Source organism: Lathyrus oleraceus, chromosome 7, assembly GCF_024323335.1.
Source record: "Lathyrus oleraceus cultivar Zhongwan6 chromosome 7, CAAS_Psat_ZW6_1.0, whole genome shotgun sequence".
Classification (NCBI taxonomy): domain Eukaryota; kingdom Viridiplantae; phylum Streptophyta; class Magnoliopsida; order Fabales; family Fabaceae; genus Lathyrus; species Lathyrus oleraceus.
Window position 1 is genome coordinate 53827030 of NC_066585.1, and position 72089 is coordinate 53899118.

General features: G+C 37.1%; 2 protein-coding genes across 2 annotated transcripts; both read right to left on the reverse strand.

Annotated features, from left to right (window-relative positions):
• Positions 1-10919: 10919 nt before the first annotated feature.
• Positions 10920-11955, reverse strand: LOC127104239 (embryo-specific protein ATS3B). Its single transcript, XM_051041433.1, has 3 exons — positions 11827-11955; positions 11526-11654; positions 10920-11300 (listed from the first exon to the last, which is right to left on the reverse strand). Exons 1-3 carry the CDS (start codon positions 11953-11955, stop codon positions 11052-11054), a joined length of 507 nt encoding a protein of 168 aa, XP_050897390.1. The 3' UTR covers positions 10920-11051.
• An 8554-nt stretch (positions 11956-20509) lies between these two features.
• LOC127104240 (uncharacterized) lies at positions 20510-24998 on the reverse strand. The gene is made up of 3 exons (XM_051041434.1): positions 23840-24998; positions 21049-21591; positions 20510-20893 (listed from the first exon to the last, which is right to left on the reverse strand). The coding sequence occupies exons 1-3, from the start codon at positions 24740-24742 to the stop codon at positions 20792-20794; spliced, it is 1548 nt and encodes a 515-aa protein (XP_050897391.1). The 5' UTR covers positions 24743-24998; the 3' UTR covers positions 20510-20791.
• Positions 24999-72089: the final 47091 nt, after the last annotated feature.

Below are 72089 nucleotides of genomic sequence, written 5' to 3' on the forward strand. Positions count from 1 at the left end.
TCACCATACCTCATTCTGAAAGTAGTCTTCAGAATATCTTCTGGCTTCACACGAATCTGATGATAACCCGAACACAAATCTATCTTGCTAAACACACAAGCACCTACCAACTGATTCATCCAACCATCAATCCTCAAAGTGGATACTTATTCTTGATAGTCACCTTATTCAGCTACCGGTAGTCCACACATAGCCTCATACTACCATCCTTCTTCTTCACTAGCAACACAAGTGCACCCCACGACGAAACACTCGGACGAACAAACTTCTTCTCAAGCAGATCTTCCAGTTTCTTCTTCAATTCACTCAACTCTAAAGCAGATATCCTATAAGGAGCCATCCACACCAGACTAGTACCAGGTACTAAGTCTATAGAAAACTCCACTTCGTGCTCTGGCGACAAATCACTAATATCATCTGGAAATATCTCTGGAAAATCACTCACCACAGGTAGCTCATCCAACACAACTTTAGTTTCCGCCTTCATAGAAGTTGATATCATAAACACTTCAGCCTCATCCTTCACAAACCCATCCACTTACTTAGCAGACAGAAATAGCTCGTCAGTTGCATCCAACTCTGAAAATGACACAGTCTTGTAGCGGCACGACGTACCAACTCTCCACACCTAAAATTATATTGGTGCAATTTTGAAAGGAGCCGACCCTCTTCACCTTTGAAGTCTCACTAAGAAGGTTTTGCCATTGAGTTACATTGAAACTTTAATTTCAATTGAAAAAAAGTAATATTTATGCCAAGATAAGAATTATAATAGATTTTACCTAAAAAAAAAAAAGAAGAAGCAAATATTGGGATGTTTGGGGTGGCCACCCATGTCCATATGTATAGTTTTTTTCTAGAATATAACATTATTATCTATTGTTGTCCTTTTTTTCAAATAGAGCTCTCAAATTATATTAGGTTGATTAGACCAAAATTATGATAGGAAGATTGTGAGTGTCTTTAATTAAGCACTAAGTTCATTAACTTAACAAAATTGATTGTAATGTAGTCTTGTCACAGAACTCCATTATGCCCAAAGATATTACCCTCCCACCTTAAAAGTTGTAGAATTGTGAACTCCATTAGGGGTTAATCCGAGAGTTTTAACTGAATAGTTATTTCTTTTTAACAAATTACTAGTACTAATTATATATGTTATTTGACAATAGTACTAAATTTAACCGATGTCGAAAGGTGTTGAACATGAGGCTGTTTTCAAATGAAGATACTGACTAGCAAAGCATAGGATCATAGTGTCATGCAGAAAAATTATCAAGTTTTGATATGTAGCTTAGTTAAGGAGGTATTGAATAAAGTTTGTTTGGATAAATAGCTTAATTGAGTGTTTATCGTATAAGTTCTTTTATACAAGCTAATTTGATAGTCAAAGATTGAATTTGGTAAAATTGTTTTCATATAAGTTATAAGCTGTTATCTTAAGCTATTCTTGAGAGCTTATTGAAATAAGGTGAATACAGTTTATGATCATTTCAAAATCTATTTTTGTAAGCCCTATCAAATGCTTATGCTAGTAGATAGGCCTAAACTAGTTGTATATATAAGAGATTTTATGTATAACCTGTTCGAACAAGCTTAATTAAGCATGTATAGAATAAGTATTTATCGTAACTGTTTCTTATTTTTATTATAATAATTATTAATAATAAAAAACCAATTTTAATGTGGTCCATAGTTTTGGGATTTTGGTTTTGAAAATGATATGATTTATTTTGGTTTTAATGTAAATTGATATGACCATTTAATTGGGTGGTAATGAGTTTTAATGACTTTAAATTCTTGATAGTAGAATCAAGCCTATAAATAGTCAGGAACATAGGATCAATATATATATTGTCCTAACATTTGGTATCAGAGCTCTACTGACTCTACCTTATTTTCGAATGGTTCTTCCATATTGAACCCAAGTCCTCCATAGCATTCATGAATGTTACTGCTGCGTTGATTTGTTAAATATGTATTTTGATTCTGTTCATATCCATATGATTCCATTTTTACTGATTATTATGTCTTATTATTTAATCTTTGAATTAAATTTGTGCATAAATTAAAATTGATTTATAATGTTATTATTTTGTTAAGCAATTGTATAAGAGATCTTATTTATTTATTTTTGTTCTCTCATATAATTGAGTTACTATGTCTAGTAATCGTTATAATTTTGATTAATTTGGATTAGCCACAACATCCTTAAATTAATTGAGATTGTTTTTTTTAAGTTTTGAGATCACATAGATTATTAGACATAAATTTGTAATTAATTATACGTGGTATAATGAATTTTATTCTACAAGAATTTTTATTATATTTGTATGATTAATTAGGATAAAATGTCAAAATATTTTCATAATTTGCCCATAGGAATTATGAATTGGTACATAATTTGATAGTTTTATCATAAAGTATTAATTTTGGATAGAAAAACAAAATTATATCATGCACGTAAAGTGTGAGGTTTGAAAAATCTATCGCAATTTTTTTTAAAATCTTATTACATTAAAATTTAGCCCACATGTAATTTTTATGTTGCAAGATTTATTTTATGGTATGTTTATATTGATAATACATACAATTTGGATAATATTTATGCCTCAAATTTCGACATCAATTTTGTTTATCTTTTTAGCTTCTCAACCTGCTAATTTTTCTGATATCTGATGTGATATTCCCGAGCTCAGAGGAGACAACTATAAGATGTGGAAGGAAAGAATTCTCCTCCATCTAGGATGGATGGACATAGATTATGCTATTAGGAAAGACGAACCACCTGCAATTACATATGAAAGTACTCCAGCTGCAATCGCACTATATGAACGGTGGGAGAGATCCAACCGGCTAAGTGTGATGTTCATTAAGACTAAGGTCACAGGTGGAATACGTGGTTCTGTCGATCAACATGAGAATGTCTGTGATTTGCTGAAAGCCATTGACGATCAGTTCGTCACTTCTGAAAAGGCTTTGGCAAGCACATTAATTATGAAATTTTCCTCCTACCGACTCACCAGTGTGAAAGGTGTGCGTGAGCACATAATGAAAATGCGTGACATTTCAGCTCAACTTAAGAAACTTGAGGTTGATATGTCTGACTCCTTCCTGGTGCACTATATTCTGAACTCTCTTCCGTCTGAGTATGGGCCTTTCAAGATCTCCTACAATACACATAAAGACAATGGTCAATCAATGAATTAATGACCATGTGTGTTCAGGAAGAAGAAAGGCTTGTAATGGAACAGAGTGAGAGTGCATTGCTGACAAGCACTCGCGGGAAGAACAAAGCTTTCAAAACTGACAAGTCACAAGCCAATCAGAAAGGGAAGTTCAAAATACCACCGCAAGGTGATATCAAGAAAGAAGCAAAGTGTTACTTCTGTAAAAAGGGAGGACACATGAAGAAGGAATGCCCTGGATTTAAAGAATGACTTGAGAAGAAAGGTAATTTATTCTCATTTGTTTGTTATGAATCTAATATGACCGATGTTAATATTAACACCTGGTGGATTGATTCTGGATCAACAATCTATATAACAAATTCCTTACAGGGTATGCAAAACCTAAGGAAGCCAGTGGGAAGTGAGCGGACTGTCCTATTAGGAAGCAGGATGGGCTCACATGTGAAAGCTATTGGAACTTGCAATTTAATTTTGAATAATAGTTTTATTTTGAAATTAGAAAGGAGCTTTTATGTACCAAGTTTCTCACGAAACTTGATTTCAGTTTCTAGACTTGTACCTTTTGGATATTCCTTTAATTTTAAAGACACCTTGTTTGAATTATTTTATAATTCGGAATGTGTTAGGAATGATATATTGTCTGATGGTCTTTATCGTATTAATTTACAAATCGAATCCATTTATAGTTCAATGCATGTTCAAACTGGCACTAAGCGGTGTAATATTAATGATAATTCTTCTATGTTATGGCATCGGAGATTAGGACATATCTCCATAGAGAGAATTAAAAGGTTAGTAAAAGATGGGATACTTAATACTCTAGATTTTGCTGACTTTGAAACTTGTGTTGACTGCATTAAGGGAAAGCAGACCAACATGTCTAAGAAAGGTGCCAATAGAAGTTCAAGTATATTAGAAATAATTCATACAGACATATGATGTCCTGATATGGATGCACATGATCAGAAATATTTCATCACTCTCATAGATGATTACTCACGATATATGAATATTTATTTGCTTAACAATAAATATGAAGCATTGGATGCCTTCAAAGTCTTTAAGGCTGAAGTTAAGAACCAGTGTAGAAAACAAATAAAGATAGTGAGATCAGATCGGGGTGGTGAATACTATGGTAGATACACTGAGAGTGGACAAGCACCTGATCCATTTTCTAAGTTTCTTCAAGAACATGGGATTGTTGCCCAATACACCATGCCCGGTTCTCCGAACCAAAATGGTGTTGCAGAAAGAAGAAGCCGAACATTATTGAACATAGTGCGGAGTATGCTTAGCAACTTTAATCTTCCTAAATCATTATGGAATGAAGCACTAAAGACGGCTGTGTATATTCTAAACCGGGTTCCATCCAAGGCTGTCCCAAAGACACCATTTGAGTTATTTAAAGGATGGAAGCCGAGTTTACGACATATGCGCGTTTGGGGATGTCCGTCTGAGGTGAGGATTTATAACCCACAAGAAAAGAAACTAGATCCGAGGATCATTATTGGGTATTTCATTGGATATACCGAAAGGTCTAAAGGTTATAGATTTTATTGTCCATCTCATACAACTAGGATTGTGGAGTCAAGAAATGCAAAGTTCTTGAAAATCATTTGACTAGTGGGAGCGATCAAATCAAAAATTCAATTTCTGTGCATGATCATATAGAGTATAAACCTTCCACTTCAAGTAATAGATTGGTTACTATTTAAAACATCCCTCAAGTTCAAATGGATGTTGATCAACCAATCATCGAGATTCCACAAGCTACTGATGATCCAGTAAATCAAGTTGGTCATCAAGATGATGAACAATTAGTTGAACAACAAGATCCACAAGAAAATGTTGATCAAACATTAAGAAGATCTACTAGGACAAAAAAATCAGCTATTCCTAATGATTACATTGTGTATCTACAAGAATCTGACTATAATGTTGGAGCTGAGAATGATCCTGAGAGCTTTAGACAAGCCATGAGTTGCAAAGAGTCAAATTTGTGGTATGATGCCATGAATGATGAAATGAATTCCATGAAAAACAACGACGTATGGGATCTTGTAGAGTTACCTAATGGGAAAAAGGCCATTGGTTGTAAACGGGTCTTTAAAACCAAGAAAGATTCATTAGGCAACATTGAGAGATACAAGGCCAGACTCGTTGCTAAGGGATTTACTCAAAAGGAGGGAATCGATTACACTGATACTTTTTCTCCTGTATCTAAGAATGATTCTCTTCGTATCATCTTGGCATTAGTTGCACATTTTGACCTTGAGTTTCATCAAATGGATGTGAAAACAGCCTTTCTTAATGGTGATTTAGAGGAGAAGGTTTATATGAAACAACCTGAAGGTTTCTCTTTTAATAATGGTGAGCATTTGGTTTGCAAGCTTAAGAGATCCATATATGGTTTAAAACAAGCCTCCCGTCAATGGTATCTTAAATTCCATGAAACGATATCTTCATTTGGGTTTATTGAAAACTCCATGGATCAATGTATATACCAAAAGGTCAGTGGGAGTAAAATTTGTTTTCTCATTTTGTATGTGGATGACATACTACTTGCAACCAATGATAAATGTTTTCTACATGAGGTGAAACAATTCCTCTCTAAAAACTTTGATATGAAGGATATGGCTGAGGCATCTTATGTCATTGGCATTAAGATCCACAGAGATAGACTTCGAGGAATTTTGGGTCTATCACAAGAAACCTACATCAATAAAGTTTTAGAGAGATTTAGAATGAAAGATTGTTTACCAAGTGTTGCATCCATTGTCAAGGGCGATAGATTTAATTTGAATCAATGCCCTAAGAATGATTTTGAGCGGGAACAAATGAAGAACATTCCATATGCTTCTGTTGTTGGAAGTCTTATGTATGCTCAAGTGTGCACAAGGCCCGACATTGCATTTGCTGTTGGAATCTTAGGAAGATATCATAGTAATCCAGGTATGGATCACTGGAAAGCTGCAAAGAAGGTGTTGAGATATCTTAAAGGAACAAAAGATTACATGCTAATGTATAGGCAGACAGACAATCTTAATGTGATCGGCTATTCAGACTCCGACTTTGCTGGTTGTGTTGATTCTCGCAAATCAACATCAGGATATATTTTTATGATGGCTGATGGAGCTATTTCATGGAGAAGTACTAAGCAAACCTTGGTTGTTACTTCTACTATGGAAGCCGAGTTTGTCTCCTGTTTTGAGGCTACTTCTCATGGTGTATGGCTTAAGAGTTTTATTTCTGGGCTTAGAATCATGGATTCTATTTCTAAACCTCTGAAGATTTTTTGCGATAATTCAGCAGCTGTCTTTATGGCTAAGAACAATAAAAGTGGAAGTCGAATCAAGCACATCGACATAAAGTATTTAGCCATTAGAGAAAGAGTTAAAGATAAAATAGTAGTTATTAATCATATTAGTACTGATTTAATGATCGTTGATCCTTTGACTAAGGGCATGCCACCAATAAAATTTAAGGATCATGTAGAGAACATGGGACTTGGGTCCTCCTTATGATTGTATACATACATTTTATTAATAAAACTCTTATATTGTGATGTTTTCTCATTTTCGCACATCAGTTTGAGAAAATATGTTACATCTGGACCAAGAGTAAACATTGGTTTATTCATCAAGTTAGTTACCACATTACAAATATATACTTGAAAATAGACATGTTGTAATACATGGATGAGACTACTCGCTTTAAGAGGGACTATCTCTATGATTCACATATTTATTTCTTGAGTAAGTTTTACATGACTCATTTATGCCAATAATCAGTTCTATAGACCAAGTGGGAGAATGTAACGGTTTATTATTTTTATTATAATAATTATTAATTATAAAAAACCAATTTTAATGTGGTCCATAGTTTTGGGATTTTGGTTCTGAAAAGGGTATGCTTTATTTTGGTTTTAATGTAAATTGATATGACCATTTAATTGGGTGGTAATGAGTTTTAATGACTTTAAATTCTTGATGGTAGAATCAAGCCTATAAATAGTCTTTGGTCCCCAAAGCTTTCCCTTATCGCAAAAGAAATACACCATCTATATTGAAAGAGCAAGAGCTTGGAAGAATCAAAGGTAGTGCACTAACAACACTGCAACAATGGCTGGAGGTAAAACCTCTAATTTTATTTCCGCATATTATTTTATTGATCTTATTGTTTTTTTGTTATCAGGAATATAGGATCAATATATATATATTGTCCTAATATTTATTGTATAAGAGCTTTTATGTATAAGATGAGCTTTTATGTATAAGTTGTTTCTAACACGCTTTTATTGTATAAGAGCTAAACTATTTCTAAAGTTAAGCTTTTATGTATAGTAAGTTGTTTTTAGTATTGAAGAGGAAATGAGAGTTCACTTTGAATAAGACGAAAATAGTTTAAGAAAATAAGTTGCATGGAGCATATAGAGATATCATGAAATTTTTTCGTAAGATCATCAAAATACATATTTGAGGAAATCGTTATATTAAGTTAAGAGAAATTAAGTTAAACTTTGAATTGGTGTCCATGATTTTTTAAGGTTTGTGTTATTGATTAATTTTGTTACCAATAGCTTTTGTAAAACGATTTGGCATAAATTTTAGCAGGTCTCAAAGGATAGGATAAGAGTGCTGGAATTTTATTAGCTATATTAGATCTTCTAGTTTCTATTCAGAACTTTGTTCCTAATATTCACAATTGAATTCAATAGTATTTTGTTTCTCTAGGCGAGTCGTCATCCGTTAGATAAATCATTCCGAGGCTTGACCTAATTAACTTTAATATGGTGTGGTAATGAGAGGATCCGTTTTGTTACCATAATGTCTCATTCTTCTTATTTGGTGTACCATGTGAGTTATATATTATATAGACGGAACTGCATATAATAACATGTTGTCGTTTCTTCAATTGTTCAAATTTGTTTAGTTTAATGGCCGGTTCTTCAATTGCTCAAATTTGTTTAGTTTAATGGCAGGGATGGAAGACTTAAGGTGATTGGCGGTGATAAGCTTATATACAATCAATTTTATTTGCAAAGATCAAGTAACGAGGTTCATCCAGATTTAATGAAGATTGACATATGCGTTTTTTAGAAAGTAATAAAATTAGATTTGAGGAAAGATTAGTTCATTTTTTAGAATCAAAACATAGGATTATGTTTATTTATGTATATGATCATGTTTTTGGTTTGAATAAGATAATACAACAAGATTATCTTTTAGTTTGATTATCTTTTTTCCTGATTTGATATTTAAATAATTATAAGATTTCAATTTAATCTTTGATAAAATTGTTGATTCACTATATTAATTTCTGTCACGCGGTCATGTCACGCGTGCACAACTTAACATTTTTGTAATAAAATTTAATAGAAAAGACCAACTTAACTAACTAAATAATTTAAGAACTAACTTATAACTTTTTTAAATAAGGGACTAAATAAAATATTAAATTAAGTTAAAGAACTTCCTCCCAAAATTTAACTAGCTTAATTAATTTTCAAAAAAATTTAATCTAGTCTAATTAATTTTAATTAGAAAAAATTATAAATGTATAAAAATAATAGCTTGAGATTTGCTATGATATTTTTGCAGTGCGTTTTACTACAGTTTGGAAATGTAATTTATATGAATTTTTCCACTCGATAAACTCAATGTTATAATTTCTTGGACTCTTATTCAAAATCATCTTGAAACAATGAATCCATAAGAGCAAATCTTAACCTTTAGGTCCATCTAAATTTGATAGCCACGTTAGCAAATTTATAATTCAATTGATAGATAAATAGTTTATGATCAGCTAAGTGAGCAATGTAAAATTGGCCTAATTTTTTTTAGTTAAACCGCTATAGTTAACTGCATTCTTATGATAAATTTGTAGTCTAGCATGAAGCAAAAAGAACAATACTACCATTGTTATATTTAAAATATTCTAGTTTTAGCCAAATAAAATTCATGTCCATTAGTAGTGTAAGAGACTAATGTAACCGACCATTCATATTTTTTAAAGAATCATGTTTAATATATATATATATATATATATATATATATATATATATATATATATATATATATATATATATATATATATATATATATATATATATATATATATATATATTGTAAGTTAAAACATAATTATATCATTAGGGTGGTATTCTTATATCTCTTGAATGGTGATCTTCTTGAGGAAGTTTATATGATTCTTTCTCAAGGTATTTCTTATAATCAAGGGAAAGTTTGCAAGTTAAAGAAAGTCCTATATGGTTTGAAACAAACTTCACGAGCTTGGTTTGAGAAACTTTCTAATGTAATTACATATCTTGGATTCCACCCTAGTGATCATGACTCTATTTCTCATGGTTGTATTATACTCTCCTTGTATGTTGATGATATGATTATTATAGGTGATAATGTTGATGAGATTAATAAGTTGAAATTACCGTTATCTAAGCAGTTTGAGAAGAAGGATTTAGGCACTCTTCGTTATTTTTTAGGGGTTGAAGTTGCATACTCTCCTATAAGTTATCTTCTTTCTCAATCCAAATACATTACTAACATTCTTGAGCAAACTCGCTTATCTGATACTCGAGCATTAGATAGCCTTCTTGAGCTAAATGTGAAATATGCTTATTCGGATGGAATTATTCTACCAGATCACACGTATCGTACTTTGGTTGGAAGTTTGGTGTACCTTACCATTACTAGACCTGATATTGCTTATGCAGTTCATGTTGTGAGACAATTTATTATTTCTCCTACTATAGTACATTGGAGAACCGTTCTTCTGTTATCTCTAAGGAACACAGTTTCAAAGTCTCTTGTTCCAGTCAACCTCTTCCTTAGAATTATGTACTTACTCAGATGCTGATTAGGATGGTGATCCTACTGATTGTAAAAAACAAGATATTGGAGACTCTCTCTCATCTCTTGGAAGAGTAAAAAATAAGACATTGTCTCCCGCTCTTCTACAGAAACAGAGTATCGTGCAGTGACTTCAACCACAACTAAAATAATTTGGATGCGTTGGTTACTATCTGATGGGTGTCTCTCTTTCTGAACCGACTCTTATGAATTATGATAATAAGAGTTCCCTTCAAATTGCTCATAACTCGGTCTTTTATGAACGTACAAAACACATTGAGATTGATTGTCATCTCACTCGTTATCACTTTTAGCATGACACCATTACTTTGCCGTTTGTTTCTTCCGCTTCTCAGATTGCTGATTTGTTCACAAAAAGTCATTCCATCAAACATTTTTGTTTCTTGATTGAAAAACTCTCATTGCTTCATGCATCATGAGTTTGCGATCACATTTATCAAGACAGTACGCTTCAACACTTGATCACACTCAGTAGTAACAGTATGCGGTCACACTCAACACTCAGTAATAATGACTACTTAATGAAAGAAAGACATTTTATCACTTTATCACACATAAATAGTATCGGTACGTCACAAGTAACATCAACAAAACTAGAAAGTAAATTTATGCAAATTTATACCACCTAATAACAATTGCAAACATAAGAGAAAGAAAAAAATATATGGCGTAATCGAATATGAATGAACCAATCGCTGCGATACCATGTTAAGATTATAAATAGTGAAAAGAGAAAACGGCTAGAGTTTCTATTAGAATGAAAAAGTATCAAATATAATGTTTACCGAGTTAATATATAATAAAGTATAAATAGACAATAATACCCTCAGCTCAATTATAATAAAAATCCGTTACACATTATCTAACAAAAACAATCAATCAAACTCACACACTACACATTAGGCTACTTTTATATGCTTATTGACAATTTGATCTTTGATGAAAAGAAACGTGTTTAAGGAATATAAAATTAAATTTGATGTCCACAATAATCGGAGCCCTGACGTATACCCTCGGGAATGAAATAATTGTAGTTGACACTTATAGGTGGGTCGTTATGGTCGTATACGATGATAGTCTCTGGCATCCAACCATCCAATCCAACCCTAGCAACATACAATTTGCAGATTTTGCCAATACAATGTCCCAATACTTCATATATAAGTGTCTTGCACCGCTCAAACATTTCAGACTCAGGATATACTTTTAACGCAGTAATCTGCATAAAATTCAAATCGATAAATTCCATTATTTGATTCAAAGAAAGGAAAAAAAAATTACTATTTTTCATATAAAATATAAATAAATTTTTTTTTAGTTATCATTAAGTCCATAATGGACTGATTATTCAATCATCAAAATTATGGACGAGAATATTAAATGATACTTTTTAGATAAAATTGAAAATAAATAAATTATATTTCTTGAAAATAAAATACAAAACCTCTTTGCCATAAGCATCTCCAAATAAAATACCAATTGTATCTTTTGTATATTTTGGAGAATTGCAGCTTGTCTTTATAGTAATTCTGTAAGAGCACATTCCCATTTCCATCAGTTTAGTCTCATTAATCTGAAACATACAAGAACAATAATATTTATTTAAAATACAATAAAATCTCATATTAATGTCTACACTAGCAACAAAATAATCATCTTTTGGTTGAAAACAAATAAGAAAAGCTACTAAATATGCTAATTTGAATAGTTTTTAATAACTTTATCAAGAATATAAATTTATTTACTTGTTGTTGGGTAAGGTTAAGTGTGGAATATTGATTAAGTTGAGATTGAAGAAGAGTGACCAATGTTGATGTTGCATGTGAATAAGCAACGATAATGGAGAATGTGAGGATTAAGGTAAGAGATTTCATGGATTTATTCACTATAAATTGTTTTAGATGTTTTGAGTTTATGTAAATTATAACATTATAAAGGCCAAATGCAAAAGTTAACTACACCATGAAATGCTAAAATTATTATTATTTAGTAAAATTTTGGTTATCATATTAAACTATGAGTTATATCTTTGGAAATGTTAATGGCTTTATTCCTATAAAAAAAACTTTATTGGTTTCATGGAGGAACCAAAGGTTGTGTGAGAAATGTAATTCATTAATTCATTTGCTTTATTGAAAGATCATTAATTTGTTTTTAGCTTAGTCCATTGTGGATGAAATAAACAGAATTGAAGAATCTCTTGTTTACAATTAGATAATAATAAATTTGAGAACATGTTAATCAGCAACATGAATAGGTATAGAAGAGGGGTAAAATCATAGAGAGGTCACAAATTCAACATATGCAATATGATTCACAATTAGATAAATAATAAAACAACATTTTATTTTACAAACATTGTAGATGATATCACACATGTTGAACTTTAAAAGGTATTTAATGCGTGTGGAGTATTTGTATATGTTTTTATTTCCTATATAAGAAATGGATGAGTTTAAAAAGTTCGGGTTTGTATGGTTCTTGAATATTAGAGATGCTGAAATTGATACATGCATTAAAAAAGAATAGTTCGGAAGTTACAAAACATAGATGACAATTTGGATATTTTAGATGAATCGTGACAAGATCACATTAGAGGAAAAAGTTGTTTATATATCAAGTGTGGGTATGAGTCTCATATTAAATGGAAAATTGGATGTTGGACACTTTATAAGTGAAAGAACTCATATACTTAATACCTTAATGTTTTTGGTTAAGATTTGACGTTCAAATTGCTATATATGAATATTCAAAGTCCAATATGATAATCTCTAGACCCCTCTTAGTAATCAGACAATGGTATCAGAGTCTCATTCGATTGAAGCTCCTTGTATCATAAATCTTCTTGAACAATGTATTTAGGAGGAATGTTCCATCGAGGAGAAGCAACGATGATGCAAGTTAGATATTGATGAACAAAACTTCTATTTGAAGGAGCATACCCATAAGAATGGATGAACTCACACCTGAAGTGGAGGTTGTTGGTATATCATATACGAGTATGAATTTCACATTAGATAGAAAAATAGATATTAAACATTTTGTCTCTTTCTTAGCCTTCTTACAATTTTATCAAGTTTTGAATTTTTTACACCGATACTAATCTTTAAACAATTATTTTTTGGCTCTAAAATTACTCTAAGCACTTTCGTCCCACCATCACGGTAGATATTGAACATTTTACCCCTAGGTTCAAAATCTCTTCATTCTCCCAACATCTAGTTTTCTATTTTTTATAATCCTATATGCCATGATATCCCATATTTCATCATAATTCCTTGTGGCTTCATGAAATATCCCTCCAAGATCGTGTGTTGGAAAATATTTTATTTTTCCATCATTCAAATTCCTCCATTTGATTCGTGGATCCCCATGTGGATTTCTGTGCTAATTTGGATCAAAATCTAGTCTCGACAGGGGAAGCTTTATGGTTCCACTAGGTTGTGTATGTTGTAGTCGAAGTCAGCTTAAGCGTGCAATCATCGAAGATGTGCATGGTGTAGTCGAAGTTAGTTCGAGCATGCAAATGAATTAAGTTAGTTATGTACTTTGTTATGTAATAGTTATGTATGTCATGTATGAATGTTATCATCATACATGACATACATATATTAGGAGTCTATATATAGGTTGTACTCTAGTGTGTCAGAGTAGTGTGATTAAGTTGTTATTCACTTGTAACATGTAAACTCTAATTTCAGAGAAAGTGAATAGAGAAACGGTTACAACCAACTCTCTCTCTCTCTCCCTATATATATATATATATATATATATATATATATATATATATATATATATATATATATATATATATATATATATATCCCTCCTGGTACGATATTTGTCACAATAAACTAGTACGGTGAGCATGGATGAAGATGCCATCAACGAAGTATGAGATTGAGAAATTCACCGGAGTGAATGATTTCGATTTATGGCGCTTGAAGATGTAAGCTCTTCTGTTTTAATAAGGTTTGTTAGAAGCATTGAAAGGATCGAAGAAGATGGATGTTGCCCTAATAGAGAAGTAGAAGACGATGATGATAAAAAAATACCACGGTGCCATTATATTGAGCCTTGGTGATAAGGTTCTTCGATAGGTCCCGAAGGAGAAGACGACAACACATATGTGGAGAAAACTCGAAGGGTTGTACATGACCAAATCTTTGGTCAATCGGATCTCCCTGAAGCAAGCTTTGTGTTCATTCAAGATGAGTGAAGACAAAGTCTTGGCTGAGTAGTTGGATATATTCAACAAGTTGATTCTTGATCTGGAAAATATTAATGTCAAGATCTATGATGAAGATAAGTGTTATTGCTTTTGTGTGTGTTGCCTAAATCTCATGCTCACTTCAAAGGAAATATCTTGTATGAAAGATAGTCTCTGACCTTTGAAGAAGTTCAATCAGCCTTGTACTCTAAGAATTTGAATGAACGAAATAAGCATAAGCCATTGTGTATTAGTGAAAGGTTGTTTGTTAAGGGAAATTCTCAAAGAAAGATGGTTGGTCTGAGAAGAAGAAGGTTAAAGGTTAGCAGAAGTCTTATGGTGGTGACGCTCCTGCAATTAGGTGTTACCATTGTAAGAAGGAGAGTAAAGCAAGAAAGGTGTACCCTGAATGTATAAATAATCATGGAAGTAAGGATAATGGCAACTCAACCATTGTGCAAGATAAATATGAATCATATGATGTCCTTGTGGTTTCAAGCAACAACTCTAGCAAGGAGTGGATTGTGGATTCAGGGTGTACTTGGTACATGACTCTAAACAAATGTGTGTTTGAGGAATTATGTGACCAAGATGGTGGATCAGTTCTATTGGGAAACAATAGAGCCTGCAAGATTGCAAGAATTGGATATGTGAGATTCAAGCTCCATGATGAGCTATTGATTGAAGTCAGGTATGTATCTGATCTTAAGAGAAATTGTATCTCTCTTGGTGAATTTGACAAGAAAGAATATGTTTTCAATGGAGAACATTATATTCTAAGAGTCATGAAAGGGTCACAGGAAGTCTTGAGAGGAAGAAGGAAGAACGACTTGTATACCCTTTAGGTTGAGGTTGTAAATAGTTCAACGAGTATTGCATCCATAAAACTTGTGTCGAAGACAAAGCTATGGCACACGAGATTAGGCCATGTCAGTGAAAGGGGTCTAGTCGAACTGGGGAAACAAAATCTGCTAGGTGGTAAAAAGGTCGAAAAGTTGGAGCTTTGTGAAGCTTGTGTGTTTGGTAAAGCCTATGGATTGAAGTTCAACAAAGGCAAGCAAAGAGCACATGAATCCTTGATTATATTCATACTGATCTTTAAAGGTCTACAAGAAATCATTCACACTCAAGGCAAGGTATTTTTTAGCCATATTTATGACTATTCCATAAAGTTATGGATATTCACTCAGAGACTTTTAGCCTAACACTAGCCAACTGCTTAAGACTTATCTTCGACTGGACCATGTAAAATTGTTCATGGAATAGTCTCTCCAATTTACTCCAAGTTTGTACATAGTGTGTGTTAGATGACAAGCTTCTATCTAGAGGGGGTGAATAGATCACTAGTTAAAACCTTTAACAAAAAACTATTTTTAAAAACTTATGGCAAGCAGAAGTAACCCAGATCGAGTCGTCTAAGCGAACTGCTATCAAAAAGCTCGGATATGCGTAATTGTAACCAAGGTGATGATAATGACAACAAATTAATCAAGAAATGATCAACCACAATCAATTGAATGCAATTCTAGGAGTATAGATTATTCCCAATGATAAAACACACAAAAATACTAAAGTGATAAATTATCGAACACACTGTGTGCAATAAATTTAGTTTAGAATTATGAATATTTTAGTTGATATTGAAATTCAATCATAATCTAAAGGATTGTGATCTACTCAACAAAATCTCTTTCAAAAGGTTTATAAAAAAAACTATTCAAACGCATTAATCACGCAATCGATGAATTCAACAATTTTCAAGTGAAAAGTAAGAGAGCGAGCGAGAGAGAGAGAGAGAGAGAGAAAGAGAGAGAGAGAGAGAGTACACAAGAATTTATTTATGTTGTTCCCCAATCGACCTTGTTATGGGTACGTCTTCCCTCAATCAGAATTCGAATTGAGATAATGAAATTAACCTTACTTTGCAAAAGTAGTATACAAGAGAAATGCAGCAATCCAACCCTACAAACCCTAAGTTTGATGTTGATTCTGACACTTTCTCTTCCATTTATCAAAGCTTGATCAATTAACCCAACAATGCCAATTTGATTCACCGTCTAACGCTACTTCTTTTCAAGAAACCCTTTGTTCTTCAAAGCTTTCACTCGACCAAATCCAAATTTCGAATTATTGTAACCCAATATTGACCAATATGATCCACCATCCCACTCTACTCCTTTGCAAGAACCTTCCGTTCTTCAAAGCCTTCACTCGATCAGATCTAAATTGTGTAACCTTGTCCAAAACCTTCAAATCCCTAATTGATCTTGAAGGAAAACCCCAACTCGGTTTTCTTATTTGAAATCCTCAAAGATCTTAACCCAATTTACAATTCAATCAACCTAAATTGGATGTTATCAACTTATTCTAGATGTCACCCAAACAAAGAATGATTATATGTAATTTGTTTGTGTGTATGCATAGAATGAGGTTGAAGATGATGAGAACACTTTCGAAACCCGGTTTCATGTAGGCTTACTCTAGAACCCTACTAGAAATTATGCATGTATGAAATATTTATATGCATACATGTTTGGAGGCAAAAAGAATGCAAAATATTTGAAAAAGTTGTGAATTTTTGGAAAAATACGTTGCATGTGTCAACCTATGTAAGTCATGTGTCGACATGTTTGATGTATGTGTTGACCTATATAGGTCATGCGTCGACCTGTAAAGGTCATGTATTGACTTGTAGAGGCGACACATCAAACAAAGGCTACAAGCTTTAAAAATGGAGTGCATGAGCCAACCTGAAAATCGGATGTGTCGACCTGTAGAGAAAAGTTTCTTCTATGTGTCGACCTATAGTGCGTATGTGTCAACACATAGTTGTTTTTCACATAAAAATCAATTTTTGATGCATGAAACATTTTTCAACTTATTTCCAAATGTTTTTATGCTTCATAAAGCTAAGATGTACATTAAGAATCAGAGGATACCGTCTAATATACATAAATGTTAAAGTATCCTAGTTTTGACATCATACAAAATACATCAAACAAAAAGTTGCACTCATAGTGTGGAGGGGGTGTGGTGAACCAAGTGAAAGCGTCTTTTGTTAGAGAATTTGGTAAATACTTCATTTTCAAATTCTCATTGTTTGCTATGTCGCTAGCCTTAGTTTGATATCTAGCGACATGTTTGATCGTAGATTCACTAGTGTCGCCAGCGAATTTGGTGAACTTGGGGACTTTCCAGCTCCCAGGAAGCCCAATTTCTCGAACTTATTCTGACAAAGAGGATATAAAATTAGGTTTGTGGAGTCCCACATTAAGGCCATTCTGGTTCAAAATTTGTTCGACCACATTAGCTATATTGTTATGTCCCTCAAAGTTGTTTTGTTGGACATGTCAAAGAACCTGGTCAACATCTTGGTTTCTCTGGACCACTATAGGCCTAGGATTATGTTGTCCTATGTATTACTCGTCTTCCCTATTCGGGGTAGGTTTTGGTGGTCGAAAACCTTGATGTTTACCTAATTTTACTTGGGTCATCCCGTTCTCAGGCATTTCGACTTGCCTAACATTTGAAATCTGAGGGGTTGGTCGAGCCTGAACTTGAGGCTTGCTAAAAAAGTCGACTATTCGACCCATTTGATTGGCTAACAACTCGTAGGTTTGGTTTGTATTCGTAATCAAAGGATTAATTATAGTTTCCATTTATTGGGTCAAAGTATTAACCATTTCTAAGTTGCTTTCATCCATCTGTTTCCTCATGGCCATTATAGAAGTCGTATTTAAATAGGGTTGTATTTGAGGGATATAACATATCCCTTTTGGCCAAACCATATTGTTTAGGGTCAACGCAGAAGCATTATGGGGACTATATAATGGCTTGGTGGCAATTGCATTGTCGTTATATGCCGACATATTGGTGTGAAGGCCAACCATCATTGACGTTGGCATGCCATAACGGTAATCCCTATTAGTCATTGGTATTGAAAAATCAAACAAAGGTCTTGCAACTGCAGGGTTGAAAAGGGAATTATCTGGCTATGGCGGGGGTACCACCTCTTGCAATGGTATTTGTGCAATTGACATTGATGGTACCACTGGAGCAATTGTTTCAACGGTTGTTGAAATAACTGCCTATTCAACCATCAATTCGACTGTTGTTCTACTATATTTTGAGAATTTTTCTATAAACTGGGATTATCTATAGGAGGACGCATCATTTTATCAATATTTTTCACTTCTTAAACACATACAAAATATTCAGAACAATTCATGTACATGGAACACTTTTATAAGATAAAATATGATATCTATAAAAGATAAAAAAAAAAAAATTTAGCACGGGTCCCACTGGATGCGCCAATTTGTTTATTCTGAAATTTGGTAAACAAACGCTAGTCTCTTATTGAAGGTTACTACATGATCGATCAGATAATCATATGACATAGTGTCAAAAGTTCTCTCATATTTTTGTATAGAAAAGTGAAAGATTTCGACTTGGTTGAAATCTTTGAGAAAAGTAATGTGAAAAGTATATTTTCTGGGATGTAAGTGATTTCGACAATGTTAAAAGGCAAAAACTTTGTAAAAGTGTATGCAAAAAATGACAATGAAATTAGTAAGGAAATGAAAGCAAATTTGGAAAGAAGATAAACTAAAATAAAAGACTTTGTATTTAAATAGAAATGGTGTTTCAAGATTCATACATGTTACTCAATGAAACTTGTTTCTCTCTATATTGGGTATTTTGAGTTTTTTGAGTTTTTGTAGTGAAATCAAATGAACACCCTGAATCCTAATATTAGAACTCCTATTTATACAAGTGTAAAATAATTGTTTTGTAACGTTCTTCTCCTCAGCATTCGCCACGTAGATTTATGCATGTTTTTTCGTTTCTGAGTGTCTCCCACGTGTCCTTTTAGATAAAATTGAGAAGCAGTTACTCGCTTTGAACCAACGTTTCTTCGCGTCAAAACGTTGGAGGAAATATTTCTTATTAGACAAATACTAAGTCCTTAATCTTTATCTCTCAACTTGAGACCTCAACTTTTTCCAAGTCTCCTCAATATGTTGAGATTTTTTACCCTTTCAAAAATCTCAACTAACACCCTCATGTTGTTAGTGAAATCATCATATAATAATTCAATATTTGTATCTCGCATTTGTTTCCTTCAACGACAAGATGTCTCCTCTTGAATTTAGGTTCAAAGAGATCACATGTCTTATTAATCTAAAATTCACACTAGAGAATCGGTTATGATATTCAGACAATTGAAGACTTATGAAGCTCTATTATCGTTCACTCTTAATTGACAACGAAGGAAAAATACAATTCAACAAGTTTGAACTGAAGACGGATGAAAATTTAACTATTATATAAAATATATTTAACTGTTACGAAACAAAAAGTCTGAACAAGATGGATACTAAGGTTGCAAGATCAAACGAAAATATTCTAAAAATGTTAAAATATCCTCAATCACCACTTGATGATGAAATGTAATGTTATATTTACATTAACGATTTTTTATGTAATATAACGTATTTTATGTATGACATACCAATAATTGATGTTAATTTATATTATTCTTCCGATTTCTTCATTTGTTTTTGATTTGAGAAAACAAAGATTCTGAAAATATGCTTTCATAACAACTACACAATTAAAATTCTAAATTTGTTGAGCCTCATTTTGTCATAGGTCTAAAATTTGACTTAAGTGTGGACATTTTAGATACTCTCGAAAGTGCAGTTCTAAATTTCGAGATGTATGAACATCACTTAAGATGCATTGAGCAACTCCCTTAATTTAATTTAGAGTATTTTGGAAAGAAAAAAAAACTTCTCATAAAAATAAATGAATCTGTAAAGAATTAATTGAGCCCAACTCCATCAATATAAAGGGCCGCTTGTAAGTCCATCTACCTTTTTCTGTGGTAAATAGGCTCATTACACTTCAATAGTTTATTGGACAAAATTTGTAATGTACAATATTTTTTGTTATAGGAGGCATGAAATTCCCAACTTTTTTATATAGAAAATGTGTCTAGCTCAATTAGCAAATGTCAATTTTCTTATGGATATATCTTGTCATTTTATCTAAACATTTGTGAGTTTAAGAGAAGATTAGAAAAGGCAGGCCCATAATTTAATTACACAGCATAGTTGTTTCATTTATACCAAACCACTACTAACTTTTATTCTTTGTACATGAACAAATTAATTATAACATTAGGAAATTGATAAGAATGTGAACATATAAAGTAGGTGAAAATAGCACATTGGCACATGAATATGATATTAATAAGCATGGCTACAAAGATCTCCTACCATTGTCCCATCTAAACTGTTTAAACTACAAATTTCTTTGTACATGAACTTTTCCCCAACTCAACCAACCGCAGGCAAGAATTATAAAATTTCACTTCGAAGGAATGAACCACTAAAGTAAATAAATAAATTTGTTGTATGGATCTCCAACAAAAGATTATGCATAAGACTAATCCACCTCCCTAATATATTTAATTTATCAGTAACATGTCAAAACTATGCTTCACTTACCTCATTTTCCCTACACACACCCACATCTATCACCATGGTTCCTTTCTTCTTTGACTTCATAATTCTGCAACAGTTTCTCCTTGGAGACTGCACAAATATACATACCAAAACAAACCCACATCAAATTCCAATCTAATCATACATAGAAGTGCCACCAGACCAGTAAAAATTTCCTACTTTAAACTTGAAATTAAAACCAATCAAAACAGATTGGCGAGTAAACAAAGATGACAATAACTTACTCTATCCCATAGATGCGGATCTGTCTTCTTATGTACCTCTACTCGCTCAATAGAAGAAGGGCTGGCCATCTTCCACCGACATTCTGGGTTAGGGACGCGATGCTTTTCGTATTCAGTCAGTGTCTGTTGCATTGTATCATTGTTGTTTGCCTTTGAGAAGTAAAATACAAAAGGCTTCTGACATGGATGACGACTAACAGGTCGCGTGTTGAATGCATATGCAGTGTAATCTGCTCTTTTGTACCAATTCAAGAATGTTCTTGCAGGCATTTCCATCTCTCGGGGTGAAAACACTCCGCGAATTATCTGAACAGCAAAACCCCATGAAACAGAAACAGTCCAGCTCTTTGATTGGTCGTAGCAGATGGATTGTTGCATGAGCCCCGCTGAGTCAAGCTTCATTGGTATAGTTAACCGCTGGAGCGCTTCAACACGAGTCACATGTGGGAAGATTGGTTCAACCACGTCAAGGTGGTGCAGTGACACTAATGGAGTCACGGGATGAGATCCAAGAAGACCGAGCAGGTTCCCATACACATCATACTGTTCCAATAAACCAGAGGATGTCAATATGAAATTAAGTAAACAATAATAGAATGCACGACCGTACTGAAGTTCTTATCTAATTGGCATTACAACAGTGCTTTATTCAACAAAATGCAATAATAGTGTTGAGAATGGTAAAAGTATTTAGGCCCGTTTACTTTAAACATATCTTCCGTTTTCATTTTATTTTCAACTAATAAATACAAGAGAATATAGATTCTCACCATTCCTTTTACATGTTTTGAAAACAGATCAAGCATTTTTAAAAAATAAAATTGAAAATCTCAACATGTTTTCGTGAATGCGTTCTTCTTAAGCTCACCTTCCATTTTCTATATACTACAATTACATTTGTTCACTATACATGAATCTCTTATCTAAAAATGGGTCCGGCCCGCCGACATGCTCGTTTTGCCTGAACATTTTCACAGGGCTGACCAAAGTTTTAGGTCCGCACCCTCAATATGTTTGTCTCGCCGTGCCCCATTTTTTTCAGGTTTTTGTTGGCGCGGATATTAACATAAATTTGTGTAGTGCCCGCAGGCCTGCCCTGTACTCATTTTTGCGAGACGGAAAGATTTTAGACCCGCACCTTCAATTATGCCCGCCCTCCCCGGTTTTTGGCAGGACGGACATGCCCATTTGCTACCTTTACTTATCTCTTTATTAGCAATTTAAAATGAACACGCATTTTTTAAAATGAAAAGTGGAAAATGATTTTAGAAAGTAAACAAAACCTTGGAAGAAAATGTATGTTTTTACAATATGAAAAGTGAAAAATGTTTTTACAAAATGGAAACATTTACAAAAATTTAAAACATAAGTCATTGCCTTTTTAAAGTAATTGGAATAATCTAATTACTAACAATAACTTTTCAAAGCAAATTGTAAATATTTGTCCTTAGGTGACACACAATAACAAAAAGCACAAAGATCTCCTTGGGAGATAGTAACCTAGATCTGGTCAAGGATCGAAGAAATTAGGAGAAAAGGTAAAAGCCCTTATGACTTTAATTGCCTCAACAACCAATCATAAACAAAATAGTTTGATCTTTGGGACCAGGCAACTATACTTATTAAATCGTTTAGAGTAAAAAACTTAATACATCCATATGGAACTCTTGAAATCATAAAGTCAAATTTAAACACCAAAACGGCATAAGGATCAAACTTTTGGACACCACCAACCTCTTAAAATAGATGACCGAAACAAATTTTTTTTGTTATTATTAACATGTTAATAATTTTCAAAATCAGATTTGGGTCCCTTCAATTTTCATACCCATATTTGGGTCCCTCTCAATTTTCATGCCAGCACACTAGTTAGGAATCTAGTTAGGCCCCGTTTAGGCCCACCGCGCAAAAGCCCACAGAAAATTAGGTGGGGTGGGGCAGCCATAATTGAGGGTGTAAGCTTAAAATCTTGGCCCGGCCAGCGAATAACGAGGCCAGGGCGGGCATTGCACCCCATAGGCTAAAAGTTGCAAAAATTATTGTTGATGTTCATGCCCACAAAATCCGGCAATAAAACAGAACGGACGGACATATGAGAGTGTGCAGGCCTCAAAAAAAAAAAAGAACCAAAACAAGCATTTCCAACGGACCGGACCCATTTTGCCAATTCCGCATAACACTAGTGGTCCCAACGGTTGCAAGTCAAAACACCATTTCTCACTCCATATTCTACTAGTATACTAGTATCTAATAATTTGACACATTCACCATTAGATTGATCAGATTGAAAATATTACCACAAGCCATAGGAGATATTAAATTCCACTGTCTAGTAATTAACGCATGAGTTCTGAATCCACCACAACAACAGAAGAACAAAAATTTAATGCACAATGCCTATAAAACACCACCGACAAAAATAAACCGACAACTTAATTAAAATGAAACTACAGTTTCAGCAATTCCACAATTTGGTTATACCAACGGTTACTCTTTTCATTCACTCATTGAATCCAATCCAACACCAACCATAAAAAAAGCTTCACTTGAATCATTACTATTAAAAAAACAGATAAAAACAGAGCAATTCAGAAAGCAGTTCCACACCCACCGAACAAACCCAATACCAACGGGGCCACACAATAAACACACAGTGATAAATAAACCACGATTCATAATAAGAAAATGACAGCAACAACAAACAAAAACAAATTGATTGAAATTGCAAACAATAAATAAAATCAAAAAATAAAAATAAAAATCAAAAACCGAGTTGAAAAACCAAACTCACCTGGTGAAACCCGGTTTCTTTAGTGAGTGGAACACCGAGTTCCGCCATACAAGCTTGCATTCTATCATCGGAACCGTACAATCCAGGATACCTCTGAATGCACCGATCTTGCATTTTGCTCAGCGCTTCCGCCAAAGGATAGCTTATCGCAAATCCACCGCCACCATAAGCCATATTGTAAGAAAAGAAAATATTCTGCAAATGACTCTCCGATAAACTCCCAATGTAATAAAACTGATTATGATCGTACTTTCTCAAAACCCTAATTAAATTCTCCGTCACAAAAACGGTATCATCATCTCCCATAACAAACCACCGCACGTCCTTCATTCCGAGTCGCAGCGTCTCGGATACGATTCGCGAGATTCTGATCGCGGACCGGTGTCCTTGCTTGTTCTTGTAAGCGAATTTCGAAGTGTCGCCGGAGATTCTCACCGGCGGGAGGAGACTCTCGTTTTTCTCCGTTTTCACTTTATCATCTAGCCACACAACACCACGCATGTCGTTTGATCTGTACCAAAGCTTAATGTAGTTCTTCCTCTGCTCCCATAGCTTCGCCGACGCCGCGATTCCGAAAACTACATGGCGGAGCTGCGTCTTGTCGCCGCCGTCAACGGTGGTGGCGAGGCGGTTGGTGGTTGTTATTGCGGTGGCATTGATGGAACCAGAGAGTTTATTGTCGGTGGAGAATGGTGTATTTTCTTGGCAAGCGCGTGAAGTTGAGACGAGCTTAAGCGAGTAGAGAACGTAGGTAATGGAAACGAAGAGGATGAGTAAGACGAGAAGTTTATGGGAGGTTCTGGAATGTGCAGATGCAGTTACTAATACACCTCCATTGGAGATTGGGGTGGCAGATTTAGGACTCTTCATTTGTTCCCAAATGAGTTTTTCAGAATTTTTCATTTTTAATGCAGTGATGAAATAAGAAGCAGATCTAAGAAGAAACTGAATTAAAAAAAAATCGATTAAGTTAGATGAGATCAATTAATGAATGGAATGAAGAAGGAAGACATAGTGAAAAGAGCTTAATAATGGCTGGGTTTACTCTCATTCACTGTAAAGCTGAAATAAAAATAACTTTTGGAGATGATTGGGATTTCTCTCATCATAAGAGAGCTGAGGGTTTAGAGAACAGTGTGCCAGTTGTATCTATTCACAAATTTTTCTGTCTATTATACAGCTTTTATTTATATAATATAATATAATAATATAATAATATAATAATATTTGTCGGTTTTGATTAAATGATTTCCATTTAAAATTTGAGGAATTAATGAATACTTTTTTAAAATGTTTTTAATGGTTTATTTAGGGGTAGATTTTAGTAATGGTGGGAGATTATGTATTTAGCTTTTTAAGAGTTTAAAATGGTTGTTTTTAATGTAAAATTTTCTTTTCAAAAGATGCAAAATTTTACTTTTGACTGGACTATTATTTATTAAGTAATAAAGATATGTGAAATGTGCCTCAATGTTTATTCTAAGCTTTTTTAATTTATTGTTTATATTTTTATTTATTGATTTATTCATTCTTTTGATTAATTTACTGGTCTTATTTAACATATTGACTCTTTATTTTCTTTTTATTGATATTATATTAATATTATATTAATAGATTTGACTATATTTTAATATGTATAATACTATTTAAATTATTTTTATTATATAGTTTTTCATTGACTTTCTATTATTATTATTATTATATTCATAAATATATTTGACAATTAATAAACAATAATTGTTTTTGTGAAATAGCTAATTTTTTATATAAATAATCAATTATTAATTTACAGAAAATTGTGACATCTTACTTACTGGGATTTTATTCAAAAAATGGTTCAGTATGTTAATCAATGTGTTTCACTTATTACATAGAGTGAGAATTAGTGAGAAAATCTATTTTTGTTTTTCTCAAAACAAATTTTTAAAAAAATAGTGATTTTTGATTAGTTAACTATTGCATGAGGCTAATTTTTAGATAAAATGTTCGAGAGACGTATTGTTACATGTGTTACCGTTCAAATGGTAAAAAAAGTGATCACATAGATATCTAATTTCCATTATACCCCGTTCTTTTTTTTTTTTTGTTGAGATTTTGTCCTCTCATTCTTAAATTGTAGGTTTTTGTGATTTGTTGTTTTGTTTGGTTGTTGGCATTATTTGTCAACTATTTAGAGACTCTTTTGTAATCGCATTTGGAGTTATTTGTTTGGTTTTAATGACACATGATTTTACTTTTTGTTCCGTTATAGAACCAGAAATTATTATGATTGTTGAAACCATGGCGGAACAAAGTTGTTGATGCACTACGCTAATGTGACATTGTGGATCGAAGGTTACGATCACTATGCTTTTTGAACCAGAGAGATCGATTTTTATGCGATACCATTAATCGATGTTGTTATCTCCGATATAGTGGACTCATGGGAGTACATGCATGGTTAGCACTCCAATGCCCCAAGTCAGTTTAGGGTTCAAGATAGTATAAGTGAAAGTGGAGATTAGAGATTATGTACCTAAGAATCTTTTTACGGAGGTATTTATACCATGAGCCTGATGAAATAGGCTAGATAATAGGCCTCGTGTTATTGAGCATTTGGCCGACTTGAAGCAGTGGGTCATGGGTCTTTGGTTGGCACATAATAGTTGCCCGTAAGACTCGTCGGGCATGTTTGATGTCGGGGGAGTTTTTCAGTAGTATTGACCAAACTTAAAGGATGTTCATCCAAGCGTCGGATGGCATGTGCCGCTTGGGTTTTTCCAAAGCGTGATGCGGACGTGAGCATTAAATGGAACCCCATTATTGAAACGTTTCACCATTTTTTCCTTTGACGTGTGACCTGGAAAAGGTGTGGGTTGACGTGATATAGCTTTCCGTTTTTGACATCTTGTGTAACACCCTACTTCCCGACTCGATAATTAAATCAAATAGAAACATATATAATACGCAATTCTCCTAGTAGGATGTTACTCACATCAAAACCATCATCCAAAGTGAACCATTTATTTATAATTAAACCATTCAATACGCAATCGAATTTTGTTTTGAAGGCAATATGGCATTAAAAGCCTCAACAACAACTCAAAATTAAACATGGTTCATCTCTAAAAAAGGGAAGATATGTGATATAACATAAACAAAGAATAGCTTGTTCCCCTGGTGTTACATATCAGAGTGACTCCACTAAAAGACTCGATCAACATGCAACTAAGGAGGCACAACACCATCCTCAACCTCAAACTCCTACTCAGGTACCTGATTGTTTGTACTCCAGAGGAGCACAAACGCAACATCACAAACCGGGGTGAGAATATATTCAAATAATTAATAGTGCATACATAATCAGAGTAGTTCACTACATACATATTCACATATAAATCATTTATGCACCATATCCACAAGTATTCATAACTGACTCACATCACCATCATATGCATTCAGTCATGCAATGCAACTCACAACACATTAATGACTCGCATGCATGCGGTACCGACCTCAACAATGGTTATCATTATGACCCGGGTTCCATCTGCTGAACCCATGAGCCCCACACCGATCTTGGGACAGTCAGAATTCCCCTCACTAAGACCTGTAGGCAACCTCTTTCACTAACAACAACAATATAAGATGCATGAATGAATGAATGCATCATCACCACACTTCAACAACAATTAACGGTATCACATCGAACCATACTATTCTTGTGCAACAACCACAAGGTATTTCCCACACCGGAACTACGTAGCTCAACTCAACAGATCATCATTATATGTATAACAATTCATCCCATAATCACATCAACATTATCACAATAATTGCAACAATTCATTTAACCGAACATATGAACAAATAACTTCAGCAGCATAGTAGGAATAATAATATTACTGAAACAATTCACCTACCACTATCATGTCATAGCTCTGAGTGTTAGCTTCATGACACTTCAAATGGCACGTCGTTTAGATACACAGTTAAAATGTTATAAGGTAAAACGTAAAAGCCTCTCATGGTTCAAAATATAAAAAAAAAATCAAAAATGATACACTGACAACCGATTGAAATAGGTGACAACCGATTGTCACAAAGTGCCTTTCGCCTCTGCCAGACCCTAAAAACCACAATTTGAAAGCATGACAACCGATTGACATTTTGGCACAACCTATTGTCATGAGTGAAATTTTCCAAAATGTACACTTATTGCAATTTGTAGTCATTTAGGAACAACCGATTGTCACTGTGTGTTTTTACAAAATTCCTAGTTTTGTTGTTACGTGATAGTGCCCAGTTTCCAATCGCTCAGTGTTATACCAAACCCAGTTACAAGCTTCTAATTTACTCTGATTCATGATCTATCAACACTATCACACATATTTTATTCTATAGATCATAAGCATATTAAGTTTTTCATGAATTACTCATTTAGATTCACCATCTAGGGAAAACTCAATTCACCATAAAACTCAATAATTCAACACAACAACAACCACATATGAGTATAATACAATGGACACATTCAATAACGCATCATAATAATTGAATCACGCATACAACCACAAAATGCATCATTATTTATCAAATTCGTCAACATCAAAGAACACACAAAACTTAATGGAGGCCAAAGGAAACCTCCTAACCCTTTCATTATATAGAACCCATAGATGAATAATCTCCCTCTTACCTGATTATTCTAGAAAAGATGAAATAATCCTTGAACTTTTTCTCATAAGCCCTTCTTCTCCTTCCGTTTGCCCTAGCTCTTCTTTTCTCTCTTCCAAGTTTTCATGTACTATGCAAAACTGACTCTTTCTCCACTTCTCTCCTTTTTCTAATAGTTCTATTCCTCATAATTATGATTTCTCTCTATTACCCCTAACTCATCCTCACAAATTAGGTTTTACTCACTCTAGAAACCTTACTAGAGAATGATGAGATGCTTTGAAATCCTGGATTCATGTAGATTTTACTCACTCTAGAAACCTTACTAGAGAATGATGCATGTATCGTGTATTTATACGCATGGGTGATTTGGGACAAAAGGAAATGCAGAAGGAACGAAAACAAATGAAATTTTTCAAAAAATTTAACCAATAGGTCGACCTATACGAATCATGTGTCGACCTATTCAAGTCGTGTGTCGACCTGTTGGAAGCATGTGTCGACCTATAAGGTTATGTACTGCCCATAGGTCAACCTGAAGACTCAGCACATGAGGCAAAAGTTGTAGGCTTTAATACTGCAGCATACGTGTCGATCTATACCATCTATGTGTTGACCTGAAGTTTTAAAAATCCATCTATAGGTCGACCTGTAGTCGTATGTGTCGACCTATAATGAGGAATTTTCACTTTAAACAAGTTTCTTATGCCCAACACACTATTTTGATGCACAAATGTTTTCTAGACCATTTCTAACAATGTTGAAATGTTTCCTAATGCAAGAATGCTAAAATGCACAACTAGACTCGGACGATACTGTCCAGTGTACATAAACATTACTTCCTAGTTTTGACATCATGCAAAATATATATAAACGGAAGAATGCACTAACATACTCCCTTTTTTTGTTATGCAAAGCTTGAGGCAATGCGTTCTTGTTCATGGAAAGCTCCCCCTGATGTGTGCATCATACTTTTCCCCCTTTAACAACAATTAGAAGAATCACATATACATAGTAGAGAATACAAAGGCAATTTGCAAAGACAAGAATTTTTCTCACATGTATATGTAGCGGTGTATTCGTCACTTTATGATTTATTGATTAAAACAAAAGCAAAGCATACAAAGAATCGAGTCGCCACCGCACTTTTATTTATCCAAAGGAATGGCTAAAAAGCGAACAAAAGCCTAAGAAGTTTTACACGTAGAAAACTAATGAAAAGATCAGAGATTTGGGTAAGGGGTTAATTACGCAATGGGAAGGTGTTAGGCACCCAAAACGTCCTAGGTACTCCTAGGGAGCCCTTTTCACAACTTGTTGTATGAAGTGTTATTTGTTTATGAAATATTTATTGTGCAAACATGGATTGAAGGGATGAGAAAAAGAATATACAATTTTTTATTGTTTTTGTGTTTGAACGGATGAACCCGTTGCCTACGTACCTTTCCATGGAAGGTAAGGATCAAAACGCCGTAGTTCGGCTAAAAGATTTCCAAAATATGAGTGGGTTGATTTTAAAACAAAATCCCTAAGGTCTTTCGTTATCCACGGGAGAAAACTCAACCTTATACAAACAACAAGTCCACCATGTGAGAAAAGCTTCAACTTGCTAGTGAGGGGTTAACCCTATAATAAGCAAGGAAGTCTTACAATTCAATCACTAAGGATAAAAGGTGAGATTAACATCAACCAACTAGGATAAATCAAACCTATGGCTAATGTATGAAAACTTATCAAGAATGGACAAAGCCACAAAACAATTGAATGAGTGAAATTAACCAATTAGGATTATTCACAAAAGTGGTCAAAGTATGATTAGAATTCAATTCAAAAGAAGTATTATGAAAATGAAGTTTGAAAAATCAAAGGCTTAAGGCCTAGGTTTCTAATTTGAAAAGAAATGAAAATGTTTGCACAATATTTTTCAGGTTTTGGATTAACATGCAAATGGAGGTTTAAAGAAACAAAAGATGGGAGGGTGAGGAAGTAAAACTTCTTAGATGTTCACCTCTTGAAATCATATGTAGATGATTCAAGTGGTTCCTTTGGAATAGGCAACAATGCAAATAACAGATGGACAAAGTAAATGGATACCGGATGCCAATCAATGGACTTATACCAATCTCCTGAACAAAACAAACATGGATACCAGATGCCAATCAATGGACTTATACTAGTCTCACGAAACAAAATGGATATCGGATGCCAATCAATGGACTTATACCAATCTCCTGAACAAAACAAACATGGATACCAGATGCCAATCAATGGACTTATACTAGTCTCACAAAACAAAGAGAAACAATGATACCAGATGCCAATCAATGGACTTATACTAGTCTCACAAAACAAGAAACAAGGATGCCAGATGCCAATCAATGGACTTATACTAGTCTCCTACCATATCATAGGAAACAACTGCCAATCAATGGACTTATGCTTGCCTCCTCCATGGACAAAACAAAATGTCACAAAGCAATGAACTATGATTATGAAATGATACATAAGTAATGATGATAAATGCACAAAGGCACACTCAAGCAAATATGCACAGATGAATCAAGTAAGCAACAAACAAGTCAATTAGCACACACTATATACAATCAATTAGGCTCAAGCAAGGTTAGGCTTTACAGCCACCTGGAATGGGGTAATTGTGCTCTTAACCCTAACATTGAGAGTTAGGGTGAAACAGATGAAATGGAGATGAGGGGTGTGCCTCATAGCTCTTATCCCTGGTCAGGGAGAGCTTTAAACAATAGAAAGTGTGGGAGTTCAGAAAGTTGGAACTCTTCTCCACATATGATAGACTCTATAAGATCTTGGGTTATTATTCGCCATGCATCAACACAAGGTGTGAGCAAGGTGAATGACACACTGAGTAGTAGGAGATGGATTACACATCTCTTTTATCTGCCAATTGCCTCATAAGAGGACTTTTCCTGCTTGGCACAAAAATTAAACAATCACAAGCATTGCCTCTTAAGGAGGACTTCAGACAGGTGCCTACCAATAACAGTAGGTCTTCCAGACTACATGAAGATTAGAGATTATACCTAAGTGGTTAAGCAACCAAGCAAAGCAAAGTTCAAAATGAACTTAAAGCAACTTAAGTACCTGTGGAAACACTAAACAAATCAGTACAATACTCAAACAAGCAGACAACAGTCAATAAGCAACAGTCAAACCCCAATATACAAAATGTGTAAACCAAAAGGCAAACTCAAATGAGTTAGCATCAACCTACAAAACACACAAGTGTTAGTAATCAAAAGCAAACATCAATGCTCAAATGATGGAGCATCATCAATTATACAACTTGGATGCTCAACCTGAAATCAAAGCTCAAACATAAGCAACAAACCACTAGGTCAAAGCCTAGGGTCAAAGATGGAGAAAAAATTCAAAACAGGAGCTGAAATTTAACATGAATCAACTTCAATCACATCTTGACACATTCCAAAAGGTCTCACATCAAAATCATTAACCAAATGCATTTCATGATCAAGAGAAGTTCAAGGCAATTTTAAAGCTCATATGTGATCAACATGAATGAAAAATTCAAATCAAAATAGAAATGATTCAAATAAATCTGGAAAAATTCAAGCACATTCAAGACGTATAACATGATCAACACATAAAAAATCAGAAGCATTGAACATCATTTGGCATGGCAAACACATGGTACAAGTTGGACAAGCAAAGGTGTGACACAAATTGTCACACCAAGTTAGCACATGCATAAAACAGAAATGGTAATTGAGAAAAATACCAAACCGAAACCAAAATGTCAAGCAATGTGTCTAGTTTCATCATGCAAAATTTCACATTCATTGGATAAGAAACAAGCATTTCACAAAGGGATAAGCAAGGCAAGGTCAAAATAAGACATATGATCAATCATTCTAGCACAAAATAAAATCCAGCCAAGCACAACTTTGGAAATTATGATCATCAGAAAATAGACAAACAGAGGAACAATATGCAAAAGATTAGGATCAAATTGGATCAATTTTCAATTTTATATGATTTTTCTAAGTTGAAGAAAATATTGAAATTCAAAAAATGGACATAGCATAAAAATGAGAGGGAAAGTGGATAAACATGTGAAGCATTTGAAATTATGCCATCGCCCGGAATCGAAGTCAGACAACATTCAAAAGTAGCGCGCCTCAACCAAAACGGCATCGTATTGCCTTAAACCCTAGCGCGCCAAACATTTCGTAGCTAATTTGAATTTTCGTAGCAAAATTGAAGCCATTCCGTAGCTAATCTGGAAATGAAGAACATTCAAGGTTGAAGATGAAGATCATGAAGATCTTCATCTGGATTTTCCAGATTTTCACAAAAGTGTCCAGAAATCATCCAAAGTCATACCAATCGATTCATCATGCAATGTACAATCAAGATCAACAAGCATTTCAACATAATTCATCAAAACAAGCACGGATCGAAGAAAGTAAAATTCATCATCAAAACTTCAATCAATCATATCTAGCTCAAAACAACACCAAATTGCACGATTCAAAGCTCAAATTCATCAGCATGCTTAGATCTACAATAATATGGCAAAGAAATTCAAAAATAAGAGATTCGAGTTGTGACCTCTTGAAGTGCAGAAACTGGATTTGGCTTGATTCAAGGCTTGTGATAGCTCCAATGTTCCTCTATGATGCTTGTATAGATGATTGAAGGAGAAATTGAAGCTTAATTGCTCACGAATCCAACAGATTTTGAAAATTCCATGGATACTTCAAGCTTTGTGTATGCTTCAATATGGCGCCAATTGCTCCAATTCCACGTCCAATTCTTCTCAAGAACACTTCAGGACCATGAATCAAGCAATAGAAGAGCTTCTTGTGTGAAGATTTGCAAGAAAAATTTGAGAGAAAAGTTTGAAGAATTTTGGATCTAGATCTGAAAAATGAATGTTAATCCTGAAAACAGTTATGCTTTACCTTATATACTTCCTACTAATCATGTTTAGATCATGCTTAAGCCAAAGCCAAAAGTGATTAGCAACTTATGAGGTGTTTTTGCAAAATGGTATTTTCACCCTCATGCATGGAATGCATGTGTGAACAGTACACGAATTCTATTCATTTTCACTTAAAATCCAATTTTAAAACCAATGGTAATGGCAAAAAGTTCAAACCATGCACCAATTTTGAATTTTGTGATTTCCCTCCAAAAAGACAATGGATTAATAAGTGATCATGTGATGACAATTCATGTAATGTGATGCATGATTTGGAAATTAGAGGTCATGAGGAGAATATTGCAAAAAGAACCACTCATTTTGGAGCTTTGGTTGAAAAGTTATGCTCATTTGAAGTCCCATGCATACTTTGCCATGATTTGATCATATCTCCTTAACCACACATGAGAAATTCATGATCTTGGACATTATGGAAATGGGAGAGAAAGATCTACAACTTTCATGTTCAACAAAATTTCATTTGAAGCTTTCTTGGTGATGTAATATTGAGTTGAAGTTGGTTCAAAATCTTTCCATTTTTGGAAAGTTCAAATTATAGGTCACTTGTTATTTTTGGAAAATTTTGACTGGACCTCAAATTCTTCAATGTGAGTGTTTGAAATGTCAAATGAGACTTGTTTGAACATGAATGAAGTATTTATAATCACTTCCCACCTCCAAATCCACAGTTGACTTTGCAGTTGACCTTCTAGGTCTTCAGATGACTGGGCAATGTTCTGATGAAATTTCAAGCCTCTACCACTTGGGATTTTGCTTCAAAATGACATCATAGCTCATATGAACTCTTGTGAATGATTGTGGGGTCCAAATCTCAAGAATGACCACCATCTATTGCTCAATGAATGACTTTTGATTGCTTTGACCTGTTATTGCTTCATCTGCAAGACAAAGGTTAGATGACATATTTTTGTACTTTTTGGTTAGTGATAAAAAGAAAACAATGATACACAAATGCAAACATGCTTGGTGACCAAGAACCACTCTCAAAAAGAGGACCCACCCATAGGGAAGGAAGCAAGGTGTCCAATGATCCTTGAGGCAATGCAATAATATGGTATGATGCCATGAGGGATCTTAGGGACAAAATTGGGGTCTTACAGATGCCCCTATTTAAGGTCATTGTAGCCGGAGAAGCGAAGGTTAAAATATTCATCTAGACGCGGTAGAATGGGCTTAAATAACAGTAATGAGACAAATTTTGGTCCCTAAGAGACCTCATGATGCAAATGTATGTATGCAAAAGAAACAACCTCTGTGGGGAATATTGGTCCACAGAGAAAAGACGACTCATCGGAGTAATACACTCACCAGGAGCAGAGACTCTAATAAGATTCTCATGGGGATAGTAAAAAAAGAAAAGAATGCGTGAGCAGGACACGACTCTGAATTAGACACAGCGTGAGCAGGACACGACTGGACTAGAGACCTCACTGGGGAGTAAAGGACTCAAACTGGGGAGAAAAAGTTCCAAAGGAAGACACATCCATTGGAAAGACTCAAGCTGACTCAAACTATCACGAAGGATACTTCGGATGAAAATCCGGACTCGGACTGGGGAAAAATTCACACAGAAACTCCCCGCCGGGGAAAACTACATATATTGGGGAAAATGCCAATACAGCACCAGGGTAAAATCACAACGGAAACTCCATTGGGGAATGTCTAACAAAGAGACTCTCCTGGAGAAAAACTGCAAGAGGAGGTGTTACCGGCTACTGGGTAACAAACTCAAAGAGACATGTGATCTAAACACCGGTTACTGGGTGAAAGAACAACAAGCTCAGGAAGAATGAATATCTAAGACCGATATAAGGATGAGAGGTATCAATCAACCAAACAGCTGAGAAAGACCTGAAAAAGGTACATCAACTCAGGAAAGTCTGACTCCACAGGGGACCAAGGTCATAATAAGGAGCAGAAAGGAAGGGACACCAGGGATACCGATTACTGGGTATATAATAGGTGACCGACCAAAGCGTGAATTGGTATATATACCAAAACACTCATCATCCGAAAGGAGGGTCTGAAAAAGCAAATCGACTTACAGGATGGATATTCGATTCCGCAACGGGAAAACGAATCTTACTCAGCTGGGGAAAAAACCAAAGAGTGCATGAGATATAATATCCATTACCGTCAGAACATGGATAGTATACTCGTATGAGATATATTATCTATTACCGTTAGAACGTAGACAATATACTCGTATGGAAGGAACACCAGAGATACCGGTTACTGGGTATATAATAGGTGGCCAACCGAAAAGAGAGACAATCGATACCAACACCAACAAGGTAAACGAAAGATAACTCACAGGGGATAAATTGCAAGCATCCGACAATTATCCAAGAAACACATCAAATATTCGATTCCACAAAGGAATACGAATCTTACTCGACTGGGGAAACACAACAGGCTTCGACTGAAGAGTGCATGAGATATATTATCCATTACCGTCAGAACATGGATAACATACTCGCATGGAAGATTATCCACAACCGGTTACTGGGTTAATAAAGGATAAATCAACCGAAAAGAAAGGCATCGGGATACCAAAACTAGGTATATAAAGATGACCGATCAAAGGGAGCAACAATCATTACCAAGCAAAAGGGTAAATGAAAGGGGACTCACTAGGGATGCATTGATAAACATCAATGATCCGGGAACAAGTCACTGGCATACGGTGAAAGGACCCACTGAGGATAAAATTGCTAGCATCCGGCAATTATCCACAAGTAAAGATCCGCTGGGGATACAATTGCTAGCAAACGGAAATTACCCAGAAGAAAGAGGGAAATATCAACATCGAATACTGGATGAAGATAACCACAAAGAGTAACCGTCATCGGTTAGGATGAACAACAAGGTTAGCTCTGCAAAAGGGAGAAATTAGGATTTACAACTACCGAATACGGGGTAGAAGACCAAAAACTCTGGCTGAGGATAAGATTGCTAGCATACGGCAATTATCCACAAGAAAGCACAGACTCCGCTAGGGAGACAACAACATAGGATTTACAACTACCGAATACTGGGTAGAAGACCATAAAATCCACCCTCAACCAGAATGAACCAAAAAGGTTACCTCTGCTAGGGGATAAAAGTAGGGTTTATAACTACCGAATACATGGTAGAAAACCAACAATTCTCTGCACGGGGAATGAAAGAATCACAAATCCGCACGGGAAACAAAATAGGGCTTATAACAAACCACCAACTGCTGAGGAGCAAGAAAAATAATAGGGTTTACGACTACCGAATACTGGGTAGAAAACCATCAACTCTTGCCGAGGAACAAAGAATGTTCACAAACACCTATTCCACAAAAGGGAAAAAAGGTATACAGGATGTACAACTACCGGGTACTGGGTAGAAAACCAACAACTCTCCTGAGGAATAAAAGGTATATAACCACAAATTCCACCAAGAGGGAAAGGAAACATAGGACTTACAACTACCGGTTACTGGGTAGAGTCCCAAACTCCGCTAGGGATAAGAAGAACTATTGCCGGTTACTGGGCAATTTATTCATTTATTCCACAGGGAAGCACAAGAGACAGTTGAAAAAAATGCCAATTCAGGATCAAACCAAAAAGGCAAACTGAATCGAGACTCGTCCTAATGAGGATATAACTCAATAGGAAGATCCATCCCAATATATGTGTTGGGAGGAAACGGAAAAAACCGTCATCCACGAGGATATATCTCAGTGGGGAATTGCAAAAGGATAGACAAACACTTTCTGCTTATGGGGCTGACTCTATATTGAGAGATTAGACACCCGACATCTGCTTGGGAAGATCTACGGGAGAGATCTACATCACCATTAGCAGGAGACAACAAACAAAAGATATATGGCAAAAATGCAATCATGAATATCTGGATGTTGAAAGTATGCATGAATATGCGTAATTTATGTTTGATGAATGCTGACAAAACAGACATATTTAACACAAACAGGCCCAGGAATCAAACGCCCGATACTACACTTCCAGAGAAAAAAATCCAAGGAAATCCAACTGGACAGCCAATCTGCTAGAGATCTACATGCTAAAAAGCAAAGATCTGTTGGAAAGCAAAAGATCAGAGATGTCAAAGAAATCACAAAATCTCTGAGTGATAGATCGGCAATCAACCCAACTAGGGAACAGAAGTTCACAACAAGCAGCAACTGCCACAAAGACAAATCTGTTGGGGAAATGGAGAAATCTCGAGGTTTCTGCAGGGAAATCTTCAGCATCAACTGGTAAACAAGAGTCCACTGCACAAGCAAGAACCGCTGAAGAGAACAGAACGCACAAGTAGAATCTAGCCGCACAAGCAATTCCACTGGGGATACTGTCAGCCACTCCATTGGGGATAAACCCACTGAGGGAAAATAGATCACACAAGTAGATTCTGCCACAAGCCACTCTACTGAGGATCAAAAGGCATCAGGAAATCAACCAAATCTGTGGATGATAAATCACCAACCAACCCAACTGGGGAACAGAAGTTTACAATAGGCAGAAACTTCCACAAAAGCAACTCTGTTGAGGATACCATCTCTGTTGGAGATACTGCAGGGAAATCATGAAACTTCTGCAGGGAAACATCACAGACATAATCCACCATACCACAAATCTACTGGCGAATTATCTGAGGACGAGAAGGAGAATTAGGGATCAACCACCAACTGCTGAACCTTCTAAGAGAAAACCAACAACCGCTGAGAAGGAAATAATCACTGCTCTGCTGAAGGGATAAGAGGTGAAAACCTCAACAAGCACTTTGATGGGAAAGATAGCATAGATGAAGTATATCATGCCAACCACTCTGCTGGCGACTGTACTGAGGAAACATCCGAAATACCGGGATATCAACCCACCAACTACCGAATATTCCAAAAGGAAAACACCCATGTTGGGGAGAGAATATTGTTGGAGAAGAATGTGGAGTTCTCAACAAACACTTTGGTTAGGGAACAGAAATCTCAACAGAAACTCTTCTTAGGGAAGAACCCCAACAACAATCTGGAGAAAGAGGATACAACCATGCCAGGAATATGAACAAATGTCTTACCCTATTGGAAATCATGCCACCCTTGGGAGAGCACTGAGAAATTCTTAAGTATCCTTTTATCATTGTGAATGTTCACTTTGTTTAAAACAACAATTTGAAAAATTTGTTTGTTTAAAACAATGACATTTTATCAATTAAAACATGCAAAACATTTGTTGAGTTGAAACAAATAAGAGTGCAAACAATTGGATAAAAGCTCAAATTGATTTGATGGAATGGTAGCCTGCAAATGGCGAGACTCCATAGATCTGTACAAATTTGAAATCATTGATATATATTGGAAGAGGGCTACATTGAACATAATGATCCTTTCTCTACTAATGTGAATTTCGATGTATTCGAAGCTTCAGTCGGCGACGAATCGAGAATCTCTGACGAAAAGACAGTTGTGGAACAGAAAGTCTTGTCAGGATGCAATTACTTGCCAAATCCCTAATTTTTGCCTAGATTGCCCCAGGGTGAGGTACTCAATCTAGCGGGATGCAAATTCATTTTTTCCAATGTCTCTAACTTTTGCTTGGATCGCCCTTTCGGGTTCTCCACCGAGACGCTCATTTTTGCCTAAGCCGCCCTTTCGGGTTTTCAACTTAGCGAGCTATTCTGTTTTTCTTTCGCATACTTTTTTTTAGGCAAAGTATTTCTTGACTGCATCTGAATTCACAGGACGAGTGAAATCCCCCCCATCCATTGTTGTAAGCATCAAAGCACCGCCTGAAAAGGCTCTCTTGACAACATATGGACCTTCATAATTTGGAGTCCACTTGCCCCTGGAATCGGGCGCGAAAGACAAAACTTTCTTGAGCACAAGGTCACCTTCTCGGAACACACGAGGTTTGACCTTCTTATCGAATGCTTTCTTCATTCTCTGCTGATATAACTGACCATGGCACATGGCCGTCAATCGCTTCTCCTCAATCAAATTCAACTGGTCATAACGACTCTGAATCCATTCCGCATCAGTCAACTTGGCTTCCATCAAGACTCTCATTGATGGGATCTCTACCTCTACTGGGAGAACAGCCTCCATGCCGTAAACAAGAGAGAAAGGGGTTGCCCCTGTTGAAGTGCGGACAGATGTACGATATCCATGCAAAGCAAATGGCAGCATCTCATGCCAATCTTTGTACGTAACTATCATCTTCTGGATGATCTTCTTGATGTTCTTATTAGCAACTTCAACAGCTCCATTCATCTTTGGTCTGTAAAGAGAGGAGTTATGGTGTGCAATCTTGAATTCAGCGCACAACTCTTTCATCATCTTGTTATTCAGATTAGATCCATTATCAGTAATGATCTTATCTAGCACACCATAACGGCAAATCAGCTGATTCTTGATAAACTTCACGACCACCTGCCTGGTCACATTCGCATACGATACGGCTTCAACCCATTTGGTGAAGTAATCAATTGCTACGAGAATAAACCTGTGTCCGTTGGACGCTTTCGGTTCAATCATGCCGATCATGTCAATTCCCCACATAGAGAAAGGCCATGGTGATGAAATCACATTTAGAAGTGTCGGAGGAATATGAATCTTATCCGCATAAATCTGACACTTGTGGCATTTCTTCACATATTTGCAACAGTCAGACTCCATTGTCAGCCAATAGTAGCATGCTCTCAGCATCTTCCTAGCCATGGCATGTCCATTGGAATGGGTACCAAATGAACCCTCATTGACCTCAGTCATCAACAGGTTTGCTTCGTGTCTATCCACGCATCTGAGCAAAACCATGTCAAAGTTCCTCTTATACAACACTTCACCACTGAGGTAGAAACTGCCTGACAACCTTCTCAGAGTTTTCCTATCTTTCACAGATGCCCCAGGCGGGTAGACCTGGTTCTGGAGGAAATTCTTGATATCAAAATACCAAGGCTTGTCATCATTCACTTCTTCAACTGCAAACACGTGAGCTGGTCTATCCAAGCGCATCACGGTTATATTGGGAACTTCATTCCAATACTTGACTACAATCATCGAAGCAAGCGTAACAAGTGCATCGGCCATCCGATTATCCTCTCGAGGAATATGATGAAAGTCAACTTCTGTAAAGAATGTTGAAATCCTCCTCGCATAATCTCTATACGGGATGAGACCAGGTTGATTCGTCTCCCATTCACCCTTGATCTGATTAACAACCAGGGCCGAATCACCATACACATCAAGATATTTGATTCTCAAATCGATACATTCTTCCAGTCCCATAATGCAGGCTTCGTACTCAGCCATGTTATTCGTGCATTTGAAAGTTAGCCTTGCTGTAAAAGGAATATGTGTGCCATGAGGAGTAATGATTACTGCCCCAATTCCATTTCCATACTGACTTACAGCGCCATCAAACACCATCGTCCATCTGGAACCAGGTTCCGAACCTTCATCAAGTGTAGGCTCATCACAATCTTTCATTTTCAAATACAGAATCTCCTCATCTGGGAAGTCGTACTGAACAGACTGATGATCTTCAATCGGCTGGTGCGCTAAATGGTCAGCCAAGATACTGCCTTTGATAGCTTTTTGAGCTCGATACTCGATATCATACTCAGATAACAACATCTGCCAACGGGCAATCCTCCCAGTTAAAGCAGGCTTCTCGAAAATATACTTGATCGGATCCATTCGGGATACCAACCAAGTTGTATGATTTATCATGTACTGGCGTAGACGCTTAGCAGCCCAAGCCAAAGCACAGCACGTCTTCTCAAGCATAGAGTATCGAGACTCACAATCAGTAAACTTCTTACGGAGGTAGTAGATAGCAGATTCTTTCTTCCCTGATTCGTCTTGCTGACCCAGTACACAACCCATTGAGTCTTCAAGAACGATCAAATACATGATCAGAGGTCTTCCTTCTATAGGCGGAGACAAGATCGGAGGTTCAGACAGATACTCTTTGATACTGTCGAAAGCTTTCTGGCAATCATCGGTCCAATCATGAGATTGATCTTTCCGAAGGAGCTTGAATATCGGTGCACATGTGGCAGTCATGTGGGATATAAATCTGGAAATATAGTTCAAGCGGCCAAGAAAACCTCGGACTTGCTTCTCAGTTTTGGGCGTAGGCATCTCTTGTATTGCTTTGACCTTTGCAGGATCAACCTCAATACCTCTCTCGCTGACAACAAAACCCAACAACTTGCCAGAACGGACCCCAAATGTACATTTGTTCGGATTCAGACGAAGCCTAAACTTCCTCAGACGCTGAAAAAGCTTCAATAAATGTTCAACATGTTCAACTTCCGTTCGGGACTTAGCAATCATATCATCAACATAGACCTCTATCTCCTTGTGCATCATATCATGAAACAAGGTAGTCATAGCACGTTGATACGTGGCTCCGGCGTTCTTCAAACTGAAGGGCATCACTCGATAACAGAATGTTCCCCAAGGTGTGATGAATGTTGTCTTCTCCATATCCTCAGGTGTCATCTTGATTTGATTATATCCGGAAAATCCGTCCATAAACGAGAAGACTTTGAATTTAGCTGTATTGTCTACCAACATATCAATATGTGGTAGAGGGAAATCATCTTTCAGACTAGCTTTATTCAAATCTCTATAATCAACACACATACGGACTTTTCCGTCTTTCTTAGGCACATGCACAATATTGGCCACCCATAGAGGATATGTAGAAGTCACCAGAAACCCTGCATCAATTTGCTTCTGAACTTCCTCTTTGATCTTCACTGCCATATCTGGATGAGTTCTTCTGAGCTTCTGCTTCACAGGCACGCACTCAGGCTTCAAAGGCAGGAAATGTTGCACAATATCTGTATCTAGACCTGGCATGTCTTCATACGACCAAGCAAAGATATCGGAATATTCTCGTAGCAAACTGATCAACCCCTTCTTGACAGACTCTTTAAGAAGTGCCCCAATCTTCACCATGCAAACACAATCTTCAGACCCCAAGTTGACTGTTTCCAGATCTTCGAGATGCGACTGAATGATCTTCTTCTCGTGCTCAAGGAGACGGGTAATCTCGTCAGGAATTCCTTCAACATCATCTTCCTCTGCTTCAAATACAGGGAATTCAAAATTGAGAGATGGCGTTGGATCATTATGTTCAATGGGTTTTAGAATCAACCTGCATAATGATTTTGGATAATAAAACTTTAGAATTTAAACAAGCAAATCATTATGCAGATGAAAAGATTGCTTTTATTCTTGTTTTTAGGGTTTTTTGTGATCACCGATTTCATGCAAAAGCAAAAAGTGAAAACAAATGGAAAAACAAATGTTTAACAATGCATTAATTGAATGAAAATATCATTGTATAAATGCTGCCAACAATGTCATCACTTCTCCTTTTGGCATGGGAGAAGGGTTTTGAAACAAAGTGAACATATTACGCTGACTTATGAATGACCGTAGGAACATCCACAGCGACCCAATTATGGCAGATACCACCAGGGATAACAAAGTTGCTCAAATCCTCTGCATCCTTTTCCAGAATAGCAGCAGCTTCCTCAGCTTGATCAGCATGGATGAAACCTCCACTCTTGAACAACCCTTGCTCGTTGAATGCCCCAGAAGAATAGCCAATGCCAGCCCGGGATTTATTATCTTCAAGCTCAATCATCTTCCCTAAACCAGCAACTGCACCACATTCAATGGCCAGTTTCGCATCTCGATAGAAAGCAAATGAAGGAGACTTCTTCTCAATCGGCTCAGCAATAGACAAAGCTTGGAAAGGCGTTCCAACTTCATCCTCAGCATCAATATATGAGAAAGAAGACAAGTGGCTAACCAGGAGAGCCTTTTCTCCCCCTACCACAACCAGTTTCTTGTTCTTGACAAATTTCATCTTCTGGTGTAGGGTGGATGTCACGGCGCCAGCCTCGTGAATCCATGGTCTACCAAGGAGACAACTATAAGATGGGTGGATATCCATAACCTAAAAGGTGATCTAGAAATCACTTGGTCCAATCTTGATTGGGAGATCAACTTCCCCAATCACGGTCTTACGCGACCCATCAAAAGCTTTCACAACAACACCACTTTGCCTCATGGGAGGCCCCTGATATGACAATCTCGAAGAAGTGGTCTTCGGCAATACATTCAAAGATGACCCAGTGTCCACCAGCACGTTGGACATGGCGTCGGTCTTGCAATTCATAGAAATATGTAAAGCCATGTTGTGGTCTCTTCCCTACTCAGGGAGATCAGCGTCACAGAAACTCAAAGTGTTGCAAGCAGTGATGTTTGCAACAATACTGTCAAACTGTTCAATTGTGACATCATGATCAACATAAGCCACGTCCAACACTTTCTGCAGAGCCTCCCTATGGGGTTCTGAATTCAGAAGCAAAGATAGCACGGAGATCTTGGACGGCGTTTGTAGAAGCTGGTCTACAACGTTGTACTCACTCTTCTTGATGAGCCTCAGCATCTCATCACATTCTTCATTCACAATGCCACTCGGGCCAACAGAAGAAGCAGGAGTCTTTTGTACAGAGGAGGGTTTAGCAACAGGTGCCGGATTCGGAACATTCACTGCAGTCCCAACCGGACGCACAACAGTATCAGCAACATCAGCTCTAGCCTGAGGCTTAGGCGCTGAAAACACGCGACCACTACGGGTCAATCCGCTTACATCCGCAATATTTACCACAGAGGTTGAAGGCAAAGGCACCTCTTTCCCATCTTCAACAGCAACAGCACTGTAACGAAAGGGAATCGCTTTCTCAGAAGAATAAGGCACAGGGCTCGCAGGTTTGATTACCAAAGAAGGAGAGACCTTCGGCTTGCTACCATCATAACGGATGACAACAGGCTCAGGAATCTTGAACACAGGAGAAATCACATTCACCTCAGGTTCATCTTCATCAACATTTCTGTTTTGAAGAATCTCAATGGTACCCTCATTCAACAGCTCTTGAAGTTCTCTGCGCACTTGGCGGCAACCCAATCGATTGACGGAGCAGATACGGCATTTGTCATGGTCGTGCTCCATATGACTGTAATCACACAGCAGACGATGCAACTCAACCAATGACTGTCGAATATGGCTTACATATTTGACTTTATATTTGCCAGGGCAACCTTGGACCATGTTCACTGATTTCCCATGCTCGGGCAATGGGTTCTTCGTAACATTGGGGCCTGAGTCCTCAAAGCTCAGAATGCCGCATCTCATAAGGTCTTGCACCTTAGTCTTCAATGGATAGCAGTTCTCTATATTGTGACCGGGAGCACCAGAATGATAAATACAATGCTGGTCGGGCTTGTACCACCACTGCGGGTTAGCAGGCACAGCCGGAGGATCCCTCAGGGTAATCAGTTTCCGCTCTATTAAAGAGGGATATAGCTCAGCGTATGACATTGGAATGGGATCGAAAGTGATCTTCTTCCTATCATAATTCAAATTAGCCTGATTACTGTTGCCACGAGGCTGGTAAGCCTGTTGCTGTGGACGATGCTGCTGTTGATACTGAGGTTGTTGCTGAATATGTTGATTGTTGTCTCGGAAGACAGGTGCTATATGAGCCACCTGATGCTGATTGCTAGCATGACGCACAGGCTTCCTCTTGGCAGAGGGTCTTCTAGGTTTAGCATGGGATTGCACAACATGTGCCTCCCCATCTTTCTTCTTAAACGCCCCATATCGTTTAGAAGAGCCTTCATCCTTAGTCAAACGTCCTTCCCGGACTCCTTCCTCCAAACGCAACCCCATGTTCACCATCTCGGTGAAATCAGAGGGAGCACTAGCGACCATCCGCTCATAATAAAACGAACTAAGAGTCTTCAAAAAGATCTTAGTCATCTCCTTCTCTTCTAGCGGAGGAGTAATTTGAGCTGCCAGCTCTCGCCACCTCTGGGCGTATTCTTTAAATGTCTCTTTGTCCTTCTGGGACATAGCTCTGAGTTGATCACGGCCAGGATCCATATCCACATTATATTTATACTACTTGACGAAGGCTTCACCAAGATCGTTGAAGGAACGGATGTTTGCACTATCGAGGCTCATATACCAACGAAGAGCTGCACCAGACAAACTATCCTGAAAATAATGAATCAGCAGCTGACCATTATCTGTTTGAGTAGACATTTTCCTGGCATACATAACCAGGTGGCTGAGAGGGCAGGTGTTCCCCTTATACTTCTCAAAGTCAGGGACTTTGAATTTGACGGGTATCTTAACACCGGGAACCAAGCATAGTTCAGCAGCAGACTTTCCGAACAAATCTTTCCCTCTAAGGGTCTTCAATTCCTTGCGGAGCTCAAGGAATTGGTCATTCATAGCTTCCATCTTTTCATTAACATCTGGGCCCTCAGACGGCTCAGAATGATAGATGGTGTCGTCTACCCTGGGAGTGGTATGCACGACAGGAGGAGGCATTGCAAGGACCGGGCTAGATGCCGGCATGGAAGCAAAGGTAGGAGCTGGAATATCTGGCATAAAACCTGGAGGCATACCCCACGGAAACCCGGCTGGCATGGCATTCAGCACGAAGTGGGCACTAGCGGCTGGCACTGTCGAGGAGACAATCTCTGATATAACAATCCTCTGGGGAGGAGTTGCGGGCGGTGGAGACGGTTGATTCTGAGCATCCAAGAATTGCTCCATCAGAGCGCTCAATCTAGCAACCTCTTCCTTCAGTTCTCGGTTCTCTTGTTCAAGTTGATCCATCACTCTTGCAGAATTAGCTCGGGTATAATACCGATGAGTCAGCTTGTCTTCAAAATAAATGAAGAGCACAGAGTTAGGCCACAGATAAGAAGACCAGAACAACACCTGCTTATGCAAGATGATGCATGCAATGCTCGTGCATATGCTTTGTTTTTATTTCAAGGAAATTTTAGGGTTCTTATTTGCAATTTTGAATATTTAAGCATTTAATCGCATATGGAAAATATCTCATCAAATATATATTCGAGACAAAGAAGTATAGCATTGTCAATTATTACAAGAGAGAAGGAAAATAAACATCCTATGGATCCCTAGAAGCTCGAGATGCTAGAAGACGAGAAACACAAAGCTTCTTGATCTCTCTCTCATATGCTGCTTCCATATCCGCTTTCTCCTTAGCAAGTCGATCATACTTCCTCTTCCAGAATTTGGAAGACTGAGGAAGCAGAGAAGTCCAGGTATCATTCGAATCATCTATCACCTGGTGCTCGAGGAATTCGATCAGAGCGTCCTTTTCCTTAAGCTGTTGAAGCAACTCTTCTCTTTCACGGATCCAGGCACGAGAAAGGTCTTCTTCTCTCAACTCCTCTACGCCTTGGTTAGGGAGGGTTGAAGGCCCAGCCACAACCAACGGTGTAGGTCTCGGATAATCATATGTCATAAGATACTCAGATGCTCTCTGTCTGACCCAAGAAGTATACGGCTCCAAAGAAATGCAGTTCTTCGGACCCAACTCGTTTCTACCCTTCTTGTGAATCTTGCGCCAAGCGCGGACCATCCTGGCTTTCAGGCCTTGGGGATCTTTACCCTCCTGAAAGAATACACCTTCTAACAGAATGTTATGAGGTTTATCCTTTAGGGGGAACCCAAGCTGACGACGTGCTAAGATAGGGTTGTAGCTGATCCCACCACATGTACCAAGAAGAGGCACATTAGGGAATTCACCACAATAATCAATAATCTGAACTGTATCATACACGCGATCATACCAAGAGATATCGTCATTAGTGAGAGACATAAGTCTCGTAGACCACCGTAGACATCCCTTGTTCTCCTTGAAAGCGACCGTCTGCGGTAAGTGAGAAATAAACCACTTATACAACAAAGGCAAACAGCACACAATAGCTCCTCCACCTTTTGCATTCCTCAGATGCAAAAAGAAATAGGCATCACCCAACAGAGTAGGAACGGGATTAAGAACAGAAAAGATCCTAATGGAGTTCACATCCACAAATTTGTCGATGTTGGGGAACAATACCAAACCATAGATGAGCAGCACAAATAAAGCCTCAAAGGCATCCTCACTCATGGCCTTCCCATAAACGGTAGCTTGAGCGACGAGGAAATCAGAAGGAAGACCCTGAATTCCACCTTTGGTGGTCATATGCGCTTCAATAAGGAATTCATCTATGTGCAACAAGTCTGCAATCTCTCGAGAAGTCGGAATACTCTCTAAGCCACTGAACGACACCTGATCCAGAACGGGAATACCCACAAGATGAGCATACTCCTCAAGCGTAGGCAACAGCTGAAAGTCCGGAAAAGAGAAGCAGTGATACAGAGGATCATAGAATTGCGCCAAAGTACTCATCAACCCTTCATCAACCTGAGTAGTCAACAGAGGCAGAAGCTTCCCATAATGAGCTTTGAAACCCAAGGGATCTAATACATAAGATGTCAGATTCCTTAACTCTTTCAGATCGGGCTGTCGAAAGCTGTACTTCTTTGTATGCCTTTTTGGTCTTTCCATGTCTGAAAATTTTGCAAATAAACCCTGTAAGTTCCTTGAAAAATTTCCGATTTTTCTGATGACATGAATGCAGATGAATGCATGAATGTATGAATGCAACAATCACACTCAAGGATCAAGCAAAGCACACCAGACAAAGGTCATGGGAAAGCTCATAGCATCCTTAATATCAATCATCCATTTTGGTGGATTATGGTTTACACCTTATCGACACCCAAGTTCCATTGATATTAACGATACATGAACCGGCTCAATCATCCTTAATATCAATCATCCATTTTGGTGGATTATGGTTTACACTTTATCGACACCCAAGTTCCATTGATATTAAGGATGTCTGAACGACTCAACCATGAATCACGGGTTTGTTGAGAGTCACGAGCATGGAGTCTCGGTTAAGAACCACCCAAAGGGAGTGTACTAGGGTTTAAACCTGCCGAACATGTTCTACCAGAGGTTCCCATAGTCATCATCCCATCTTTCAAATATTATCGGAGGAACGAATACTCGTATTCCAAAAATATTCTCAAGAGAGACTCTTATGAGTGTAGTATCGCGTAACAATCACATCAGATCTTACATCTGAACGACCTCCGCACTACGTCCTAAAAATAGGCCAAGATGGGCTTGGTAAACTAAGGTCCTTGGCTTCTAAGGCACATGATTGAAAGAATAATGCCTAACCACAAATAACTTGTGTGACATTATTAATCCAACATGACCTCCACCAAGTGAATGGACTCGCAAGTCAACTTGTTAAGGAATACTCCACACAAGTCGACGAGACTATGCCATTCTCCTATCCTAAGGTGCACTCGGGTTCTGGTATAGAACTCATCTCACAGAGATCACCAAGCAAACAACAATTGTATATCAAGCAATTCAAGCATTACAATCAATACAGTAATCCCAAATTGTACAAAAATATGTCATATAACAAATAAACAAATATCATACAACAAGGGTGAAAAGTAGGCAAAACTACCAAGGATAAGCTTCCCCAGCAGAGTCGCCACTTTTCTGTAGCGGTGTATTCGTCACTTTATGATTTATTGATTAAACCAAAAGCAAAGCATACAAAGAATCGAGTCGCCACCGCACTTTTATTTATCCAAAGGAATGGCTAAAAAGCGAACAAACGCCTAAGAAGTTTTACACATAGAAAACTAATGAAAAGATCAGAGATCTGGGTAAGGGGTTAATTACGCAATGGGAAGGTGTTAGGCACCCAAAACGTCCTAGGTACTCCTAGGGAGCCCTTTTCACAACTTGTTGAATGAAATGTTATTTGTTTATCAAATATTTATTGTGCAAACATGGATTGAAGGGATGAGAAAAAGAATATACAATTTTTTATTGTTTTTGTGTTTGAACGGATGAACCCGTTGCCTACGTACCTTTCCATGGAAGGTAAGGATCAAAACGCCGTAGTTCGGCTAAAAGATTTCCAAAATATGAGTGGGTTGATTTTAAAACAAAAGCCCTAAGGTCTTTCGTTATCCACGGGAGAAAACTCAACCTTATACAAACAACAAGTCCACCATGTGAGAAAAGCTTCAACTTGCTAGTGAGGGGTTAACCCTATAATAAGCAAGGAAGTCTTACACTTCAATCACTAAGGACAAAAGGTGAGATTAACATCAACCAACTAGGATAAATCAAACCTATGGCGAATGTATGAAAACTTATCAAGAATGGACAAAGCCACAAAACAATTGAATGAGTGAAATTAACCAATTAGGATTATTCACAAAAGTGGTCAAAGTATGATTAGAATTCAATTCAAAAGAAGTATTATGAAAATGAAGTTTGAAAAATCAAAGGCTTAAGGCCTAGGTTTCTAATTTGAAAAGAAATGAAAATGTTTGCACAATATTTTTCAGGTTTTGGATTAACATGCAAATGGAGGTTTAAAGAAACAAAAGATGGGAGGGTGAGGAAGTAAAACTTCTTAGATGTTCACCTCTTGAAATCATATGTAGATGATTCAAGTGGTTCCTTTGGAATAGGCAACAATGCAAATAACAGATAGACAAAGCAAATGGATACCGGATGCCAATCAATGGACTTATACCAATCTCCTGAACAAAACAAACATGGATACCAGATGCCAATCAATGGACTTATACTAGTCTCACGAAACAAAATGGATACCGGATGCCAATCAATGGACTTATACCAATCTCCTGAACAAAACAAACATGGATACCAGATGCCAATCAATGGACTTATACTAGTCTCACAAAACAAAGAGAAACAATGATACCAGATGCCAATCAATGGACTTATACTAGTCTCACAAAACAAGAAACAAGGATGCCAGATGCCAATCAATGGACTTATACTAGTCTCCTACCATATCATAGGAAACAACTGCCAATCAATGGACTTATGCTTGCCTCCTCCATGGACAAAACAAAATGTCACAAAGCAATGAACTATGATTATGAAATGATACATAAGTAATGATGATAAATGCACAAAGGCACACTCAAGCAAATATGCACAGATGAATCAAGTAAGCAACAAACAAGTCAATTAGCACACACTATATACAATCAATTAGGCTCAAGCAAGGTTAGGCTTTACAGCCACTTGGAATGGGGTAATTGTGCTCTTAACCCTAACATTGAGAGTTAGGGTGAAACAGATGAAATGGAGATGAGGGGTGTGCCTCATAGCTCTTATCCCTGGTCAGGGAGAGCTTTAAACAATAGAAAGTGTGGGAGTTCAGAAAGTTGGAACTCTTCTCCACATATGATAGACTCTATAAGATCTTGGGTTATTATTCGCCATGCATCAACACAAGGTGTGAGCAAGGTGAATGACACACTGAGTAGCAGGAGATGGATTACACATCTCTTTTATCTTCCAATTGCCTCATAAGAGGATTTTTCCTGCTTGGCACAAAAATTAAACAATCACAAGCATTGCCTCTTAAGGAGGACTTCAGACAGGTGCCTACCAATAACAGTAGGTCTTCCAGACTACATGAATATTAGAGATTATACCTAAGTGGTTAAGCAACCAAGCAAAGCAAATTTCAAAATGAACTTAAAGCAACCTAAGTATCTGTGGAAACATTAAACAAATCAGTACAATACTCAAACAAGCAGACAACAGTCAATAAGCAACAGTCAAACCCCAATATACAAAATGTGTAAACCAAAAGGCAAACTCAAATGAGTTAGCATCAACCTACAAAACACACAAGTGTTAGTAATCAAAAGCAAACATCAATGCTCAAATGATGGAGCATCATCAATTATGCAACTTGGATGCTCAACCTGAAATCAAAGCTCAAACATAAGCAACAAACCACTAGGTCAAAGCCTAGGGTCAAAGATGGAGAAAAAATTCAAAACAGGAGCTGAAATTTAACATGAATCAACTTCAATCACATCTTGACACATTCCAAAAGGTCTCACATCAAAATCATTAACCAAATGCATTTCATGATCAAGAGAAGTTCAAGGCAATTTTAAAGCTCATATGTGATCAACATGAATGAAAAATTCAAATCAAAACAGAAATGATTCAAATAAATCTGGAAAAATTCAAGCACATTCAACACGTATAACATGATCAACACACAAAAAATCAGAAGCATTGGACATCATTTGGCATGGCAAACACATGGTACAAGTTGGACAAGCAAAGGTGTGACACAAATTGTCACACCAAGTTAGCACATGCATAAAACAGAAATGGTAATTGAGAAAAATACCAAACTGAAACCAAAATGTCAAGCAATGTGTCTAGTTTCATCATGCAAAATTTCACATTCATTGGATAAGAAACAAGCATTTCACAAAGGGATAAGCAAGGCAAGGTCAAAATAAGACATATGATCAATCATTCTAGCACAAAATAAAATCCAGCCAAGCACAACTTTGGAAATTATGATCATCAGAAAATAGACAAACAGAGGAACAATATGCAAAAGATTGGGATCAAATTGGATCAATTTTCAATTTTATATGATTTTTCTAAGTTGAAGAAAATATTGAAATTCAAAAAATGGACATAGCATAAAAATGAGAGGGAAAGTGGATAAACATGTGAAGCATTTGAAATTATGCCATCGCCCGGAATCGAAGTCAGACAACATTCAAAAGTAGCGCGCCTCAACCAAAACGGCATCGTATTGCCTTAAACCCTAGCGCGCCAAACATTTCGTAGCTAATTTGAATTTTCGTAGCAAAATTGAAGCCATTCCGTAGCTAATCTGGAAATGAAGAACATTCAAGGTTGAAGATGAAGATCATGAAGATCTTCATCTGGATTTTCCAGATTTTCACAAAAGTGTCCAGAAATCATCCAAAGTCATACCAATCGATTCATCATGCAATGTACAATCAAGATCAACAAGCATTTCAACATAATTCATCAAAACAAGCACGGATCGAAGAAAGTAAAATTCATCATCAAAACTTCAATCAATCATATCTAGCTCAAAACAACACCAAATTGCACGATTCAAAGCTCAAATTCATCAGCATGCTTAGATCTACAATAATATGGCAAAGAAATTCAAAAATAAGAGATTCGAGTTGTGACCTCTTGAAGTGCAGAAACTGGATTTGGCTTGATTCAAGGCTTGTGATAGCTCCAATGTTCCTCTATGATGCTTGTATAGATGATTGAAGGAGAAATTGAAGCTTAATTGCTCACGAATCCAACAGATTTTGAAAATTCCATGGATACTTCAAGCTTTGTGTATGCTTCAATATGGCGCCAATTGCTCCAATTCCACGTCCAATTCTTCTCAAGAACACTTCAGGACCATGAATCAAGCAATAGAAGAGCTTCTTGTGTGAAGATTTGCAAGAAAAATTTGAGAGAAAAGTTTGAAGAATTTTGGATCTAGATCTGAAAAATGAATGTTAATCCTGAAAACAGTTATGCTTTACCTTATATACTTCCTACTAATCATGTTTAGATCATGCTTAAGCCAAAGCCAAAAGTGATTAGCAACTTATGAGGTGTTTTTGCAAAATGGTATTTTCACCCTCATGCATGGAATGCATGTGTGAACAGTACACGAATTCTATTCATTTTCACTTAAAATCCAATTTTAAAACCAATGGTAATGGCAAAAAGTTCAAACCATGCACCAATTTTGAATTTTGTGATTTCCCTCCAAAAAGACAATGGATTAATAAGTGATCATGTGATGACAATTCATGTAATGTGATGCATGATTTGGAAATTAGAGGTCATGAGGAGAATATTGCAAAAAGAACCACTCATTTTGGAGCTTTGGTTGAAAAGTTATGCTCATTTGAAGTCCCATGCATACTTTGCCATGATTTGATCATATCTCCTTAACCACACATGAGAAATTCATGATCTTGGACATTATGGAAATGGGAGAGAAAGATCTACAACTTTCATGTTCAACAAAATTTCATTTGAAGCTTTCTTGGTGATGTAATATTGAGTTGAAGTTGGTTCAAAATCTTTCCATTTTTGGAAAGTTCAAATTATAGGTCACTTGTTATTTTTGGAAAATTTTGACTGGACCTCAAATTCTTCAATGTGAGTGTTTGAAATGTCAAATGAGACTTGTTTGAACATGAATGAAGTATTTATAATCACTTCCCACCTCCAAATCCACAGTTGACTTTGCAGTTGACCTTCTAGGTCTTCAGATGACTGGGCAATGTTCTGATGAAATTTCAAGCCTCTACCACTTGGGATTTTGCTTCAAAATGACATCATAGCTCATATGAACTCTTGTGAATGATTGTGGGGTCCAAATCTCAAGAATGACCACCATCTATTGCTCAATGAATGACTTTTGATTGCTTTGACCTGTTATTGCTTCATCTGCAAGACAAAGGTTAGATGACATATTTTTGTACTTTTTGGTTAGTGATAAAAAGAAAACAATGATACACAAATGCAAACATGCTTGGTGACCAAGAACCACTCTCAAAAAGAGGACCCACCCATAGGGAAGGAAGCAAGGTGTCCAATGATCCTTGAGGCAATGCAATAATATGATATGATGCCATGAGGGATCTTAGGGACAAAATTGGGGTCTTACAGTATACAACATATATGATAACACACAAATGAAATAAACAACATAACAATAACAACAACCAAAATTACTTAATACAACAACGATTGTCAAAATCCAAAGATTTAAAGAGCCATTGTTAATACATAACCAAGAGCCAAATAAACCAGAATCCAAAAAGCTCATTCATAAAGACACTAAAACATGAATTAACAAAATGCAGAAAGACACAAGACACCCAAAATAATCGGACACCACAAGACTACTCTCACAACATATCATTTAAAATACTGATATATCTTCTCCCACGTCCTCTTAGTGCACACCCTTGCCAGCCTTGTCCGTCATTACGGTATTGAGAATCAATAACATCACACATTTCCCTGTAAAGACTCTCATAACGATGAGAGTCATCGTCGTGTACAAAAATTATGTGATTGATTCTAGCCAAAATGGCTTCATGATTTGCATACATGTTAGAGCATAAGGACACTAATGCCTCAGTTACGTATGAAGCAAAAGCCTCAAAGTTGGAATCCTAAGTAGACATGTGCTGCTGCATCAGATAGAACTGCTATGTTTGTGCAACTTCAAAGGAATCTCGCCACTTGCACTCCTCATCATATCTCTCGTCTTGTTTTAGAGGCATATTCTAAAGCATAATCATAATAGAGGCAATACCAGCATAGTTAGTACCAAAACTTGCACCATGATCATCACCACTAGGAGCATCATGCATTAAAGTATCTCCTTCCATAACATCATGATGAACCCCCATAGGTTGCTCATCATTCATGGGAGCTTCAACTGCGTCATCACCACACTCAATAGGATCATCAAAATTGTAAGCCTTCCTGCCATGCTTACTTAAGCATAGATAGTACACACAAAGATTTACATCCCAAAAGTAGTTCATGTTAACTAGTGTGCGGTGAGAAAATTCTTGAGACGAACCAGGAGATTTGTAGGTGATTAAGCAAACCAATGTCAAAGTAGTTTAGAATCTTATTAATCATAGAAGGATAGCAGAAAGAAGTTCCCTTGTTGCATTTTTGATAGAGAACATATGAGATAGAAAGTAGTGAGGCCAGTTGCCCTTGTGCAGTATAATGTATACCAAATGAATCTCAACATTGCCAATTCTAGAAAACCCATCATTCTTTGGCCTTAAGATATGAGACACCGCCCATAGTAGAATTCTTGGCACCATCTTCAAATGACTGGTGGTAATAGGATCATAACAGTCCTCGGTACGAGGAGCCATAAGCAACTCATTCAAATGAACATTCCAATTAAAATCTACGTGAGTATAAAGATCCATTATCAACTGATCAACCTCATCATCCTCATCAACATCACCCACAATAATTCCAAACAAAGTTTTCCACAGATCATTGGTAAATTGATAAACTTTGTTACTTATCGAAAACCTGAAGCAATAAGCTTGCTTTTCATGTAGGCCTGAGTAGAATACACGTATAAGATCCTCGTTATAATCCTGAGCAAGTTGTAGGAAATGGTCAATCTGTTGATGCTCAACGAGCTTGACAATAACAGGTATATCCAAACAACCAACAGTAACCTGCTTCCACATAAATTGTTTCACTACAAGACGGTTTTGATGTTTTAACTAAAAATCCTTGGCATACTTCTTAGAAACCAAGGTAAATAGATTTTCAGCAGCAATAGTAGAAGTAGTATCCTTGCTTTTATCCTTAGCATCATTCTTGGACTTAGAAATCTTTGAAGCCATAAGAAAAATTGAAGTAAAGGTATGCACACCAGGTGTTTGATGAAAAGTTTGAAGAACAATGAATGAGTATGAAATATTTTTGAATACCCACACACTCAATCAAGACATACAATCACAACAACACACAATAATGAGAAAATAATCCAAAAATAGGTGAGAATTTAGAACTTTTTGTGACTTTAGGTGAAAAAGACGGTTTTTGAAAGAGTAAGAGGAAAAATAAGATGAGTGAAGGAGATTTGATGAAAGTGTGAATGAAGATGAAATGCGTTGAGAGAGACAAACAATATTTGACGAAATTGAATGACTTTTATGAGATGAGATGAAGCTTGGAGACTTGAGAGATTTTAGTGCATGAATGTGAAATGAATTTTTTGACCAAAGATGGAATATGAGTCGACCTCTGAATTAATGTGCCGACCTGTTAGATTATGTGTCGGTACATACTACTACATTTAATAAAGAATAGAAAAATTAATTCCATAGGCCGACCTATCCATGAATGTGTTGACACATCCTGAAGCATTTTTGACAAATATAAACAAAGCTAAATTATGCATCAACCAATGCGACCATGTGTCGATGCATTATGGACAAAACTTGACAAAACTCACATTTATGACTTATGAAATGATTTGTGATGACTCATAATGACTTAAGCATGACTAATGAATAAGAGACTACACATATGCAATGATTTAATGGTTTGACAACAATTAACATGCAAACACAAGCGTAAGCTTGAGTTGGCAAAAGATATAGATCACATATGATGACATTTAGTATGAAGTCACTATAAACATATGAAATGAAACACATAGTGGTTGCATTGAGATTTTTGGAAGTGAACAGACATTACACATATCATACACATACTACATCATATACCTTTGAAAAATAAATAGGTAAAAGAAATACTCACTTACGAAATAAGAAAAAGGATTGAAACGATATAACCTAACTATATGGAAGACAGAGGATGCACAAGAATTCCACGAGAAACTTTTGAATAAAATTTGAAATGAACTCCACAAGTGCCACAAACACAAGAAGAAGAAAACCACTCTTACCTTCCCCTTGCGTAACCGACTTCCGAACCTAAATCTCGGTCACGAGACCGATTCCTTATTCTCTTTTAGCGCTTCCCATGCTCGTATCTTTTAAGGGTTGACCCGCTATGAGAATACTATATAGAATGTTATGCAAAGTGTCATAAGTTATTCTCATGGTGATAATGGTGTATACCACCCTTCGACCTGAAACCACTATGGACCCTAGATGTAGAGTCGAGTGCCTTATCGTTGATCAAACGTTGTCTGTAATTGGATGACCATAAAGATAGTTGATGGGTACTCCACGAAGCATGCTAAGGGACATGAGTGACCTAGATGGAATTTGCCCATCCTGCGTATCAGGATAAATGTCTATGGGCCCAATATTGAACTGGACAAAGATGACACGGTTTATGCCTTGTGTTCAATATAAATATAAGGGAAAAAGGGTAATTGTACATATAAGTATTTGTTGGTGTAAGCCCTAGAGGCCAATACTTTTGGTACTTGTATCGATTTATTTATTAATAATAAAAGGCATTTTCTTTATTATGGTTGATTAATAAAGTCCCTAGAATAGATAGTCCGTTTAATGTATTAAGTGTGACTTAATCATGAGAACACATTAAACATAAGGGCACTATTCTTAAAGTATCCGTAGTCGAGCTTTAGTGTGAAGTGGGATACCATTAAAGCATTAAGACTATTATGTTTGTAGATTGATGATCACATCTCATGGATCATGGATAAAGAGTTATCAAGTCTTAAACATAGGTATGAATATTAGGAGTAATATTTATACCGGATTGACCCGCTATGAGAATACTATATAGAAAGTTATGCAAAGTGTCATAAGTTATTCTCATGGTGATAATAGTGTATACCACTCTTCGACCTGAAACCACTATGGATCCTAGATGTAGAGTCGAGTACTTTATTGTTGATCCAACGTTATCCGTAACTGGATAACCATAAAGACAATTGATGGGTACTCCACGAAGCATGCTGAGGGACATGAGTGTCCTAGATGGAATTTGCCAATCCTGCGTAACAGGATAAATGTCTATGGGCCCAATATTGAACTGGACAAGGGTGACACGGTCTATACCTTGTGTTCAATATAGACATAAGGGCAAAGGGGTAATTATACACATAATTATTATCACAGGAGGTTTTGTCAGATCACATGACATTTTCGTGACTTGGGTAGCAGTGATGTGTTGCTAGATACCGCTCACTATTTATTATGTTAAATGCGTGATTTAATATAATTGCCAACGCCGCGAAAACCTATAAGGGTCACACACAAAGGACGGATTGATGAGAAATAGAGTAACTAAGGAACACCATAAGGTATGGTGTGTAAGAACAAAAATTGTTCTACAACAGATTCCAAGATTTTGATGATAACAAAGGATGAAACCAATAATGGCACCCTAACGAAAAGTTTCTAAGTGTGCAGGATTCTAAACAAAAAGAAAGGAATCTGATTACGTCATCAGATACAGAATCATATCAGATACAAATTACCAGAAGATCAGAAGCATCTGAAGTAGAAACACGCTCAAGAAGTTCTAACTTTGAGCAAAACAGCAAAACATCAGAGGCATCTGAACAAGAAGTACGCTCCAGTGTTCTGACTCTGAACAACAGTATATCAATTTCAGAAGCTATCAGCGTCATCTGAAGACATCATCAGAAGCTCCGAATCAACACAGCAAGATTCCAAGATTCCCAGAGCCACGCAGATTCTGATACTGGACTTCCTTTTAGAAAGAGTAACGGCAACTTCAATCTCAAATGGAAAGAAACTATTATTGGAAAGAAGTTATTCAGGGAGACAAAGTTGTTTTGGCAAGAAACAACAGAAGTTATGGCATTAATTCCTATTCAAGACAAATCATCTGCCATCAATTTCAACCGTCCTTTCATCCCTATATAAAGGACAACAAACAACATTGAGAGACACACCAACGCACATAAACGTTTTACTCCCTCTCTCTCTCTCTCTCATCTTTCACGAAGCTTTTGCTTAGAACGTGAAACAATCTTTTGATCTTACTATTGTAATATTTTGCTTATCCTAGAAGCACTCTAGATTACATTGTCCTTTTTATCTAAGTTGTTTTATTTCCTCAAGTGACTCTGCGCAGTCTGTATACTTGAGAGGACTAAGAGATCCCTCTCTTAGACGTTGGTTGTAAACTATCTTTCAAGAATAGTGGACTGGAGTAGCTTTGTGTTATAAGCGAACCAGTATAAATTCCTTGTGTGGTCTTATTCTGAAAAAGCGCTTATTTTCCAAAACAATTCAAACCCCCCTTTCTTGTTTTTCTCACCTTCAATTGGTATCAGAGCTTCGGCTCTGTTATTGATTTTCTAATCAAACACTTAACAGTGTAGAGAGATCCAGAACGAGAAAAACTATGGCCCACACAAATGAAAGAGACAGTTACAATGCTAAGCCTCCTGTCTTTGATGGAGAGAAATTCGATTACTGGAAAGATAGAATTGAAAGTTTCTTTCTAGGCTATGATGCTGATCTCTGGGACATTGTCACAGATGGATACACACCTCCCGTCTCAGAAAATGGAGTTGAAGTTCCCAGAAGTAAGATGTCAGAAGATCAGAAGCGTGTCTTCAAAAATCATCACAAGGCCAGAACCATACTTCTCAATGCTATATCTTACAACGAGTATGAAAAGATCACCAACAGAGAAACAACAAAAGACATCCTTGACTCTCTGAGGATGACTCATGAAGGAAATTCTCAGGTCAAAGAGACAAAGGCTCTGGCGCTTATCCAGAAATATGAAGCTTTCAAAATGGAAGATGACGAAGCCATAGAGGTAATGTTCTCTAGATTCCAAACTCTAATTGCAGGTCTCAAGGTTCTAGACAAAGGATACACAACTACAGACCACGTCAAAAAGATAGTCAGAAGTTTGCCAAAGAAGTGGAGACCCATGGTTACTGCCCTGAAGCTGTCAAAGGATCTGAACAATATTAGTCTTGAAGAACTTGTCAGTTCCCTCAGAAGCCATGAGATAGAACTAGAGGAAGATGAGCCTCAGAAAAAGAACAAGTCTGTAGCATTAAAGTCCAGATCTGAAAGACGCAAATCTGACAGAACCAAAGCCTTCCAGGCAGAAACTGAAGATGCTGATGACTCTGAATCAGAAGATTCTGATGATGAAGAATTGTCCCTCCTGACCAGAAGAGTTAAACAACTCTGGAAAAAGAGGAACAACAACTTCAGAAGACCAAGACCCAGAGGGGATCGATCAGAATCAACCTCAAAAGGTAAAACTAACAAAGATATTACTTGTTATGAATGTAAAGAAACAGGTCACTACAGGAATGAATGTCCCAAGCTAAAGAAAGACAATTCCAGAAAAGAAAGTTTCAAGAAAAATACCTTCAGGACAAAGAAAGGACTAATGGCTACCTGGGATGATAGCGAATCTGGCTCATCAGAATCTAACTCTGATGAACAGGCCAATGTGGCATTTATGGCTACCACATCCAGGAACAGCTCAGATGAAGAATCTGAAGAGGTATTTTCTGAACTCTCTCGATCTGATCTAGAATCATGCTTGTCAGAAACTCTTAGCTCATATCAGAAATTAAAACAAAAGTTTAAAAATATAAAAGGCTGTCTTGAAGCAAAATTTGAAGAATGTGGCAAACTTGAGATGACAATTCTAGCACGAGAAGATGAAATCAGATCTTTAACATTACAAAGAGATGGAGCAAATAAACATCGTTTAGAACTCGAAGAAGCGTTATCTCAAGCTCCACAGACTTCAAATACGATAATTTATAAATACGAAGAAGCCTTTCAAGAATTTCTGAAAAATGGGATAGGAAGGAGTGTTATGGCATCCATGATTTATGGAGTCAGTCAGAACAATAAGAAGGGAATTGGGTATGATCCTAAAGAAGATAAAACTTCTAATAGTGACCAACTGAAATCTCCATTTTCATATCACTATACACACACACAAGAACAAAAATTTGAAAATGCTAGAAAACCCAAAGTTATAAGAAACTCTGGGAAAACTAATCAGAAAGGACCCAAGAGACTCTGGGTACCAAAAGATAAGATTGTTTATGTTGCAGATATCCTATGCAGCAAAGTTCAAACACCAGTCATGATACCTGGACTCTGGATTAGATCTGGTTCTGACAGGTTCGTCCTTGTTACCCAGAATCAATTCTTCAGATACGTTGATACGACTTTTAGCTTTCTTGGGGATTACTGTGGAAATAATTTCCTCAGAGTTCTGAGTGGCAGTTGCTTCTGGAGCTTTATCAGATCCTACAAGAGTGATTTCTAAATCTGCAAAATTTTCAACTAGCTTTGACTTTTCAGGGTCAAGCTTATCATCAAATCTGACATGAATTGATTCTTCCACAATTTTGGTTTCTGTATTGTATACTCTATAGCCTTTAGAGCGTTCTGAGTATCCTAACATAATACATTTCTGTGCTTTGGAATCAAACTTGTTCAGATGTTCTTTAGTGTTTAAAATAAAGCAAGAACATCCAAATGGATGGAAATATGAAATGTTTGGTTTCCTTCCTTTACACAGTTCATAGGGAGTCTTATCCAGAATAGGTCTTATGGAGATTCTATTCTGAATGTAACACGTTGTATTTACAGCTTCGGCCCAAAAGTGCTTTGCCACATTAGTTTCGTTGATCATAGTTCTGGCCATCTCTTGGAGTGTCCTATTCTTCCTCTCTACAACTCCATTTTGTTGTGGAGTTCTAGGGCAGGAGAAATCATGGGATATTCCATTAGAGTCAAATAATTCCTCAAAGGATTTATTTTCGAATTCCCCACCATGATCACTTCTGACTCTGATAATCTTAGAGTTAAATTCTTTTTGCACTTTGGAGCAGAAACTAGTGAATACAGAGTGAGACTCACTCTTGTGTTTTAGGAATTTCACCCATGTCCAGCGACTGTAATCATCAACAATGACTAGTCCATACTTCTTTCCATTGACTGATGCTGTTTTCACAGGACCAAATAAGTCAATGTGGAGAAGTTCCAGAGGCTTAGAGGTAGAAACAACATTTTTCTTTTTGAAAGACGTTTTTGAAAATTTTCCTTTCTTACATGCCTCACACAGAGCATCTGAAGAGAACTTCAGTTTAGGTAGGCCTCTGACTAACTCGAGTTTATTTAGCTGAGAAAGTTTCCTCATGCTAATGTGGCCCAAGCGTCTATGCCACACCCATTGCTCTTCGTGAACAGACATCAGACATTTAACGTTTTGTTCTTTTAAATCAGAAAGATTGATTTTATAAATGTTGTTTTTCCTCTTGCCTGTGAATATGACTGAACCATTGTTTTGATTTATGGCTTTACATGTTTTTTGATTAAAGATCACGTCATAACCGTTATCACTTAATTGACTTATGGATAACAAATTATGCATTAATCCTTCTACGTAAAGAACATCAGATATGGAGGGAAGAGTACCATTACCAATAGTTCCGGAGCCTCTGATCCTTCCTTTCTGATCTCCTGAAATTTGACATGGCTGACTGCAACTCTGCAAAAACTTCCATGCATCCAACATGCATTCTTGAAAAGGAAGAAGTAAGCAAAAAGGTTTGTCAGAAGCTCTATCGAGGTATGATAGGCTCTCTTCTCTATCTGACTGCTACTCGACCTGATATTCTCTTTAGTGTCTGTCTCTGTGCCAGATTCCAATCAGATCCTAGAGAAACTCACTTAACAACAGTTAAGAGAATTCTCAAATATCTGAAAGGAACTCCTAACCTGGGCCTGATGTATGAGAAAACATCAGAGTATAGACTTTCGGGTTACTGTGATGCAGATTATGCAGGAGATAGACTGGAACGAAAAAGCACGTCTGGAAACTGCCAGCTCCTAGGAAACAATCTGATATCCTGGGCCAGCAAAAGACAGTCAACTATCGCTCTATCAACTGCAGAAGCAGAATACATCTCAGCATCACTGTGCACAACTCAGATGCTCTGGATGAAGAATCAGTTAGAAGATATGCAAATCTTCGAGAGTAACATTCCTATCTTCTGTGATAATACTGCTGCCATTTGTCTAAGTAAGAATCTCATTTTGCACTCCAGAGCTAAGCACATTGAAATAAAACATCATTTTATCAGAGACTATGTTCAGAAAGGGATAGTAACATTGAAGTTCATTGATACAGATCATCAATGGGCAGATATATTTACTAAGCCTTTAGCTGAAGATAGATTTCTTTTTATCTTAGAAAATCTGAACATTCAAAATTGCCTTGAATAAATTGTGCCTCTGAAGATGTAAAATGAGACTCTGACATAAACAAATGAGCTTCTGTCTCTGACTCTGATACTTCTACCAAGTTAAGAAGATATTTGAGTTAGAAATCTCCAGGAACCAATCCTTTGGTATTCCTGAAGATCAGATACATCAAACCACGTGGAGCACTTAGCGTCTAACCTTGGAACTTCTAGACAACTGTCCAGAAGAAATTCAAAGGGCAGACGTTTGAGATCTCCTCGAGCAGTGTGCATACTGTTGGGATTAGACATTCATTTATGAGCCTTAATCATTTCTCCCTCCAAGCGTGCTTACTTGGTTTTTGTGCTAACGCTGAATTATGTGTCGTTTTGCATGCGTTTTGTTTAGGGTATTTAAACACTCTTCTCACACTTCACACACACTTCACTCTCACTCACCTTCTCTACCAGTTCTCTGAAGCATTTCTGCAAGCAGTTCATCTTCATCTCATTCTTCATCAACAATGGATGCTCAACAACAATCAGTTTTCAACTATTCTCAACAAATGGAATCCAGCAACACAGTCCAAAGCACAAGCATTCCCACTCCAACAGTTACAGGCGTAACTATTACCCCAGTTTACAAGGAACCCCATGTTCTTGATCGTGAGCCTCACATAAATCTTGCAACTCCGTTTGATAAACTGGAAGTTTTGTGTGAATCTCTGGTGGACTTCAACAACATGAAGAGGAATGGAGTAGATGTTACTGAAGAACTTCGTCAACAAGGTTGGGAAAACTACTTTCAAAGGAGTAGATCTTACCCAAACCTTATCAAAGAGTTCTGGAGATTTGCTGACGCTGACGACCATTTCATAGTCTCTTATGTATTGGGAGTCAAGATAGTGATTACTGAGAAGTCAATTGCCTCACTGCTGAACATGGAGAAAGCTGGAGGAAGAAGGATTTACAACATCAATCCTAGGGCAAAATACATTGCTCAGGGAATCAACCCCACTATCTTCAAACTCAACACAGAAGGCAACCCATCAAAGAACAAGGAACTTCATCAGAACCTCCGGGTATGGCTCAAGATCATTCTGGGAACCATTCATCACCGCCCAGCATCCAACTCCTCAGATTACATCAATACAGATCAGAAGTGCATTCTGTACTGTATTCACAAGGGGTTGAAGCTCTGCCTCCCAGCACTACTGTTCAAATACCTCAGAGACTCCATACGGGAGACCAGAAACAACATGAAACCCAGAGCCTACATCCCTCTGGGGAGACTTCTCTCTGACGTACTGATAGAAAATGGTCTCGTGGACCATCTGGAGAAGAACAAACTCATGGAAGATTTGGCTATAGATACTGGAAGGCCTCTGAACTCCAGAAATCTGAAGAGCATGGGAATTCTGAAGAAGATTCAAGTCAAACCTACGCTGGACACCTCTTGGGACGCTTTAAAAGATCAAAGGAAGTTGCCACATGGTCTCGCAAGGTTCTACAAGAATGAACCCAGAGAAGCTATCCTCCACTATCTCCAACGTCTGAAGGATGAAGGAGTAGACATCTCAGATTTCAGACTAGACGACATGCTAGATTCAGAATCAGACTTCGTCAAGTTCAAAAGAGGTCCATCTGAAAAGAAGTCTTCAAGAGCGAAGAAAGCAAGGCTAGGAGAAACATCTGAATCAAGACCTTCAGCGCCTCTGCAAGAAACTTCTGGTATGTCTGCCCCTACTATTCCCTCTGAACCTCTTTTGGCTTCCTCTATTCCTCTCCCGACACCTATCTACACCTCCCCTGAAACCCCCCCTTCTACAACCAGAACCTCACAACCTTTACCCAAATTTAATCTTGCCCATACATCACTACCTCTATCCGAAGCTGAAGAACTCAATCAAACCACCTCTTCATCTTCAACCCCAGAATCACCCCCTACCTTATCCTCTCCTCTGACCCAGAACCTTCTGACCCCGCTTCTCCCACTCTAGCCCACCTTTATTCTCTAAACCAAAACACTTAACAACCAACACAACCTCCACCTGAAGTAACTTCACCATCCACAAAACAACCAACCCTCATTTCATCTGAACTCCAACCCTCTGACCTTCATACCTCTGAAACTATCCCTCCAAACACTTCCGCTGAACCTGAACCTGAGCCTCAAACACTAAACTTAAGCCCTCCAAACTCTTCACCCCAAACATCTGAACCTGAACATTCCCTGCCTACCCTTGAGGAAGCCATAATGTTGTTCGCAGGGGCTTCAGTACAAAAGGTCAAGTCTCTGACCATTAACTCTGGCATCAGTGATGATCCTGACTCTGTAAGGACACACTGGAACAGAGTCATTGGCTGGATGACTTCTGAAGCTTTCAAGCTGAAGCACATCTATGAGCAAGTCAGAAATGACTTCATCAGAGATGCTGAGACAAGACTACAGGAGAGACTTGCCAGAGAAGCTGAAGAAGAAGCCAGAAGGCAAGAAGAAGAAAGAGCCAGACTAGCAGAAATCCAAAGGGCCAAGGAAGCTGAGGCCAAAGCTCTAGCTGCTGCTGCTGCTGCTGCTGCTGAAGCTGAAGCAAAGGCAGCTGCAGAAGCTGAAGCCAGAGCTGCTGAAGAACAAAGTGCTCTGACTCAGGGGGAGTCCTCTTCTGTTATTCCCATGGTTCTCAAGACACTTGAAGAACTTCAGAAAGACCAGAAGGAACTCAGAGCCAAAATGGACAAACAGGACACCGTCAACGACAACATTCAGAACATGCTGGCTCAACTGCTTCAGAGAATGCCTCCTCCTCCCAACCCTTAGGCACTTAGGATTTTTTGTTTGTTGCTTTGTTTTCCTTGTTCTGATGTTTGCTTGTTTGCTTTCTTGCCATTGTCTCTGCTGTTCCATTATCTGAATATAATGTTTTTTTTTAATTTTTGTTTAAGTCTTTTTGATTCTGACAAAAAGGGGGAGAAATCGAATATAGCTCTGATGAAATATTGCCTAATACCTTAAGCACTCTGCAACATATTATTTCTTAAAAATAAATTCATCTAACACTGGACTTAAGAAATTGCAGAAGGTATCGAGAAACTTCATTGCTTGGAAGCTCTGGTAAGAACTTCTGAACTCCCTAACCTATCTCAGGGGGAGCCCACTTCTATCTGATCTGATCTGATATTTTTTATGTTTCATATGCTATTTGAGTTTGTTTTGTCATCATCAAAAAGGGGGAGATTGTAAGAACAAAAATTGTTCTACAACAGATTCCAAGATTTTGATGATAACAAAGGATGAAACCAAAAATGACACCCTAACGAAAAGTTTCTAAGTGTGCAGGATTCTAAACAAAAAGAAAGGAATCTGATTACGTCATCAGATACAGAATCATATCAGATACAAATTACCAGAAGATCAGAAGCATCTGAAGTAGAAACACGCTCAAGAAGTTCTAACTCTGAGCAAAACAGCAAAACATCAGAGGCATCTGAACAAGAAGTACGCTCCAGTGTTCTGACTCTGAACAACGGTATATCAATTTCAGAAGCTATCAGCGTCATCTGAAGACATCGTCAGAAGCTCCGAATCAACACAGCAAGATTCCAAGATTCCCAGAGCCACGCAAGTTCTGATACTGGACTTCCTTTTAGAAAGAGTAACGGCAACTTCAATCTCAAATGGAAAGAAACTATTATTGGAAAGAAGTTATTCAGGGAGACAAAGTTGTTTTGGCAAGAAACAACAGAAGTTATGCCATTAATTCCTATTCAAGATAAATCATCTGCCATCAATTTCAACCGTCCTTTCATCCCTATATAAAGGACAGCAAACAGCATTGAGAGACACACCAACGCACATAAACGTTTTACTCTCTCTCTCTCTCTCTCTCTCTCTCTCTCTCTCTCATCTTTCACGAAGCTTTTGCTTAGAACGTGAAACAGTCTTTTGATATTACTATTGTAATATTTTGCTTATCCTAGAAGCACTCTAGATTACATTGTCCTTTTTATCTAAGTTGTTTTATTTCCTCAAGTGACTCTGCGCAGTCTGTATACTTGAGAGGACTAAGAGATCCCTCTCTTAGACGTTGGTTGTAAACTATCTTTCAAGAATAGTGGATTAAGTCCTTGTTGAAGGCGAAATCACCTTGGCCGGGTGGACTGGAGTAGCTTTGTGTTATAAGCGAACCAGTATAAATTCCTTGTGTGGTCTTATTCTGAAAAAGCGCTTATTTTCCAAAACAATTCAAACCCCCCTTTCTTGTTTTTCTCACCTTCATGGTGCACTTAAGTGGGAGACGAAATATAGGAAGGTACCAAATACTTAAGTGATTTTGGGCATATTATAAGATATGGGCCAAAATACACTTAAGTGGGCTTTTTAGCTTGAAGCCCACACAAGTGGTTCTATAAATAGAACCCCTTGGGTAGAAGCATTGTCACTCCACTCCACTCCATTCAGACTGAAATTCAAGTAGAGACTTGGAATTTTGTTTCCCTCTTTTTCTCACTCAAAGCCTTCATTCATAACAGCTAGCACTGCGATTGAAGGAATCCGTTCGTGTGGACTGAGTAGAGACGTTGTCATCGTTCAACGTTCATGATTGCCCCGTGGATCTGTATTAAAGGTTTTGATCATTATCAGAGATCTACACCAAAGGTTTGAATCGCCACAAGAGGTAACGATTCTATCACTGATCATGCCCATTCGTAAGGATCACTAAATGGAGAAATTTTTAAATTCCGCTGCGCCTTGGATGACAATTCTCCTTCAGTGGTATCAGAGCCACTTACAAAACCATGAATCGGATAACTGTTTTTGTTCTGTAATAATATGATTAAAGACAGAATGAATCAAAGGTTAAATTGAGATCGATCAAGTTACATATATGTGATATATGTAATCCTGATGCAAAATACATTATATATGATATAGTGTTCTCGTTTCGTTCATTCAAACCCTCGATGATTGTTTTCCTTTGAGCGATCAATGGTCGTTTGCTTCTTGATCCGACATTAGTATGGTGAAGCAATGACGTGTTGATCAATCATACTGAATTAACAATCGAGATGTGTTTGACGGTCTGAAATTGGTGCATCAGGGTTGGTGACGGCACAAGGATTGTGTTGCCAGAGAGTTATGCGATTGGGGTTTGACTGCACAAGAGTTGTGCTTTCTAAACACTTTTTGGAACAGTGTTAACCGGTTAACGCATATGGTTAACCGGTTAACGCAATGCAATTTTTTTTTTTAAGTTTTCAAACAGTGTTAACCGGTTAACGCATATGGTTAACCGGTTAACGCAAGGCGGAAAACAGTTTTCCAAGACATTTTCAAACAGTGTTAACCGGTTAACGCATTTGGTTAACCGGTTAACGCAAGGCAGAAAACTTTTTTTTTTTTTTTTTTTTTTAGATTTCAAACAGTGTTAACCGGTTAACGCATATGGTTAACCGGTTAACGCAAGGAAATTTTCACCCGTTCAACTAACTCAGTGCTTTAAAAGTGTCAAGTGTTGATACGAAAAGCGACATCAATTTTAAATGAATTGTTCATTAAAATGTGATGATCGGTCATCGAAACTTAATTTGATTTTAATTAATTAAAGGAATTAATAATAATAATAATAATAATAAAGTGCTTATTATTGTCTTGTGGTGATCGGTTATGGCCTTAGTTTTCCTTTGTTTTGTTTTGGGTTTTTAAAATACGACCTGCGTGTCGTGCCTCTCTCTTAATCTCCCAAATGTAACTTCTTTTCTCATCTCACTCCCTCGTATGTAAAACGAGTTTCTTTCATGTAATGTAATGATATGAAGAAAGCAAAGAAGTCAGTGCCAAAGGAGGACAACCTTGAAGATCTTGCTTAGAGAAGCTTAGATCGTCGTAGGTTAGCTTAGGTTCTCTCATTGGCTTGGGAGAACAATTGCGCTAAGGGCCATAACTGTTTCATTTTGTATGTTGATGCATGTGAATGTATGTTGATGCATGTGAGAGACGGTTTATATGATAAACAAGCCGGTGAGATCAGAAAAATTGCAATTCCCTCAAAATAAATATTAAGTTTATGCTTTCCAAGTTTTAACACTCATCAAGACTAGTAATGGATAATGTAGGTTTCGCCTACGCGAGGTGCATGATCTATATATTAGTAAGGTGCGATGGGATAATTGTAATATCCAACTGTTAAAACAATGGGTCAAACTTAACTAAACAAATTATAATAAGATTATATATATGTTTAGAAGCAAGAGTTGGGAATAATCCATATGATGGATTAGAATAAGGAGTTATTCACCCAACTGAAATTTTTGAGAGTTGTATGAGATACAATTGGAAGGAGTTCCTACCTAAAATAACCTAGTTTTGTGTAATCCGCCTACGCGGACTTAGAACGAAGTGAAATATGGATCTCGACCCACTAGAAAATCTTCCAACGGGATTTTCCGAATCAAATGATGAGGGTCATTTGTTTTGAGTAAAATAGTGGGAGCATATTTAATTAAAGGCCTAATTGAATATGTCAATGATACTTATATTTTCATTAATCCTTATGTAGATTACCATGACAGCAAACACCTCTAACAACATCCTGCGATCAATCCTTGATAAGGAAAAATTGTCTGGGACAAATTTTCTGGATTGGCACCGAAACCTGAGGATTGTCCTCAAACATGATAAAAAGCTGTATGTCTTGGAGACACCTGTTCCTGAAGAGGAACCTCCTAGTTCTGCACCTAAGGCAGAAAGAGATGCTTATAAGAAGCATGTCGATGATGCCAATGAAACTGCTTGTCTCATGCTGGCTACCATGAACTCAGAATTGCAAAAGCAACATGAGAACATGTCAGTGTTCGATATGATCGAACACCTGAAGTTGCTCTATCAAGAGCAAGCAAGGCATGAGAGGTTTGAAGTTTCAAAAGCCCTTTTTCAAGGCAAGTTAGCTGAGGGAGCCCCTGTAGGTCCCCATGTACTCAAGATGATTGGGTATGTGGAAAACCTTGAGAGATTGGGGTTTCCCCTCGGAAAGGAACTTGCAACTGATTTGATCTTGCAATCGTTGCCAGATAGTTTCAGTCAATTTGTCCTAAATTTCAATATGATTGATATGGACAAATCTCTTCCTGAACTGCTCGCCATGTTAAGAACTGCCGAGCAGAATCTGAAGTCAAAAGGGAAGTCCATTCTGATGATCGGAAATGGAAAGAGACAGAACAAAAGGTCCACTAAGCAGAGTGATAAGGGGAAGGGCAAGGAAGTTGCCAATCCTAGATCCACTGCTGCTTTGAAGCCTAGTGGAGGCATAGCAAAAGAAGGCACCTGCTTCCATTGCGGTAAGACCGGACACTGGAAGAGGAACTGCCCAAAGTACCTGGAAGATAAGAAGACTGGAGTAGAGACTTCAACTTCAGGTATTTTTGTTATTAATTTATCTACTTCTGCATCATGGGTATTAGATACTGGATGCGGTTCTCACATTTGTACAAATGTGCAGGAACTAAAAAGGAGTAGAGATTTGGCAAAAGGTGAAGTCGACCTACGAGTTGGCTATGGAGCAAAGGTTGCTGCTTTAGCCGTAGGAACTTTTGTATTGACTTTACCTAGTGGTTTAATAATTCAGTTAGAGAACTGTTATTATGTACCTGCAATTAGCGAGAATATTATTTCCATTGCTTGTTTGGACAAGTTAGGTTTTTCATTTATAATAAAGAACAATTGTTGCTCAATTTATTTGAATGATATATTCTATGCTACTGCACAAATGAACAATGGACTATATGTCCTTGATCTTGAAATGCCTATTAATAACATTAATACAAAAGGGTGAAACCTAACGAGACAAAACCAACTAGGTAAGAATATTAAAGCTCTTCGATCAGATCGAGGTGGTGAATATTTAAGCCTAGAGTTTGATGACCATCTGAAAGAGTGTGGGATCCTATCCCAACTCACTCCTCCTGGAACACCCCAATGGAATGGTGTGTCTGAGAGAAGAAATCGAACCCTGTTGGATATGGTCCGATCCATGATGAGTCAAGCCGATCTTCCAAACTCCTTTTGGGGACATGCGCTGTTGACCGCAGCTTACACACTTAACCGTGTTCCATCCAAAAAGGTTGATAAGACACCATATGAGATATGGAGTGGTAAGAGACCACATATGTCTTACATGAAGATTTGGGGTTGCGAAGTTTATGTGAAACGACAAATTTCAACTAAGCTTGAGCCCAAATCTGACCAATGCTTATTTGTGGGATATCCTAAAGAAACAAGAGGATATTACTTCTACAATCCTTCGGAGGGCAAAGTGTTTGTCGCTCGAACTGGAGTTTTCCTAGAAAAGGATTTTCCAAAGGAACCAGTGGGAGGAAAGTAGAGCTTGAAGAAATTCAAGAATCACAAAGCATCGATACACCTATGGAGGAATTAGAGCAGGAAACACAAGTAGTTGTGTAAGAGTAACCTGCTCAAGTAGAACAAGACCAGCGTAGGTCAGGCAGGATACGTCACCTACCTGAGATATATGAATATCTGATCAAGGTGATGTATTACTCATGGATCAAGATGAGCCTGTGACCTACTCATGGAATCTTCGCCTTGATGAAACAGTAAAACTGTATGGATTCATCAAGAACGAAGATGAGCCTTGTGTCTACAAGAAGGTTAGTGGGAGCATGATCGTATTCCTGGTATTATATGTAGATGACATATTACTCATTGGAATCGATATCCCTACTCTGCAACAAGTAAAGTCTTGGTTGGGGAAATGCTTTTCTATGAAGGACCTGGGTGAAGCAGCCTATCAGAATCTATAGAGATAGATCATGAAATGCTTGGCCTAAGTCAGAGTACATAGACAAAGTGCTGAGACGCTTTAATATGAATGATTCCAATCTGGTTATGTGTTTTGCTTAAATGGTGGCACTGTGAGCTTGAAAAGTTCAACGCAAGATGCAGTTGCTGATTCTACAATTGAGGCCGAGTATATTGCTGCCTTAAGTGCAGCAAAGGAAGCTGTTTGGATCAATAAACTTGGCATAGTCCCTAGCAT

Excerpts from the sequence above, each read along its gene's own strand:
- LOC127104239 (XM_051041433.1), bottom strand. The coding sequence starts at position 11,955 with ATGAAATCTCTTACCTTAATCCTCACATTCTCCATTATCGTTGCTTAT. Across the intron at positions 11,655-11,826 it reads TTAACCTTACCCAACAACAA|ATTAATGAGACTAAACTGAT; the intron begins GTAAATAAATTT and ends TGTATGTTTCAG. Across the intron at positions 11,301-11,525 it reads GAGATGCTTATGGCAAAGAG|ATTACTGCGTTAAAAGTATA; the intron begins GTTTTGTATTTT and ends AATTTTATGCAG.
- LOC127104240 (XM_051041434.1), bottom strand. The coding sequence starts at position 24,742 with ATGAAAAATTCTGAAAAACTCATTTGGGAACAAATGAAGAGTCCTAAA. Across the intron at positions 21,592-23,839 it reads AAGAAACCGGGTTTCACCAG|TATGATGTGTATGGGAACCT; the intron begins GTGAGTTTGGTT and ends TTATTGGAACAG. Across the intron at positions 20,894-21,048 it reads ATCCGCATCTATGGGATAGA|TCTCCAAGGAGAAACTGTTG; the intron begins GTAAGTTATTGT and ends ATATTTGTGCAG.